The sequence below is a fragment of the Sus scrofa genome, chromosome 1, assembly GCF_000003025.6.
Source record: "Sus scrofa isolate TJ Tabasco breed Duroc chromosome 1, Sscrofa11.1, whole genome shotgun sequence".
NCBI lineage: Eukaryota > Metazoa > Chordata > Mammalia > Artiodactyla > Suidae > Sus > Sus scrofa.
In genome coordinates this window covers 4289142-4361230 of record NC_010443.5, presented here as the reverse complement: position 1 = coordinate 4361230, position 72089 = coordinate 4289142, and the positions used below count along the sequence as shown (strand labels likewise).

Below are 72089 nucleotides of genomic sequence, written 5' to 3'. Positions count from 1 at the left end.
ATCAGTATGTTGGGACGCCGCTTCAATCAGGAAGAAAACAATGTGGGAAGGAATTCAGGTTAAAGATATGGGCTTGGAGTTAGAGGACTTGGGTTTGGATCCCACTCCTCGGACTTCTAGCTGTGACCTTGAACCTGTGGCCCTGGATGCCATCTCCTAAACTGGCCTCACAGGGCTGTTGGAAAGATTAAAGTCCTCAGGCCAGCGCCTGGTCTTTGTCTTTAAGGAGCAGCCTTTCTGAAAGCAAGGCTGCATCTATCTCTCCTGGGGGCTGTGACAGCATGTGAGGTGCCCCCGCCCCAAATCTCAAGTGTAGGCTTGCTTTTCATTGTGGCATTACGTTCACGGCAGGTTCTGGTTGCACACTCACCAGCCGTGCCCTCTTGGAAACGTTACTAACTTCCAGAGTCTCAGTTTCCTCATCTGTCCGAAAACCGTAATCCCGTTATTCCCCCTCATTCACGGTTCAGCCACCTGCGGTCCTAAGTTTTAAATTGCGAGCCCTTCTGAGCAGCCTGATGAAACCTGGCACTTCCTGGTGGTTCCCGCCCAGGGACAGGAATCATCCCTTTGTCTAGCATGTCCTGGGGTTCGTCACTTAGTGGTCACCTGCACTGTGTCCGCATGATGGTAACTGTGTTCAAGTAACCCTCATTTTCCTTGATGGCCCTAAGAGAAAGGTACTGATGCTGGCAATTCAGATATTCTCTTACTGTGCCTGATGTATACATTAATCTTTATCATATTCATGTACATGTAGAAAACACAGTATCTATAGGGTTTGGTACTACTAGCTCAATTTTCAGGCTTCCACTGGTCTTGGGACTTAGCTCTCCTATGGATAAGGGGTGGCGGTGGGGCTACTGTGATAGTACCTGATGTGATTGTGGTGAGAATTAAATAAAATTATACGTAAAAGACTTAGAACAGAGACCTAACATAGTAAGTGCTAAGTACAAGTGATTATCCTGTTGTCTGTAGGTAAACCCTGCCCTGCATAGCCCAGAGTTTGGTATTTGTGTAATTTCTCAAATATACAAATATCTTTTATGATACCTGTGATTCAGAGAATTAGGCCAGTGAGACTCCATCTACTCCACCTCCTTGACTTGTTTCACCTCTTTTTTTTTTTTTTTTTAATTAAGTCTATAAAAGAGATCAGACCAAGGGAGCTAGGGAAGGCAGTGCCCTATTTATTTAAATTCCAACAGAAACAATGAGGGTTTGAAAGTAAATGGCTGAAAGTTACACGTTTGATATTTAATCAATAGCAAAATGTTTGTAGAGGGGACGAAGCCTGAAATGGCTTGAAAATGCAACTAATTATTCTAAAGGATTTGCAGGAGTACACACAGCCAGTATTTTGTGCTTTTTTGTTTTTCAGATGCCTTGTTGGTATATAGTTTCTGTAATTCTGACAAAAGTTCTTTAAAAACTCATTTGAATGTCTTTTTAAGAGTGGGAGTTGCAAACGCTCTAATAATTTTTTTTTACCACTTTCATATTTAAAAATAATATGCCCTCTAAACATTTACATTCAAGATTTGTTTTTCTTCAGATGTGTAAATAACACATAGTAATTTGCATCTCATGCATAAATCTCACTCTGCTGAATACAAATATTCCGGAAAGTTCCTTGTTTCTCTTCCCCATTTTCTCTGCTTATGGTAGTTTAGTTGACTAATATTTCCAGAAGGACGAGGATGGGGCATTAGCAGTTAGAAAATGAATCTCCTGTTACTACTTTCTTGCAATCAGGGAATTCGGGACTAAGTAGCTTAATATTTTATGTTACTAATACACATATTTAAAGCAGAACTACTTTCCCAGATGAAGGCACTGCGTCTTTTGTCAGTCACATGTGTAGATGCTGCCTGTGTGCGGATGTATACAGAATGAATTTGCCCCACAGATTTTTTGCAGAACCTTATTGGAGCGATGTAAATCAATTCTAATTTCTCAGTGCCCCAGAAAGAAGGCGTCCATCCAGGGGAACAGCCCTCTAAAAGAGGCCGCTTCCCAGAGTCTCCGGCTATTCCCTTCAAGTTGCCAGGACACAGTTACAAGGCGCTCCCGTCTGTCTGCCTTGCATTGATCGCGTTGTCTAGTTAAACTCCAAGGCTTGTTTTATACTCTGAATTTCCCGCACTGCTGGTTTCCTGCCTTCTGATCATTTTGCTGGGTCTCAGCTTGGCAAAAAGATGGCTCCGGAGAGGCTCATCCTCATTATAAAATGTGACTAAAATACTTCATTGAGTTATCCGCCCTGGGTACAGCTAGCTCTTTTCAGCCCATGTCTGGCAACGCTCTGAATAGAAGATTCCACGTGAAAATGAATGACAATGTGCCCTGCTTCTGCTGTTTACCTGCACTCTCTTTTTCCCATTAGGAATTTGTCTTAGTTACCCTTTAGTGTTTTCTTCCTATAAAATATGCAAAATCTGGTATTCTAAAATTAATTATTTATTCACTCTTCTTTTTTTTTTTCATTTATTCTCCAAATTGAGTGCCTCTTCCAACTCGTCCAGCGGGAGGAAATGAGACACAGTGCAGGGGTCTGTTTTCAGAAGAACACAGGCTTGGGAAGACACAACCTCCAGACGTCAAACAGAGGGATAACAATGCCAGGCAGTGCACAGCAGAATCAAAGCCAGCGTGAGCTTTAAGATGCTGGAGGACAGAGAAGGGTATGGAAGAGGAAATAAGAGGAAATCGTGAGAGAGCCGTATTAGCACAATCATTGGATAATATTGATAGAAGACTAATACTAACGTGGTTCTCACTGCCAGATACTGTACTTTGTGTGTGTTTCCTCTATGAATTAGGCCTTGCTCTCCCTATTTCACAGATGAGAAGCGTCTTCATGGGGAAGGGTGGGATTAAATGGAATTTGAAGGAGTAGAATTAGCAGAGTGGGTGAAGAGGAAGAAGACATCTCTTGGGTAACTGGAATCAGCGAAGACCTGCCCTGAGATTCAGGAGCTGTGACTGAAGCAAATGAATCCAGCTGGGCAAAGACAAGAGGATGCACTTGGGGGGAGAGATGGGTGGTGAGGTTAGGGTGGGGGTGGAGACAGGTGGAATAACACCTCACACAGCAGGGTCGGGAATTTGGTCTTTGTCCGGTAAGCTGGAGCGTCGTGGGAGGTGCTGGGCGATAATGCAGCCATTCACAGGGTCCGTGGTGTAAGAACGGGACTGAAACTTTGCCTTCATCACTGAACCCCTTTTATTAGGTTCCTATCAGGGTCTGAGTGTTTGGAGAATAATAAGTAGACAAACACTTATCCCAGCGTGGTGTCCCAATCCACCAGCATTTTTCTTGGCACCCTGACCTTGGCGGTCCCTCCATCCCCTCCATAAACTCGTGCTCTGGCATGCACATGCATGTGCACACGTGTGCACATGCATACACACATGTGCACACACATACTAAAGAAAAAAACCACTGGCGACCATGTTTGCTGTCTCTAATCCTAACCTCTGACTACAGGGTTGAGGCTGTGGCAGTAAGATGATCTCATAGGTGGAATTCAGATGTGCTAATTCCAACTGTTGATGTTTCCTCTTAAGTGGAGATCTCATGATCTTCCAAAGAGGAGGGGTGGGAGGGGGTGGGGGGAAGGGAATTGAAGGAAAGGTAGATACATTGTGCCTTACGAAATTACTCTTTTTTAAAAATTTTATTGGAGTAGAGTTGACTTATGATGTGTTAGTTTCAGGTGTACAGCAAAGTGAATTGGTTATACATATACATTTATCCATTCTTTTTGATTCTATTCTCAGGTAGCTTATTATAGAGTTTTGACTACATTTCCCTGTGCTATCCAGTAGGTCCTTGTTACCTATCTATTTTATATTTAGCAGTGTGTGTATTTTAATCCCAACTCCTAATTTATAACCCCCTCACATGTCTCCTTTGGTAGCCATAAATTTGTTTTCTAAATCTTTGAGTCTGTTTCTGTTTTGTAGGTCTTTTTGCATCACTGAAATTACTATTTTTTAAGGTGAAAAATGATTGAATATCGGCAACTTTCTCTCTGTCATCCTCCCATAAGTACATAGTATGCATGAGTGAAGCATGCCTGCCTTTAGGTCCTGAGAAATAATCTATGCGTGAGTGAAGCATGCCTGCCTTTAGGTCCTGAGAGATAGTCTATATCATTTCTAATAAATTCCTCTTGTATCTTAGACTATTCTGAAGTACTTCTCTCTTCACTTGCAACCAGAAGGTCCTTGACTGAGACCATAGTTGAGCCGCTGACGGCAAAAAGCTTGCAGTCAAGAGGAGAAAAGAAGCCTGGTGGGTTATTTACACCAGTGGCTCCATCCTCAAGGCAAGTCAGACCAGTGGGAAGGCAAACCGCTGCCCCACGGAGAAGGCTTGAGGGTGATTTATTTGGAAAATACTTGGATAGTTTGCTGTACACAAGTCACCCTCCTGCTGTATTCCTCCTTTTCCCCTGGTCAAGGGGAGCTGGAGCCTCACTTTTTAATTCAAGAACCTTTCCAGGATGGCTCACTCACCTCCACACAGCCTCCAGGGATCACACCTCCACCCTTGATCTGGTGTCTGAGATGTGGCCTCCCTTCCAGAGGTGCGGGCTCCAAGTACAGCTGGCTTTTCTTCTCATCTCAACACAAGTAATCTTTCTATTTATTCTCTACTACTCTCTACTGTAGCATTCTCTGCTATGGCACTAATCTAATTGCTGTCTCCTTAGATAACATACTTACATATTTTCACATTAAGAAACATCTCTGAGTGACTGGTGGCAAGGAATCCAAGCCAGCCATAGCCTTAGTCCCAGGGCAGGAAAGGAGATAGTTTCAGTGGAGCAGATGTCTTGAGTATCATACCTCCAAGGTGAGTGTCTGCTTTTTTTTGACCTCAAAGATCTACATGTTTAATGAACAATGGCATGAATTCATGGAATGTCAGTTTCAGGATGTCATTTCTTTTGTGATTCCTTTCCTGTGCCCAGCGATCGTCCCTTGGTCTTTGCAGTGTGACAGTCCTACTACACGTCTCTCATGCTGTCACAGGGCAATAAAGAACACGGACGTTTCTTCACAGCAGGTGTTCTGGTGAGTGTTTTCTTTTGGGGGGGGGATGGAGGTTCATGCTCAGTTGAGGAAGCCTCGAAAGATGATTTGACTAAAGCAAGGATGATGAAGAGAAACAATGCCAGTCACTGCAACGGGAGTGCTGCAGCAGTCATGCTGATACGTGGGAAGAACAAAAAGAGCTTCTTTGGTCAATCAGACAAGTGGGGAGGATGGTTTTAGGAGGAAGTAAAAGGTTTAGGCAGACAGGGGCAAGATGAGGGGGAGCTTGTGGCAACTGGATGTAGTATGACCAGATCTGGGTTTGCATCTGCTTAAACTCAAGGGTTTATAGATAATTTGGAAAGCGCATTGTTAAGGCCTGTGGTGCCTTCCTCCAGAAATAGGGAGAGGGGTGGGACTGGGGCAGAGATAAAGTGATTTAGCTTCACCTGGAATGTTGTCTTCCTTTTTAAATTTTTTGGCCATCCCATGGCTTATGGAGTTCCTAAACCAGGGATCAGATCCTAGCCGCAGCTGCAGCAACACTAGATCCTTAGCCTATTGTCTGAGGCCAGGGATCGAACCTGCATCCAGTGCTGTAGAAAAGCTGCCCATCCCATTTCACCACGGCAAGAACTCCAGTATCATCTTCATTTTGAAGGGAGGATTATGGGAATCTACTGCTCATTTATTTTTTAAAGTACACATGTAGAAGAAAAGTCTAAAAGTAGATAAGACAGTGCTCTATTTATTCATTTGATTGATGGGAATTTGGGTGATTGTTATTATGTTTGTAATCCCCCCCAAAAAAGTGGTTTTACCAAAGAGATTTAGTGACATTAAGGAAGTATCTATATTTGGTCAACCGCAGATTCTCCAGCCAAACTCAGTGCTAACTGAATCCTTGGAGGAAAGAGAGAAGCTGGAGTGGAGATCAAGTTTTTGTTTATCTGAAAGAAGACTGTTTCCTGGTGCATTTGGTCAGGGAACACTGCAAATATTTATTCTGGTATCTCCAACAGGAGTTACATGTTTATAGTAGAGGAAAGGGCTGGCTGGCTGGTGTGAGTGCTCAGGCGCTTCTCATGGGGTACCACACTGGGGTCGCAGCTCCGAGGCAGCACACCAGTGAGCAAGGACTGCTCTTGGGGGATTGATACCGCCCCGCTTTCAGGCAAATGGCCAAGGCTTAACGAACTGGCTGTATAGTATGGTCATCAATCTGAACCTATCAGCTTGTGCTCCTGCTTGCCCCCATGCACTGTGCTGGCAAAGACAAGATGCTGACTGTGGGTTTCCACGTGCCTTTGCCCCAAATAATGAGTAGGCAGGCCAGTGGCACTCCCTGCCTCTCTGCTTCCCAGCATATTTGACTGTGGGTGGACTTGGCCTTGGGCCTGCCTGTGGATGCTTCAGAGACTCAAGGCCCTCCTCTAGTCTGCATCGTTTTTGTGCATCCATGGTGGCAGGATGCAGCCCACACCCCTCTCCCTGAATCCTATCGCTGCCCAGGGTTTCTCCATCCCAGTTCAGGGCCCTGACAGGTACCCCTTTGAACAGTGGTCGGCTCCCTGTTTCTGCCTGTCCCAGTCCTTGGGGAAGGGGCGTGTTCTGCTCATCCCTCTCCTGCTGGAGTGCACTCTCCAGCGGCCAGGCTTCGGCCTGCAAGTCCCAGTCTCACACCTTGCTCTGTGAGGCCCGGGCGCCTACTGCTTGACTTGAGCGGTCAAGGTTCTGCCATGTCCCTTTGGAGCTGGTCGTGGTCTCCTTGTCCACTCCCTTGTTTGGTCTCATCCTCATCTTCCTGCCGGGAGGTAACACAACCACGCCCCCTTCTCCACCTTGGGAGGTGATTGTGACAAAATTTGCTTATGGACCCCAGTCATCCCTCACTTTGTCACTGTACTCTGCAGATGGACCGGGGAGTGGGAAGACTGAAATTCATCTTCCTCTAGCAGACAACCTGGTGTATGATCAAGGGCTGGTGACTTACAGGGGCTGGGGGTCATTTATTTATTCTTCTTGCTAAGTAATAATGATGATGACATCGTTTATTCTTGTTCAAACTAGAAGTATGGACTACTAGGAAGAAAGACAAATGTGTATTTTCTTTCATTCTTTTCTTTTCTTTCTTTCTTTCTTCTTTCTTTCTTTCTTTCTTTCTTTCTTTCTTTCTTTCTTCTTTTGTTTCTAGATGATGTTAAAACTGGGTTTCTTAAAAATAGAGTGGGGAATTAGTGTTGCAAGTAGTGGAGGGAGGGAGACAATATTTTATAGGAAACATTTATTTATTTATTTGTCTTTTTAGGGCCGCAAGTGTGGCATATGGAAGTTCCTGGGCTAGGAGTTAAATTGGAGCTGCGGCTGCCAGCCTACACCACAGCTGCAGCAACAAGGGCTCTGAGCTGCGTCTGTGACCTACACCAAAGCTCACAGCTACTCTGGATGCTTAACCCACTGAGTGAGGCCAAAATCCATTGAATCTACATCCTCATGGATACTATTCGGCTTCATTACTGCTGAGCCATGACGGGAACTCTGGGAATATTTATTTTTTCAGGGAAGGTTCCATGCATAATAATTTTTGCTTAGAGGTAACTTCTGAGAGGGAGACGTTCTTACTTCTAAATTAGGTGGGCCGCCATAATGAACACTGCAACTTTTCTAGGATCCAGACTTTTATTCTTGTGACTCTTGTGAGTTTCTGTGGTGAAAGACGAGGCTTTCCAGTTCTGAACAAGATTCCATTAATAGTTCTTTATTAAGCATTTGGGAAATTCAAATATTCCTCCCTCCAGGAGACTGTCCATCTTGAGGACATAGCAAAGATTCCTCTTCCTTCCAACTGGCCACAGCCTGAATATTCCCTTCTGAGGACACATTCAGAGTCTTTGGTTGATTTGCGTTTGATGGACATCGTGAATCCTAATTGGGCATTTAGTTTATAGATGGTCCTTTTGAAAGACAAAGAATGAAAGGTATTTATTTACATTAGTTTTGGTTTGGTTTTGTAAAACATGCTATTTTAAAATTGCAATCTTCACGTGAGTTATATACAAGTAATGGCTTTGCAGAAACACTATACTTACAACACATGATGTATTATCATTGAGCTGCCCCAGGATGGAACCTTATTAATATGGCATCAAGTTAAAGGTACAGGTTTGATGTGTTTTCCCATTAACAACAGCAGGACCTGGGCTTCCAGCAGTGATGGAAGCTTGAATGCCTCATTAGGCAAACTCCATCAAACATTAGCTTTCTATTTTCTAGCAAAACAACTTTCTAGGGAACTGAAAGTTTGAAAGTTCCTTTTTCTCCATCCACCATTGCCACTTATTCTGCTGATAACTGTATCACTACATGTTTTAAATGGTTGATATCTTCCATTTTTTCTTTTCTTTTCTTTTTCTTTTTTGCTACACCCACTGTATACAGAAGTTTCCAGGCTGGGGATCAAACCTGAACCACAGCTGTAACCTGAGCTACAGCAGTGATGATGCTGGATCCTTAACCCACTGAGACATGAGAAAACTCCTTAACTCCCCACCCCCCTTTTTTGGCCTATTTTTGTATGGTTTAATTGCAAGTCATGCTTGTGAATTTTTGCTTGTATCCTCTGAATTAGAGCCTCATATTATACATGGATTTGGACAAGATTCTAATTCTTCTGTAGACAAACAATTCTTTAGAAAATTTGGCCAGGAGATAGAGGGCGAATAGGATCTGTTTGGTGACAGTTTCATTGCTACTGCTCACTTGGCCTCCCAAATAGGGTTATCACTGACTTAAACCTTCTTCATTAATGGGAATGCCCACTGAACTAAATGCTCTGCTGTGCACGTTGCTAGTCATGCCAGTTCGACAGGGTAGACATATTTCCCCCCCAAGAGGAACTTAGTTCCTATCATCACCTTGTCTCTCTCTCGTTGGGAAAGTTTGCAGACCTCTGCGAACTCCATAACCAAGCTCTCTCTCTCTGCTCTCCGACGGGTAGTAATTACATTTTTGTGGGAGGCATGAGATAACCTGTGAGAACTCAGGTTAATTATTTTATTTTCTGCTGTGTTCTAGAACAACATCAGTGTTTTAATAACTGCAACCTTTTTATGTGAGAAGTCCTTTGAGATGCGAAATTGGCTCCAGTGAAATAAGCTGTCTCCTTTTTAACAGTAATTGTGGAGATAATTGTACAGTAAAGAGGTGCCATAGGAGGGTTGCCTGGTCATCACCATGATCCCGTCCTCTGCTGTCTTGCTCTCAGTCTCCCTTTTGACGTCAGGAACGTTAGCAACATGCCCACATCTTGTTCTCCTTATTTATGATAAGCTCCACGACTCCAGTGCCTAAAACCAAGCCTAATGGATTTTCAAGAAGCCACAATAATGACATTTTATTCCATTATTGTAATTTGTTTTCAGGAAGCATATTTTTAATTATTTGCATGAATAATGCCATTATGTATTCATGACAATACAATTCTGATAATTAATTTACATGATGGAAATTTCTTAATGATTTTGAAGTCAATGTTAATAGCAACATCTGATGGTAGATCTGGGAATGTTGACATAAATTTGACTTTTAATATATTATTGCCAACACCACTGGCAGTGTAAAATTACTTTGCAAGAAAAGAACAAACATCCATTGGGGAAGAATTTCCATGAAAAAGAGAGTGGCTCTTCTCTGGGGCTTATGGGTCCAGAACAAAATATATGCACTCAGATGTGGCAAATGACATCCTCAGACACAGATGGGTAAAAATGAACCCGTTGAAAGCTTAGAGCTTCCTATAAGAAGAGGTTGCTGTGAAAATACTGTTATGTGCTGGTGCTGGAAGAAGTGCCTCTTGTGGTCACTTTTTGTTTGTTGTTTTCATAATTTTCTTCCTTAAAAATCTTTCAAAAAGTTTTTAAAAGCTTTGTGTGCTTCTTTTGCATTTTGTCTTTGCTAATTTGAATTTTAATAGGGAAACCGGTAGGCCATTGTTTTAACTTACAGAACAAAAGGCCTTGTATAGCGATGTTTTCATCCCTTTAAGTGTGTCAGTTAAGTGATTGAAGTGCTAAACGCATTAGAAGGGAGTGGACCCTGTTAATCATGTTATCTCTTCTTCAGGTAACTGTGGAAAAGACACTTCCAGTTTGCACAGTGGGAGGGAATTTCCTAGTCTCAGAGCATTCACCTTAGACTTGGGCATTGTAAACTGCAAATGGAGCCTCATACTTATATTTGTATTATGTATGTGTGATATAATAATACGTATACATATTATAATGTGTATATAATTTACATATCCACACAGATAATGTACAAACACACATGTATTTATGCATTATACATAACACAGTACTGTATTATGTATAATGTATACATATGTGTATATAGTTATATTATCTGTGTGGATATATATATTATATACATATTATAATTCATATACATATATATATTATATGTATAAATGTATATTATGTATGTATACATACATGTGTGTTTGTGTGTTTCTGGTTTACAAATATTGGAATTTCATAGTTCTGCTACTTTTTAGGGGAAACTACCCTAAAATCCTGACTGACCAGGTCTTCGGTCCTTGTCTAAGGCAGCTGTTTTTCCAGGCTTTCCCTTCACCTGCAGAGGAAGGCCTCCTCCCCCCAGATGTGGTGCTGGCACCATATGAAATTCTCAGGACTACACAGCAGATGAGGTACTGCTGTCTTCCATTCATTTGAAGTCCCTCCTGTGGTTCTTGAGTTCTTTATAGAAAGACTCTTGAATAAGGTAGGCATTGGGAAGTAATGAAAAACTTCCAGGCCAGTTATAATTTTAATTGGGTTTGGCCTTTGAAATATTGTACACGGTGGCCTACAGAGAGGGAAAAAAGCATCATGCTGTGTTCTGTTCAGCAGTTTGGTTATTTCAGGTCAACTTTTTGTTTGTTTTGGTACAATAGCATTTTACCAAAGTTTTCAAATAATAGAAGACTGCACAGCTCTGTAGACTCAGTGACAATTAAATGTTAGGCATCACTGAATTTTCAACTAAATAAAAATAAAACTCCCAGGTGATTCTAACACAAGGTAGGGGTGGGAGCCCCCACCATTTGTTCTGTTTGTATGCTGCCTTTTCATGTAATAAAATATCAACATCCTCCATTTCAATAGATGTGTGTGTGTGTGTGTGTGTGTGTGTGTGTAAATGAGTGCTTGCTAAAAGAGAGCTCTAAAGTTTGGCTCTCCAAAAGTTTGTCCAGCCAGTTCCTTCTTCTGGGACAGGAAACAGTCTATTCCCGTCCTGGATCTGTACTGGAGTCATTTCATTCAAGCAACGTGATGTTCTGTTGACTGCAGAGACCTGAGATCAACTTTAGCTGATCATCCACACTCATTACAGGGCTAGATCTAGGACGTATGACCAAGACCTCGTGGAGTGGATCTTTGCTGATTTATTCCGGTCCAGAATGTAGAGTTCCAGTGGGGAACTAGTCCTGCCCTGCTCTGATCAGGGGATTCTTATTAGGGTCACAGGGATGAGCTTACCACCCACAGCTGGCCCATGGAGAAACCCATTTCCTGCTGAGGACAGTCAATGGATCAGAAGTAACGATGCCATTCCTGTTGGGCCAATTGGAGTCATTTCCTAGGGGGTGTGTGTGTGTGTGTGTGTGTGTGTGTGTTTTAATAAGGCATTCAAAGAAAGGGGACTTCCCTTCAGGTCATGGAGCTAGGAGGTTGTGACCTGGGCCCTCTCAGAGTGCATGTTTTTGTGCCGCAGGAAACGCCTTTCTGAAAGAGAAGAAAATGAGACCAGCTCATAGAGAAGGAAACTGAATTCTCATGAAATATGTGTGTGTGCCTGGATTCAGGTGGGCTTGAGGCTGGCAACATACCCCAAAATGCCATGGACATGAGTCCATAGGTAACATTTTGTTGCTGTCATTATGATTCTTGTGGCTCTGGTTGCTGTTACTGCCTTCCTTAAGTTGATCTGAGTTGACATTTTGTCACTTACGCTGGAAAGAGCTAGTTTAACCCTTTTCTACCTGAAGGGTTGTTTCCTGTCCCAGTCGCCTTAGAGCCTATTTGAAATATACTCTCGCAAATATATTTCATGACCAGAACATCATGAAAGCTTGGCTTGGGGGAGCAGTCACCTGAGACGCAGTGCTCAAGAAGGGGGGAAACCTGGGATTTAAGTTAAATAGAACTGAGTACAAATCCTGCTTTTTAATCCCATGTGTTAGCTGTGTGACCATGGGCAAGTTTCTTAATTTATATATGCTTATGATTCTTTGTGATGAAGAATAAAACTCACATCACCAAACTGACAGGGCCATGGGGGCTTTTAATGACATAATTATCTCTCTCTTTGTCTACATCGCTATTTATGGTATACATATATTAGATACCAAACCTATTAATATATATGCTTACTATGAAACAAAGCATATAATAGGTACAAAATACATTTTAGCTACTTTTTTTTTTATCTTTTTTTTCCTTTTCTAGGGCTGCTTCCCATGGCACATGGAGGTTCCCAGGCTAGGGGTCCAATCAGAGCTGTAGCGCCCGCCTACTCCGGAGCCACAGCAATGCCAGATCCAAGCCACGTCTGCGACCTACCCCACAGCTCACGGCAAAGCAGGATCCTCAACCCACTGAGCAAGGCCAGGGATCGAACCTGCAACCTCATGGCTCCCAGTCGGATTCGTTAACCACTGCGCCACGATGGGAACTCCTAGCTACATTATATTTCATGTCATCTTGAAGGAGGGAAAGGGAAGAAGTCTACCAGCAGATAACAGATACTTTTCTGTCTAAACATTTTCCACATCCTTTCCATTGATGACAGTTACAGTGTCACCCATTGGCTCTGAGCTCAACTGATCTCAGCTATTTGTGTCCAACAGTGGTTTTTCGGGACAGTAAATAGTATGCAGCAGGCACGAAGTCTAGGTTTGGTTGTGCTACAGCCAAATGCTACAAACTCTTCTTCACCTTGCCCTCTCTGCCTCCGTCTTTTATAGTTTGTCACAAAAGGAAAGTGTTCCCTCTCACTGTCTTTGCTTCTTTATCCTTCTCCCATTTTCGCTTCCAGAAAAAAAAAAAAAAATAGAAAAAAAAAAAGCAAGGTGGGGGAAAAAGTTGGAATATATAGAAGAAGGATGAATTAATTCAGTTTTAACTGCACTACTGAACTGGCCCTGAAAACTTGATTTTAAACAATATTTTGTGAGCATGTATTTTGATTGGTTAGCTTAAAAACCTGACAGCTATTGAGAACTGAAATATGGTTTTGACTATTTCTGTACAAAAACTATGCATTATATAATTTGTCAGAATTTACCAAAAAAGTGTGAAATCACTTCTTATGGGTTTTATGGTAATAGAATTGATCTTGATGATTGTAAAACATATTCCTCTGGTTGTTATGCACTACATAATTCAGGAAAAAAGTTTATAATGGACACTTAATAACTTTCCAAACCTGTCATGTTACATTTTAACTCCTTCACTTTGCTGATCTAATGATTTGAAAAATGTTTATGAGTATGGTGTATCATCTTTTATTGTATAAAAACTTAGAAATATGCTTTGGCTAAATTATGAATCACATATAAGTAACAGTGGACATTTTTGTGGAATTTCACATATACACCGTTTGCAATTGCATATCTTATAATCCCTTGCATTTAAACAGCTCACTATGTAAATACATATTTAGGAAATACTTGGATATGTATTTTCATAGAAACTTTCACTCAATCACTAAACTAAGATGATGCCTTAATGTTGACTATTGTGTTGGCATGTTTAGTAAAAAGGAAGACATAAATATTAAAATCTAAATCAAATCACATTTAACTTTTGAATGTGAAAAAAATAATACTGCTCACATTTTTAGTACATATAACTAGTAGATCCTTCCAGATGGGAAGAAGTATGCTGATAGACCCCTAGCTAACCATCCTTGGCTTTGCTTATCCTCCAGTTGGGAAAGCTCTCCTATTCCAACAGGGTGGAAATTTTGGCCGCAGAGAGAGTTAATTGTGTTCATGGGCTGTACATTGTGTTCTGGCTCAGGTCATTTTAGTGCTGAGTCTGTTTGGAGTGGCTTACTTAAGCTCCTGGAGCCCAGCAACTGTGCTGGTAAACCAAGGCTAGCAGCTTGGTTCGCAAATCATTGCTAATCCTGTCACTGAGGCAAGTGAGGTTGATAGCACTCATTCTTGAGAATTGCCCACCTTCGTGTTGGATGTTTTTCACGTACTCAGGCCTGCCACAGTGACATCAGCTTTGCGAAGTCCAGCTGCTGACTCGAATCAGATGGGGTCTGGACAAGTAGAAGGTCAAGTGGGTGTTGGAACTGCTGTGGTGGGATGAACAGCTCACATGTCCAGTGCTAGATTTAGGTCCTGGAAACTGGAGTTCTTGTCCCACAGGCCTCACAACTCAGTCTCTGAGAGCCTTGGTTCTTTTATCAACGAAACAAGGGGAGGAGTAAAAGGTCTCCTGAGTTCTTTGGCATTCCAATATTCTCTGATTTTAAGTCTTTTGGATTGTACCAAAAAATAACCATTGACTGTCATCAAAGTGGGAACATCTCCTTATATCTAAGCCAGCTCTAGAAAAGATATATTGAAGAGAAAGGCATGAAGTGACAGCAAGGAGCAGTATAAATGTCCCAGAGAAGATGGGCATTTTTCTCTGGGGACTCAAAAATATTAGCAGTTTACCAGAAAGCTAAACTACTGGAGTGAGATGACATTTGTAGAAGATTCACATAGTAAATTCTCAAAAATGATAACTGGGGTTATCATCTCTATGGAGAAGATGAAGGAGGTGTGCCACTTTAAAAGTGATAGCCTCCCTACACTCCCCCAAACACACACACACACACACAAACACACACACACCCCTACACCTTTCCCCATCAGTCTGGCTTCTCAGGCAGCTATATCTCTTAATACCTTCTACAGGAAACTTTCAGGCCTTACTAAACAGGTGCATTTGATAATATATTTAATACACTTAAACTTAACTATCCTCTGCTCTTGATTGGCATGTTCCGGTTGCCCTAAAACTCAACCATAGGGAAAAACAATCAACTTGAGTTGCCCTGACAACCTATAGCATCTCATTTGTGTGTCGTAAGAAAGACTGCTCTGAAATTCATCCAGCAAGTTGGTAGAAGTTGGTGCCTGAAAGTTTATGGACGAAGTACAATTTGTAGCACAGGGTAATCGAATCAGAAGTGTGTCATCCCCAAGGAAATAGAAAATAAAAAATATTTTTTGATGGGGGTTTTGCTTGTTTTGGAAAGCCAGCCAAATCTCAAACTCTTTTTTAGAGATGGGTTGATTGTTGGAAGGGTGGGGTTTCTTGTGTGAAGAGGGGGAGCCTGGATAATGAGGCATAAGGAAAGGACTAAAATGCTTCTTCTCTCCAATATCCACCCTTCTGCAGTTAACTAAAAAACTAAATATTCTTCAAATGCAAAGATCATACTGGAGAATAATGGGATTATTTTATTGCTCAAAAATTGGAAAGCTCTCCGCAGATTAATGGCTTCCTGCCTTTTTTTCCCCTGGGTCCCTCAGTGTCTTTTCTAGCCTTATGAGCAAACTTAGGAATGTGGTCCACATCCCTTTTCTCCCATGTGTGCCTCACTTCCTTGGCATCTGGCTCTTACCTTTACTGAGTCTCTCCCAGGTCTTATCAGGTCTTCTCTCCAGACCTCACTCTTCTCTATTCCTCCGTGCATTTGACCTGTGCAACAGCTGCATTCTTAGATTTCTCTTGACCTCACACAGTCCCACCTCCCCGTCTTCTCTGACTGCATCCCACACTCACTCCTCTTCCTCTATACACTTCTGATCTGCAGGAACTCATCCCGCAGCTTTCTTTTCCTCACTCCATTTATTTTATTCTCTTCATGATCTCAAACAATTCCTGGTACTTTGACTCTCCCAACTCTGGACATTCAACTCCTGTATCTGTCTCTCTAGCTTTGCTCTTTCTACTTTAAACTCTTTAGGTTCCAAATCTATATTTTAAGCTTCCTACAAGGTACAAGATATATGACTGTCATATCAATCTCTAAGATGGCAGTGGAAATAAAAATTAGAAAAAGTTGGATGAACACTCTAGCAAAAGAGTGTTTAGAATTTTGAAGGTCACTGGATGTGGACGACAGGGAGAAAGAACCATCAGAGACTACCTGTTGTGTGGGGTCTGTGTGAGTGATGGGCACAGCTCTCAGAGGCCTTGCAATGGGGCCCTTCCTCTTTTTTTCTAAGAATGATGTTTTTCTTGAAGATCTTATTCACTCCTTGGGTCCGACCTCTATGAAGACAACACACACAGCTTTCTCTTGACGTGTCTTTTTTTTAAATAAATTTTATTGGATTGCAGGGGACTTAAATGTGTTAGTTTCAAGTGTGCAGCAAAGTAAACCAGGCATACATATACATATATATTTACTCTTTTTCAGATTCTGTCCCCATATAGGCTGTCACGGAGTATTGAATACATTTCCCTAAGCTATATAGTAGGTCCTTATTACTGATCAGCTTTGTTTATTGCAGTGTGTATAAGCCAATCCCCACCTCGAAATCCATCCCTCCCCCCAACCTTTCCCCCTTGGTGACCAAAAGATTGGCTTCAAAATCTTTGAGTCTGTTTCTGTTTTGTGAATAAGTTCTTTCACATCGTTTTAAAGTTTGATTCCACGTTTTAGTGATCGCACATGGTACTTGTCTTTCTCTTTGACAGGTTTTTTATGGGAGTTCCAGTTCTATAGGAACAGCTGGACATCCATGCAATGCTCTCCTGACACTTTACTTTCAGTGCATCTAAAAGGAAACTGCTTATGTTCCTCCCCAAATTTTACTTCTTTACAGTATTAGGCTGTCTTCCTCGTCATCACCATAACTTCTCAGGTCTGAAACCTGAAATTGATCTCTTTGTACTCTGTCATTTATCCTACCCCTATGTGACATGAGGGTGACTTTTGAGGTTTTGCTCTGTAATACTCCTCCCCCTTGTCTCCGCTTTACCATTGCCAGTGTCTCCTTTTTGGCTTGATTCCATCATGGTGGATTAGACGATCATGCAGACGCTTCACCCTCTCATGCTCATTCCCGTGTGAGTGGTGGATGAGCTTGCTCTTCACTCGAGGCTTGACCAGGTGACGTACTGAGCCAATAGGATATGAACAGCTCTGACTGTACAGAGTTTGGAATGTGCTTACACAGCTGTGCTTGTGCTCTTGTGTGTCAGTCACTGTGCATCTGCCCTTGCCAGACAAAGGAGGGCATAGGGCAGCCCACTGGTCCTAGGAGAGGGGTGGAAGCCCAGCTAACCTGCAGATCTGTGACCTAAATAAAAGCTTATTTATGTATGCTGCTGCTAACTTTCATGGTAGTTTGTTATGCAGCATTATCAGGACTCTAGTTAAGAGCATACCTCTGTTTCTGTTCTAATAAATCCCTGCTTGTAATTCTGTTTCCTCTCTGTCTCAACCCCGCCTCTCCTTCACACATTGTAGACTGCTGTTCTCAAAGCACAGCTGTAGTTGGGGAGTCTCCGGGAACAGCTCAACCACTGTCAGGGGCTTGTTATTACTCATTGTCTGATTCACCTCCACAGACTGTCAGCTGGAGCCCTGCATGATACAGCTCATCCTCTATTTCAGGGGCCATCTCACTCTTTTTCTGCACGTAGACCACAGGCAAACCCAAGTGCCGACACACCCAGAGTTTTTGCTTATCGAGTCTTTCCACACATTGTTTCATTAGCTTGGATTGTCTGCTCAAGCGGTTGGTCAGATTTCAAAATCCTAAATATTTTTCTTTTTTCCCATTTTTTAAAAGTTTATTGAAGTAGTGTTGACTTACAAGGCTGTGATAGTTTCTGCCATACAACAAAGTAATTCTGCTATACATGTGCACACACCCATCATCTTTCAGATCCTTTTCCCACATAGATTATCACAGAATATTGGGTAGAGCTCTCTGTGCTATACAGCAGGTATATACTTCAGTGTGCTTATGCCAACCCCAAACCCCTAGTCCATCCCCCCACCACCCCTGTCCCGTGATAACTGTAAGTTTGTTTTCAAAGTCTATGGGTCTGTTTCTGCCATTTATAGCACATGGATGGACCTAGAAATTATCCTACTAAGTGACGTTAGACAGTGAAAGACCAACATCATGCGATACCACTTGTATGTGGAATCTACAGAAAGGATACAAATTAACTTATTCATGGAACAGAAACGGACTAAGTATCTTTCAAGATGCACCCTCCACACTCTCTCTCCATAAATTCTTTGCCATTCTGTGGACACCACGTGTAAGATGATCTTTTCCTCCTTTCAACACCATTAGATTTTTTTTTTCAAATTTATGACACTCACTTTTTTTACACACTTGTCCTCTTCCTGTTTTTCCATCACTCCCACTTCATTCTCCCCAAACACTCCTATCGGCCTGATTTTATGTCTTTTTTTTCCCTGTCTTTTCTATAGTTTGAAAATCAGTACGTAACAAAGCAGGGTTTCAACTTTTGTTCAAATCGAGTTGAAAAAAGTAAATGATAGTTTCTCCAATACCTTAAAAAAAAAATCATTTGCAGTCAAAAAAGGGACTTTTAAATTGTTTTGATGGTGGGGAAAGTACTATATGCTGTAAATGAGTAATCCTGTATCTGGAGTACTTCACTCCAGTAGGAATCTTAGCATGAACTCAGGCTGTGTGACGTCTCAGGGTTTCTAGGATGTGGGCAGAGAGGAAGCTAGGACTTGGTGAGGCATAGAAAGACAAGCCTTTCCTACTCTGCCATGACTCTCCAGACTGATGCAAGCTCAGTGACGAGAGCAGAAGTTTCTATGAAAGTAGAAAGTATCTCCAGATCAAAGTAGGTTCCTTAGAAAGCTGTGTCCATTCATTTGATTAATCTTTTGTTTATTTGTTGCTATTTTGGCGTTTTCAGGCTATGAGTAAAGATGCACCATCATTTTAGTCCAAATATTTTGAGATACCAGAAATCTCATGACAACGCTAACCTCATGAGGCATTTTGGCCTGGGGCTGTATCATGCCTTACCACATCCAGTGGCACTTCTAAAGGAGAAAGTTTCACCCCCAGTTAGGGGTCATGGAAACAAATGGGGTTCCACTAAAGGCAGGTGTTAGAATAGCCAGGAATCAATGACTCCACCCTAGTTCATGTCTTCCATGAACTGGGAGATATCTACTGTATGATTTGGTGAAGGCATTTGGGCTGTAGTAACGTCCAGAATGCATTTCTGGATCAGGTTGGTCAGGACTTTTTTTCTTACCAGCGACCAACAGAACACATCATTGGGCAGATTACTTTGCTAGGGGAAGACTTAAAACTTCAGCCATGCTTTGGGATATTAACTCATCCTTTGAAAGTTGGAGCGAATGAGAGGAAATTAAGGTCAGGTCATCACCAGAGAAGTTGAAATCGTTGACTCTAAGCTGTCCATGGCCGCATCCTCTCACCTTATTCACCTCAGCCATTGATCCAGGGTCCAATATTCCTCTTCACCAGAGGTTCACATCAAGCAATGCCTGATTCAGAGACAGACATCCAAAAGGGGCTAACGAGATCACTGTGGCTTATTCTGCTATGCTCCCAAAAAAGACAGGTTTATAAATGAACCGTTTTATAACTCTCCCCTGGTTATGCTGCCCACCATGTCAGTTTTGATTATGGTGCACAAAGAAACATACCTGCGTCTATCTGGTAGACTGACCAGCCATGTGCAGTAGCAGAAGACTGTCAAGTGGTTGAATATGTGTGTCCCTATACAGAAATTCTTGGGTTATAAAATTGTGTTTTTCTATAATATACTGTGACTTTAAGTGCCTTTCCCTAAAAAATGCAAATATATATACATATGTGTGTAAATATATGTATGTATTGTACACATATACATACACATGCACACATATGACTACATACTTGGGCACACATACACCCCAACTTGGGAATGCAAAAATACGTCACTTTATATTTTTATCGCTATTATTTGTAAATAGGAAATGAAGTTACAATCCTTGAAATTATAATGGCAAGCACACAAAGACACAGTTGCTGGCACAGAATTCAATTAACAGATAGCAATCACCCTTGGGTGACTGTGTGAGGTAGAAATATACAGGCATGCTAATAAGCAATATCTTAAAGCCACAACGTTTATCAGCCAGCAGCCAGACAGGGCACAAGTGTGGGCAGACAGCACTGCTCTAGGATATTTAATACAAACCAGCTCTCTCCGTTTAAGGATTTGTGTTTAATCATTCAGCAACATTTTAAAACATCCCGGCTGGCAAGCTTTCCAAATGGAACCGCCTTGGTCAGAAAATGCAAGGAGTTATTTTGCTCCACATGGTTGAGAGGGATTGGGGTGTGGGGGATAGGGGCTTGGAAATCAGCAGTTTAAGGATAATCAATCTGTGTTTGTATTTTTAAATGTTTTTCCTTGTCATTTTCTGAACTTTGAGCTACTTTATGTGCATCTGCTGGGTGAATCGTAGCTTTATCTAAGGAAACATACAGAAGGCATTCATTAATACAGAATAGCCAGATGCCTGATTTTTTGTGAAATAACATTTTCCCTAGAAGCAGCTTAGTATGGCTTCTAGCTGTACTGTTCTTGGACTTCAGTTCAGCATGAACACAGGGGCTACCCAGAAACTGGAGGCTGTTTTATTTTATGTTTTCATATACGTGGAGCTATTTCTATACCAGGTCAAAGAAATCCTCTAAGTGCCTTTCAAGATATTGTGTATTGAGTACAAGCAAAGAGCAAAGAAAGGTTACCATATGATATGATGGGAAATGGCATCGCTTTCCAGGAGAGGGAGAGTTTAGCCAAAGAATGTGACCCCTAGTATTTGACAAAAAGGAAAACTGCCTTACTATTGAAGTAAATCAGAAGCCATGTTTATGATGGCCAAGATTAAAATCCTCCTCACACAGAAGTGATTCAAGAACGCGAATCCATTGGCATCTGGGTCATGCAATTTGCCTGGAGGTGCTGTGTCATATTTGCTTCAAGCAAAGGCCTGGGGGAGTCTGACTGCTTAGCAGATGGCTTTGCTGGGGGAACATCTTCTACATGTGGTTCTTTGAATCAATCAAACCTCCCGTGAAAGCTCTTGGTGTGAAGGAGGAGAAGAAGATGAGAAGAAAAGCAATAGCTTTGCTGTAGGTACAGCTAAGGAAAGTATGACTATCTTCTACCTTGACTGTGTTTTTCAAGTGCTTAGATCTTTTTCACCATTTCTCCTTTAAGGCTTAAGCTTCTATTTTTTCAAAGTAAAAATAATGAAAACAAAAAACAAGCAGAAGTTGTGGTAGAGTCCAGACATTTAATACTTTCTAAGCTTTTGGAATTTTAAGCATGCAGACTTGTTAGAGATATGAAAATGGCACTGTTAGTTTAAGACTGAACAATTCTTTGTGATTCCAATGCTTAGCTGACCAAGAGCTAAATTCTGAGGGGTCAAGACTGTGCTACGTGGCCCGTGGTGTTTAGTGGCCACTTCCTCACTGTATGGCCTAAAATGTTGTTCTGAGATATTTTTCTGTCTACAAAGAAACTCTGAATTATGCCTAAAAGAGAATCTTCTCTGGAGGAGATGGATCAGCTGCATAAGGGGAGGAGGGAGGCAGAGCCACGGCATCTTACCCCAACTTCTGTGGTTTCCTCTTCTGTCCAGTACGCGTGGTTGCACAAACCCACATTCACTTCACCAGTGTCTGGAAGGATCCACTGTATCCCAGCTTGGAGACAATGGATCTGCTTAATCCAACATTTTTACAGAATCTCTTAAGTTTTCCATTTATAATTCCACACAGAATAACGCTGTCAGTAGAGCAAAAGACTATAACCATTCAACTTGGATGTTTGGGTACGAGATGAGTATTTAGAAATTTTGTAGAAAATGGATGAGTCCCTTCAGCTTCTTTTGCATCTCTTCAATGTTCAAGCTTAATAATGTCAAGAAGTACCTATTTACTATAAGTCTTGTTGTAATGGAGAATTTACACAAGTCCAATGATCACTGAAAAAAATGACAATTGATGTGGGCTTTTAAGTATATACAAATTATAGATTAGGTTATAGAAGATGCATAATACAGAAAAATAAGTGAATATCTGTTCTTATTAAAAAATCAGGCTTTAAGGAAAATAATATTTTCAAATTTAATGTTGCACATAGTTGTGTAACCTTAATATTAAAAATTATTACCAAAGACTTCTCTTGGTTTGTTAGGAAATTTTAATAACGATTTTGTCTGTATCTATGTGTGCTTGGCTTGAAACATTTGTAAACAGCTCTAAATGGGTCAGTTCAGGGAGAATGAATTATACTTCACTCCATAAACAAGAAATAATATAATTGGTCAGACCATAATCCATGCACCCTGTTGATCTGCCTAGAAAGTGATGTCAACACCCTTTTTTTTTCTTATTTCTCTTTTTGGCTGCACCTGTGGCAAATGGAAATTCCCAGGCTAGGGGTTGAATCAGAGCTGCAGCTTCAGGCCTGTGCCACAACCATGGCAACACTGGATCCAAGCCTCATCTGTAAACTATGCCACAGCTTGTGGCAACACTGGATCCTTAGAGATTGAGGCCAGGGATAGAACCCACATCTTCACAGACACTGTGTTGCGTTCTTAACCTGCTGAGCCACCACGGGAACTCCTGAACATCCTTTTAAATGTTAAGTACATGGTTGGCTGAAATGGCATAAATCTCAAATTTTTGAGGATTGATTAAAATGATTTATTTTAAAATGTTTGGATGGCTATAATAATAGGATTTGTAGGGGACATTGAAAAAAAGTGGACATGTCCATGAACTCCAGGGCTTTATAGCTGAGCTGAGGTCATAGAATGGACATCCATGATACAACATTAAACAATTCAAGACAATGTGTAATTAAGTGATAACCTATTTGCATTGAGCTCTCAGTGCTGTGGAAACTCAGAACAAAGGGATTGAACAGGAGTGGGACAGGCACAGGCCAAGTGGGCCACACAGAGTGTAGTGGCTCATCATACCCACTGCCCCTTTGAAATTTATGTTATGAATTTATGTAATTTTGTCTTGACCTTAAAAAAAATCGATTTCAGGATTTCTAATTCTTAGGCTATCAGTTGCAAAAGTAGTGTTTAATTTGACCTAAAGTGCCCTTTTAATTTTTGGGGAGTGTTCCCTATGATTCTGTAATTGTAGAACAGAGATTGTTGCATGAATGAATGACTCATCTTATACATATATTTCAAGATTTTATGGACTTCAAACATTTCCCCTTACAGGGTCTAGGTGGAATAAACAGCACTGCATGGCCAACCAATTGAGGAAGGTTCAAAAGGGGATTTTGTGTGATGCAGTTTCCAGCAGGGCTTTGTCTGTGGCACTCTCTTGCTGGAGTTCTGGGATTAGGACCTAGAGGAATGAAAGATGCTCTAAATTCAGGTCTCGCACTGGGAGCTTTATGGAGATAGGATAATTGGGCATCAAGAAGGAGAAGAGGGTGATGAAGGCACGAGTGGAAAAGTAACATCATCAGGTTGGTATTTCTCAAGGAAATGGATGAAATGGTAGAGAGACAAGTGACACCGTGTTGGTATAATCCTGGTGAAAGATAGTGAGAGCCTCAATAATGAGAATGGGACTATGGGGAGGAAATACAAGATTAAATACAAGAAAAATGAAAGTAAACTTTAAAGGGCTTGGTGATTGACATGGAGGGTGAGGAAGCAGGGAAGTCCAACACAAATGTGCTTAAAGCAGGAAAAGAGAACCAAGTCAAAGAAACTGATGGAGCAATCGATGATTACAAGGTCAGGACTGATCTCCAAGACAGTGGCTTTAGTCAAGCGTTGAGGAGGAAGCAAGCAGGTGGTGGAAGTGGGAGCAGGAGTTTTCCAACGCTCTTCAAAGTTTGGCCTTGAAAGAAAAAAGAAAAGGGGAGTGACAGGATCCAAAGAAGTTTCTTTTCCCCCAGTATAATTAAGCCTATTTGTAGGCAGAGAGAAAAGTGGTATAGATAAAGAAGGAAGATGAAAGAGCATATGTAATTACTAGAGCAAGGTCCTGGAGATAACGGTTGGTTTGGGAGTTGATCCCTGGCCGGGAGGCAAAGCACTTCTCCTCAGAGTCAGCCCCTGCCCTGCTGATAACTGGATGGGCTCATCATGGAGCCTGTCTGAGCCCCTGCTTCCTGCTCTGTACATTGGGGGTAAAAATGCCGACTCAGCAAAACCTAATTAAAATGAAATACAAGAGTGTATGACATGTGCTTAGCCGAGTCGGAATAGGAGGTGCACAGGGAGTGATGACAATGAGGGCCATGAATGTAATGGAAAGTGCCTAAAACATAATGTCTATGCCACAGGCACAAAGTAGGGGAATATTCCACAAAACATTCCTGGGGAAATAGGATAACGGTGCAGTGTAAGAAACGGCTCAGTGAGGAGAATCTGGTATCCATCTCATCTTCCTTTTCTACTTATTACTACGACAGTGTGCTAACATCCTGGATCCTGGAGTTTGTGAGGTCAAGACCTGATCCTTGGGTGGCCAGCGTGGCCAGGGCAGAGGGCAGGGTTCGAGGTGTACCTGTAAGTGCGGTATCCATGAACCAAAGAAGACAGCAAAGGTGTGCTCTGAGGATAATTTCAAATCCAGATAGAGTGGGCTGAGAACAGAGGGAGGCGAAGGGGCTGCAATCAGCCTTCACTCCAGGGACGTGGGGATGACTCGAGCTGTACTTTCCTAGGCACCTAATGCTTGACCCACAGGTAGGGAGGGAGCTATTCCAGGTGCTGAGCCAGTGTGAACAGAGATGAGGGGTGGGTGCAAGGAATTCCTGACCTACTATCACTCATAACTGCTCAGCTTTTGCTCCTCTGTTTGGCATCCACATTCAGAAATCTGACATGAGAATTAATGATAAAATGTCCTTGAAAAAAAATCAGTGCGGAAGGACATACTTGCCATAGGACTGGCAATGTACAAATTTAAAATAGTGAAAAATCCCATTTATTAGAGAAAAAGTTTCATAGGTACCGGGACCATGCAGGGTTACTGTCCCTGGGAATGCCGTGTTTGTAATTCTGAGTGAGAGAGAGAGAACCAGCACCTGATCAGACTGGGACGGGATGACTAGGAATGTGCTCAGTGAGGCAAATCACCTCACATGCCCAAGACGGGGCCAGACAGGGTGGATTTTCAGGTTGCTACCTTCCAACTCTAAGAGCTACGGCAGTGGTTGAACCTGCATAAGACTTCTATCGTCTTACTGGCACCCTCTTATTTAGTCATCATCTTATTTTCAGTTTGTTTTAGACTTGTGTTCTTGCAATAGTCTTTTGCCACCTGATTAATTGGAAATTATTTGACAGTCAGAAGGAGGCTGACATTTGCTTCCATCGACACCAAAATGTAATTAGGTATGTATTAATATGGGAGAGGGGGTGTAAATTAAATCTGGCTCTTAAGTCTAGAGATAGCTAGGAAACAAGAGTGTTACAGCTGAAAAGCACTTTCCCCGTTGTGCAATAAAGGGGTTTTTCTGAGCAGAAATATTAAGAGGAAATTTTCCAACCATAAAATGTGTGTTCACAAGAGAAGGAGCATAATTGATAGAATCTATGGATTAATTAGGGTGAATGCTTCTTTTTATTCAAAATAAACTAACTTTCCTTGACAAGCTTCTGACTTCGATGACACATTGAAGAAATGGGAATTCTCTCCTAGGAAAAGTTTCAGCTCTTTATAAACATAAAGACATCTACCAGGCCATTTATTTGTGAGGCCAATTTAATTATAAGGACTCATGCACATCGCTGCCAGAGGTGAGCACCTCAGAGAATAAAAATTCCCTATTTTGAGCAAGTGCCCGCTCATCGGCATCTACTCCACACCCTGCTTTCCTTTACCTGGTGCCTGTTGGATATAAACATTGGATAGCCAAGAGAACCAATGAATACACGTATTACGGCCATCAACCCAAGGTACCGCTAGGAGATTTGCTGCTGTGGCATCACGATTCTGGCATGGATACCTGCCTCCTCGTTTCAGTCCATGGGAAAAAGTTGAGGTTTTGAAAAGTTTCTCCAGCTTAAGGTAGCAGAAGGCTGCACCTGGCTCAATGAATCCAGGAAGGGGAGTGAACGCTCTGCTGCTGCCTGAAGAGTAGAAACTCTCAGAAGCCTTTATTCTCTACTCCAGTTCCTCCACCTACCTGGGTTGAGAGGATAGATCCCAGAGTAAGGACTGGCCTCCAGGCAGTTTGTGCCAACATCAGAAGAGTCTTCTGCATAGCAAAGCTTCTGGGGAGGCAGAGTTACCTCAGAACACCTGTAGTACCTGCAGAGAGAGTCCAGGACCCCTACACATGTTGTTCTCTAAGACCAGACGAAAATGGTCCATGATTAGGTCTGAGTCCAAAATCAGAGTATTTTAGTGGAAGATTTAGGTATAAAACAGTGATGGCTTTATCAATCGTGCTTGAATTTCCACACTTTTTATTTCCTGTTCAGTTCCTGGTCTGTGCAGTTCTTTAAATGGGTCCAGCTGGCCTTGATGGATTTTCCACTACACCTGAGCTCAAACCCAGTGGAGAGGGCAAGGCTGGTGAACACCAGTGCATCCTACCACACCGCAGTCGTATTCTTGCCCCAGTTCCTTGAGAGTGAAGGACTGTTGGTAGTATATCAGGTTTTACTCTGGCCCATACTTCGTCTTCTTCCCAACACTCTCAGTGTTGACATCATATGCATAGAGCCTTCTAGGGTTCATGAGAAAATTTGAGTCTTCTCTTTCTCTAGCTTTTATCCAGTCTGGCTATCCAATCCTTTGGCCATGCATTTGGTTATACAGGCTCCCTAGCTTGAAATACGCTGACACTGAATCTCCCCATCACACACATTCCTTGTCAGTCTCATGCTGGCTCTGCGCTGTAGTCTTCCATTGGCCGTCTGTCTCTGCCCCTGTCGTTCTCCTTGAAGTGTATGTATTTATAAGGCAGGGGCTGGTCTCTGCAATGCTCCTTGTGCAATGCTCAGACCAGCATACATTACCTCTGGCCAATTACCTTGAGCTAGGGCTGCCCACTTCTTGTCACAACTATGAAAGTGTGTGCAAAGTGTACCTAGCAGGGACTGAAGACCTGCAAGTGACTCTTCTTCCTAGATGATAGACATGCCTTCTCAACAGCAAGCGTTTCATTGTGTATTTATATTCCATGTTGTTCCAGAGGGATCCAAGGCACTGTCCTGGAACACGGACTGTGACAACGTTGAAGGAGAGGAGCCCTTCCTCACGGCTTTTCGCAGAGCAGAATGACCAGCTGATGACAAGATAAAACTTTATAATTGCATTTTCATCTATTTCCACCTTTTGGCTCACTCATCATTTTCTTCCTGTTGACTTTCCTAGCTTTTTCCTGGCTTTTTGTCCTTGTCTCCCAAATCTCCAAATAACAGCTACTCACATTTTCTCTGTATCAGGTGCTCTGTTGAGAGCTTGAGATACGTCACCTTCTTCTTTTTATTTATTTTTTCTTTTTAGGGCCATGCCTATGACATATGAAAATTCCGGCTAAGGGTCTAAATGTAGCTGCAGCTGCCAGCCTGCACCACAGCCATGGCAACACCAGATTTGAGTTGAGTGTGTGACCTACACCACAGCTCATGGCCATGCCGTATCTTTAACCCACTGAGCAAGGCCAGGGATCCAACCCGCATCCTCATGGATACTAGCCCGTCTCTTAACCTACTGAGCCACAATGGGAACTCCTCCATGATCTTCATTAAATCTCAGAATGGCCCTGTGATATGAGTAATGGGTTCTGATGGATCCATTTTAATGATGAGGAACTGAAAATCAGAGAGACTAATTCTCTTTCTTGAGGTCACACAGAGTAAGAGAAGGAGGATGGGAATTCTCCTGCTGATCTTTTGTCACACTGATTACCATACTGTGGGAATTAGTGCCCCATGGGTGAGGGACATTTGAATGGAGGTGGCAAGAGTACCTTGGGGTGGTGGGGGGCAGGATAACTGAAAACCATCTCAGTCAGGAGTTTCAGGACTTCCTGAGTGAGCTGCACACAACAGACACTCCGTCATCAGACCACGGTGAACTGTCCCAATCAAGTCCTAGAGACCGTCTTCAGGTAAAGGCACAGACACCTTTTTGGGGCCTCTCTGGATGTGAAACAGCCTCAGGAGAGATTTTATGGAAGCTGTAAATGCAAGGGTATGCTTAGAAAGGCATTTGGGCCACACTAGTTGGAGGAGGAGAAAGACACCATCATGCTTATCAAGAACCTTGTTTGAAATGAGCAAATGAAAATTGGGGGATTTTAATGCCAGTTTTCTAGGCTTTACCAATATTGTTCATAAGTCACACTGCCACGGTTATTGGATTTAAGTGGAATACCAAAATGCCTACTGCTTTGCAAAGACCGTAATTAAATTGGACTTTCAAAGGGAATGGTCTTTTGTTGAGTATTGCCATTAGAGGAAAAGGTTTCTACAGTTTTCTTTTATCCTATAGGAAAAATGCTAGGGATTCTTCATTATTGAATAAGCGTAATTGAATGGCCCTAGTGCTAGTTACTGTAATAGTGCTTTAAACCAGCTGTATTAACTGAGAACAATATGTAATGTACAGTAACAACGATGCAATACAAAGGGGCATTCAGGCTCCCAATAGCTTTGTTTTAGAAACAGGGAGGCAGATTTTGTTATAGTACTCTCTTGGTGGATGATTTAAATACTGTAGTGGTTTCCTGATCACTGAAGACTTCGAAGTTCATTTACTGATAGTGTGGACAAAGTAAATCTTTTTTTTTTTTTAATTCTTGATGTTTTGATCAAGATGGCTCATTCAGCCTTCTTAACGTCTTTTGTTTGTTCTGGGAGGGAGTCAAGCTCATGCATACTACTGCAATGATACTACCATTGATGAATTATACACAGTATTTTAGGTCTCAAGCATATGTCATCTGGAAATAAAACTCAGTTTTTCATTAGATTGAATGCATATTCACCTCCTAGCCTACTTTGCCAATAAAAGCAGCTACTGTGGTGGGTGACCTGCCAAGTTACACCTCATATTCTCTGTAAAGTCACATTCCTATATTTTATAGAATTTCTACAATATACAATGGGCGGCTCATTCAATAACGCGGGCAGGGAGATTAGAAAAGGGAGGAATGAAAGAGAACAGAAGGAGGTGGCTTCGTTGATTATAGCTTTTTATCCTCAGTGGCTAATGGGTCCAGCCTCCCTTGGTCCTTTGTCTCAAATGCATTCATGCCATCTTCTGCTCAGAGCAGTGGCTGCCCTCTGCCAACTCTCTGTGGCTCCAAGTCCCTCCCTGGGAACAGGCTGTAGCTTCCCAGTTCCTGTGTTTGTGATACCACAGAGCTTTGCTCCTGCCAAGCCCTGAATGGCGTCTTTGTAACAGCCCAAGAGATATTTAAGATGCTAAGAGAACCACATCACTAAAGAATGTCTTTAAAGAGAGGAAAATGAAATGACCAATAAAAGAAGAATCTTCACAAGTTCCTATTGTATCTTTGAAAAAGAAGGGCCGATGTATTTAGGCCTGACTCCTCCAGGCCCGGGGGAAGTTGCCAAGCTCTCCCCCCAACCCTCCGGCCCCCCATGGGAGCCAGGCTGGAATCTAAGTCCAAATTAATGACTCTGCTTCTAAGCTGAGGAAGAAGCAAGGAAACCACAGCTGTGAGTCTCAGCTCACAGGGGATTTTTCTTTCCAACGCAGCCAGTGTAGAGTCTCTGAAATTATTTGATTTGGGAACAGGATAAAAAATTGATAATATCTGATTTGTAGATTAGCCCTGAAGGGGGAAATACTAATTTCAAATATCATTCATCTTCCATTTTATCTAGTCTCTTCAAGCTGTAATGAAATTAACTGAGGACTGAGTCCAGCTTGAGGAAACCTCAGAGGCATTTGCACATTGAACTGGCAAATTAATCTGTGAACAGCCCACAGTTCAGCATTTATTTAGTCAATATTCAGTGAATAATAAAGGTTGAAAGCACATTTTTTAATTTGTCCATTTATTCATTGAAATATTTTCAGTCAAGGCTACACCTTGAGATTTATTTCTCATTTCCAAAACCATGAATTTTCAACCTAATTGCCATTTATCTTTCTCTGACTAAAACCTGAACTATTCAAGTAAATGTATTTACAAGTTAAACTTAGCAGACTGATTTGGAAGGAGAATTAGAATAGGGCTCAGGAGATAAGAAATATGTTCAGTTCAGTGGAGGAATTTATCATGGAATGTTCCCAAAGAGTTATGTAATTAATATAAAATGGGATATTATACAATAAATAGAGATATAAGCTTTTTAAATTGTGCATAAAAACGGGATCTTAGAATCCGAAGATCATCGCAAAGTTTCTGCTTTGGGTGTGTATACATATTTGATATAATGATTGCATTTTATGTCATCCAAACACTCTGGTGAAGCCAATAGGTAAAATGAATTCTTCAATTTATTCAACAAATAGTGAGGTCCTATAATGTAATATTTATTGCATGGAATTGGGAACCAATCTACTGGACCTGAGTCCCAGCTGTACCTCTTATCATCTGTGTGAACTTGGTCAATTCACAACTCTTTGAGCCTCAGTTTCTTATCTGTATGGTGGGAATAATATCACTAAGTCATTGACAGGGTCATTGCCAGAAATGACATAATACATGTACATCGACCAGGGCAATGCCCAGAATTTAGAAAATCCTTTATGAGGAATTATTGAGGTTGCTACACACCATGCTAGGTGTGTAGGCATTTGACATGGGTAAGAACAAATTCCACTTCCAATGAGCTCACATACAGTCAGGGAGGAAGGTGAATAAACCATGAAAACAACACAGTATTACAAATTTCACACTAGAATTCCAAATGAAGCCCAAAGGGGGAAAGCAAATGAAGACTTTAGAGAAGAGAAAACTAGCCTTGTGTGCCCGGAAAGCAGCCGTTACTTTTCCGTCCACACACGTGGAGAAAAATAGGTGGTAATTTTTCAATTATATTTGATAAATAGAAAATGATTGACTGTGTGAATGAACAGATGACTGAAAAAGTGGATGAATGGGATTCCAACCAGACATGAGGAATGGAGGGGTTTACCTCACGAATTCTGGGAGAATTCTTGTGATTATGGTTAAAGAAAACATTTACCTCTGAATCATCCTTGATCAGATGTTTAGAGCTGGAAGAGATATTAGACATAATTTCAACAGAAATGAAAGCCTCCAAAGAGCCTAGTTTCAAAGAATTCATTGTTAGGACAAGATCAATGTTCTCTCTGCTACATCCTGTGGTCTCTCTATAAGCTTCTCTACTGTAACTGATTCCAATTGGAGAAATAAGGTGCCATGGGTCAGGAAGTTTAAAAAAGAAAAAAGAAAGTGCTGGGGTGGATGAGGCCATAATGTTCCAAAAGACCAATGAGAAAGGATGCCTGAAAAGAGGCTTCCAGAGAGAGGGAGGCTTTAGATCATATTCTGAAATGACACTAATCATGAATCACTCCGTGCCCTGCTTTTATGAGCAGCGAGCAGAATGTGTCTTTGGTGCTCTGCTCTGAGAACCGTATCTTGGGATGACTTACATTCTAGGAAGGAGAGAGGGACCAGACCGGTCCCTGACCTTTAGTTTCCATCCTCCTCTGCTGATGGCAGAGCTTGAAGGATACCCTGCCTGCCACACAGTTTGAGAAGCCCTTTGAGTTCTGCCGAGTTACGACTTGTGAGGGAGGCGATCAAAGAGGATGTCCGGGATGCGTGCAGCCACCTCTCCTCCAGGCTCTTGGGTTTAATCTGGCTGCCGCAATTATTTATTTATTTATTTTGAGGACCGAACCTGCAGCATATGAAAGTTCCCAGGCCAGGGGTCTGCCACAGCCACAGCCACAGCCCCAGCAACACAAGATCTGAACTATGTCTGCCACCTATACCACAGCTCATGGTAACACCAGATCCTTAACCCACTGAGCGAGGCCAGGGGTCTCACCTGCATCCTCATGGATGCTAGTCGGGTTCGTCACTGCTGAGCCACACCTGGAACTCCATGCTGCACATTTTTAAAAAAATTTATTTATTATTTTTATTTTTTTCATTATAGCTAGTTTACAATGTCCTGTCAATTTTCTACTGCACAGCATGGTGACCCAGTTACACATACAAATATACAATCTTTTTTCTCACATTATCATGCTCCATCATAAGTGACTAGACGTAGTTCGCAGTGCTATGCAGCAGGATCTTCAAGGGGGTAGGGGAGGGAGTGGGATGGATGGGTGCTTGGGGTTAGCAGATGCAGACTATTGCCTTTGGAATGGACATGCCGCAAGCTTTTCATGCAAGAGTCAAGACTGCGCTCTGGAGTATCTGCTTCTAATCCCCTTGGTGAGTGGTCTCCTGCCTAGTAAAATCCTCCAGAAAAAGTGGAACTCAGAGTTCCCTTTTGGCACAGTGGGTTAAGGATCTGGTGTGATCTCTGTGGTGGCAACAAAAAACAAAAGAAAAGGAAAGTGGAGGTCCAGCATGGTGACCCACCTTTTATCTGTGCCAATGAGGACATAAATCAAACCAAATATATATGATGCTCACCTCGTACATGTTATAATCATGTAAGAGATAAGGCATTTTAGCACTAAAAAAAAAAAAAAGGAAAGAAGGTTGATTAGAAAAAGTAGAACAACATGTTATGACTGTATTTAGCCTTACAGAAAGGATTTTACACTGTCGTTATTTTTCTGACTTTGCCATGAACCAAGAAAAAACTGGGGCATGGGTCAGCGGGAGTTCCCCAAGTACTTCTTGCATCTGGTCTCAGGACCCAAAATTTAGACGCAAGAGGGATATTTGTGTTTCCTCGGCCTAACTGTCTGTAGCAACTGTTCACAGCTGACAGCTACTCCTCGGGACCAAGGACTTTATCACTCCCAGGACAGAGTCTGGCTCCCATCTTTACCCACATCCCTGAAGGCACTTCTGCGTGTTCACATTATTATTTGATCTTAGAACAGGTAGTCTTGCTTTCCACTGGCAGGCTGTGTTGGCCATGGGTCCCTGGCTGAGGCAGGACCAGTCATGGAGGTGGACTGTAATAGCTCCCACGACTTCCATCTGTAGATGCTAAGCCAGCCTGCACTGAACCTTGGCTGTTCTGCTCATGCTTTCCAAGTTAGCTCCCAAATGTATAGTTGGCACAAGAATCACGCCGGTCAGGGTGTCTGACTTTCATCAGCAGATTCTCGGCTATGGGATTTTTGTTGCTGTCTGTATGTGGCTTTGGAGCATGACATGAGCCTATAACCAAGTGCTTTCAGGCTCTCTGTTGTCTCATGATGGCAATGAAAGCAGGAAACGAAACTCCTTCTTTTGTCCTGTTCTCATGCAATTATTTTTTCCCTAATCCTTTGTGCATTACTTAAACTGTACCCTCAACTTCTTCCCCGATTCAAGGGATATGAGAGTTGGGATAAAAGTGGCTTCTGAAAGTCGATTGAGTTGTTACCTACAGAGACCAGGTAAAAGCTCCTCCAGCTGTAGGACTATTTGGTTTCACGTGTGTGGTCTTTGCCTTGAGTGCACAGAAGCTCTTGTTTGTGTGGCTGCAGTATAAAATGACAGCGACTCAGGAAAAAGGCATTAGTGAGAGGCAACTACAGTATGAGCAGGGCTTTGATCGTTGGTATTGTTTCTGTCCTGTTCTGCTTCTTTGATACACTTAGGTGCTCTTTGGTTTTGTTTTGGAAGAATCTATTCAAGAACATACTTGAGACATGTAAGTGGATTCATTAAAATGAACCTATTTTTCAGCCTTTGATTCTTTAAGGCAGGCAGAGTGTAGAGGCCACAAACTACCCAATGGACAAATGTCTGTGTCTTGCACTACATCAGAGTCCATTCGTTGGATGGATGGATAGTCTCATGGCCACCTCCAACTCGGAAAGGGACACCCCAGTATCGAATACGTGGCCACAACCATGACCTCCACTGCAGCCTTTTTCATAGCTTCCACAAAGTGGCTTGGTTTACAAGGCCAAAGAGAAGAAAAATTGGGGGGCCCCATTTAGAATGAGGGGGAACTAGGAATTATGAAACAAAATGGTGCCTCTTACTTTGTGATGGGTCTTAGGGCATCTGTTTCTTCATTCATTGTTTTGTTTTGGTTTGGTTTTGTTTTGGCTGAGCCCATGGCATGGGGAAGTTCTCAGGCCAGGGATCAAACTCAAGCCATAACAGTGACAATGCCAAATCCTTAGCTGCTGGGCTACCAGGGAACTCCCTATTCATTAATTTTAATCCAATAAACATTTCTCAAGCACCTACCACTTACTGAGTTCTGGGAACACAATGATAAAAAGCAGCTCCTGTCTTCAAGTCTAGTGAGAAGACAAGAACAGAGGCAAATTACATAATCTTGTAAGTGCTCAGTAGGGATGAGCAAGGAGGCTACAAAGAGAGCATGAAAGAGGGGGCTTGATGAGGTTTGAATGATAGATGCAAATTAGGCTGAGGGGTAATGAGATAGGTGTGTGTGTACAGACCAGAAAGGGATGGTGTCAACACTTTGGGGGTCCTAGAATTTCTCTTTCTAAATACTCATGTGTATGTCTTAAACTTCAAGAATAGCTTGAAGTTACAGATTACTAGGTTTAGAAAGAACATCTGAGCACATCTAGCTCCATATTTCAAGAATTAAAGCTAAAGGGTACACCACTCTGTGTCTCTGGAAATTTCCTAAAATTCTACAATGCACATGGGACAATCCCCTGACTTTTTCTCAAGTCCAGGGAAGGCTTAGGGGTAGTGAAACAGTGACAGCCTGGCCAAGTTTGTCCAGTCTCCACAATTCAAGGCAATGGGACTGAATTCTCCTTGGGGTTTCCACAATCAGCTGCACTTACTCTTGAGGCTATGAGAGGAAGAGTTCTCTCCTTCCCACGTTCCCCAACCCCACCCTCCACACTAAAGATGCTTCGCTCAAGTTCAAATCTGAAGAGTGTTACAGGTCTTGGTCTACAAGTGTATTCTCAGTTTGCTTTTCTTTCCTTCTTTTTTCACCATGTTTCTGTCGCACTTTGTTGTGTGTGGAATCTGTTAAATCAGTGCATTACCTTCTGGCTCTCACACAGAGCCAACCACCTGCTGAAGACAGGGTATCCTCTGCAAGCCTCTCAAGTGACGGCTAACTTCAGGAAGATGCACCCTGCAAGGCATGGAGATGGGGTGGTGTCCTGCGTGTCTTCCAGATGACTGTCTGTTTCTCTTCCATAACATAAACAGCAGATGACCCACCAGCACTCTTAAAATAAACACAATCATATCATTCCAAATGTCCCCCCTTCTTAGATAAAGTCCTCTACCATTCTTCTGGGCAGTCCAGTGACTCTCTCTGTCCACCAGTGCACTGACCATCCTTCCTGGTGGCTTGCACACCCAGGTACAGGATCATCAGACACCCTACCTACTATTCCTTGATTCCCTGACCTCTAATAAAAAGTCCCTCCTCCACTTCTGCTGTCCACTTCCATGATGATTTCCTAGTACGTATCATTACCAGTATCGCACTCCCTGCAGTATCTTTAATTAAAGCATTATCTGACCCAACCTTTCATTTTTCCAGCACACTTAATCTGGTACTTCACCAATATGACTTCAACTACACTGAGACCTCCAATTCATTTGTCCTACCCCTTTGTCAATGTCCATCCCTCCCTGCACCTCCTACCCCCTGCCCAGCCAGCTTAGATTTCATGGTCTGTTACTATGGTGACTCCCTAGCTACATCCTCAGGGCCCCTGCCCCTCTGCCCCTCTATTGTACCACTATTTTGGTCAAATCCAACTCTTAATTATATGCCCATACCTGACCAGTTGAATGTGGTCTGGGAGAGATTATCTAATAATGCTGCCTGTGCTGGAAAAATTGTATTACTTTAAAATTCTTTTTTTTTTTGTCTTTTTTGCTATTTCTTGGGCCGCTCCCGCGGCATATGGAGGTTCCAGGCTAGGGATCAAATTGGAGGTGTAGCCACCAGCCTACACCAGAGCCACAGCAATGCAGGATCTGAGCCTCATCTGAAACCTACACCACAGCTCACGGCAACGCCAGATCCTTAACCCATTGAGCAAGGCCAGGGGTCGAACCCGCAACCTCGTGGTTCCTAGTTGGGTTCGTTAGCCACTGCGCCACCAAGGGAACTCCTACTTTAAAATTCTTATTGCAAATGTTAATGAGTTTTCAGGGCTGGTCAGCAATGGTAAGACAGCTCTTGGCTCACCTCTCTCTCAAAGCCCATTCACACTTTCTCTCCCTCCTTATGTGTTCAACAGCTCCTCTACTACCACTCTCAGCTGAAGACCCTACTTCTTTACATTGAAAAAATAGACATAATTTATAGAGAAGTTACTAATGTTTTCATTAGAACTCTGCCCCCTTGTAACCCTACACCAGGAGCTTGTTTTATTATCCACTTTCCAGTTACCAAGGCAAAAATCCTGGAAGCCATCCTTGGTTCCTCCCTTTCTCTCATCCTCCACATTCATCCAGAAAATTCAGATCAGTAAATACTCATGATTCCACTTTCAAAATATACTTTGCTACCCAACAAATCCCACCTTCTACACTATACCCAAGTCAAACATTTTTGGGGTCTCATTAAGCCATGGTTGTCTACCGAATTAGTTGGAGTTAGATTTGCCTAACCTAAACCCCCAAATGTCAGTGGCTTAAACAAAACACAAATTTACAGGTTTTCATCCGAGGCAGTGTGGGTTCTTTTCCAGACCATTACAATAAAGCGAATAGTGCAATAAAGCGAGTCACATGAAAGTTCTGGTTTCCCAGTGCATAAAAAAGTTATGTTGATACTACAGTGTAGTCTCTTAAGTGTGCAATAGCATTATGTCTAAGAAGCAATGTATATATCTTAGTTAAAAATACTTTGTTGCTAAAAATACCAAAAGTATTACAACAGTAACATCAAAGATGGCTGATCACAAATCACCAAAACAAATATAATAATAATGAAAAAGCTTGGAATATTTTTAAATTACCAAAATGTGACATAGAGACATGAAGTGAGCAAATGCTGTTGAATAAATGTCACCCAATAGTCTTGCCCAATGCAGGGTTGTTGCAAAACTTCAATTTGTATAAAGTGCAATATGTTTGAAGCAAGATAAAGCAAAGCCCAATGAAGTGAGGTTTGCCTGTATTCTTCCACACAGAATCCCATCCTTCTACCTTCTTGCTCTGCATTCCTAGAGTAACCCCATGGCCCAAGACGCCGATATCACTGGTTGGCCATCATGTTCACACCCCTGACCACAGACAGGAGGAAAGAGCAAGGGCCAACGGGACTCTGACTCCCTCTCCAGCTTCTGATTACACCCCACCAGCGACTCCTTCTTGAAGGACAGAAGATTAAATACCCTTTTCTAGGCAGTCACAGGACTGACCAGAAGAAGCACTGAATTTTTTACTGTGTAAGAAAGGAGACGTGATTTGGGTAGGTATGAACATTGCTCAACACATCTTGTATTTGCCTGACTGTTTCTACTTATGCCCCTCACCAATCTATTCTCCTAACAGTAGCCAGTGTGATATTTTAACTGACAAATCAGAATGTTACTCCTCCATTTAAATGATTCACTAGCTTCCCATAACAGTTAAAATAAAATCAAAGGTCTTTGCCATGTCTTTCCCGGTACTTCATGATCTGGCCCCCAAAGAACCCTCTAGTTCATCTTCATCATGTCCTTGCTCATTCCTTTCTAGCCGTGCAGTTTCTAAGACACCAAACTCATGGCCACATCGATTTCAGCACTTGCTGATTTTTCTCCCTAGAAATCCTCCAGTGTTTCCTCTCCTTCTCCTTGTTCATATTGCTGCTGATCTTTTATCTCCTCTAAGAGGGCCACCATCCTCTTATTGTCTGGTAATCCCCAGCCTCTATCCAACCTTTCCACAGCCCCACTGGGCACAATTTTCTCCATCTCGTGTGAATTCATATGTTCCTCTTTGTTCACCCATTACTGTCTGTCATCTGCACTGGCTTCTCGGCTCCATAAAGGCAGGGATCCCATGTGTCTTGTCTACCATCATATCTTCAATTCCTAGAATGGTGCCAGGGTAGAGTAAGATCTAAAATCAAACCAAAAAAAAAAAAAAAGCTGATTGAAAGAATTAATGAATTCTAATGTTGAGAGGTTTGTTTTGCTTAATTTGTAAAATCCAAAATGCTTGTTTAAAGAACATCTCTACAGCTCAGGAAAAACTTCAAAGATGTTCTTATTTATACCCTCACAATATATAATATTGTTTACAACATCACAGACATGGCAGCTGAATACATTCCAAACTTCAGCTCATTTCCTTGCAGAACTGAGGTGTACGGTACTAGCAGGTATGGGGTTGGCCATGAGTTTACTTGGGTGTACTGGTTTTCCAGAAGGCATCAGAAACAATACAACTAGCAATTTGAAACATCCTGTTGAATGTATATCAATTGAACACATATGTGCATTTTAATTGTGAAATGTGCATTCCATTTAATTAGATACGTAATTAGATTTCCTTTGTGATTTTTAGCTGTGCACTTTTATTTGTACAAAAGACTTCTTAAATTCAAAAACAGTTGAAATAAATTCTGTTATTTAAGGCAAAATTTTTTTAATACCTCAGTTGAGAATGTAGTCAGAAAGACATTAAGCAAAATATAATACAGACAAAAAGAAAAATATTTCTTCAGCAAGAGGCATGCTGTCATGTTCTTTAGATTACTGAAATCCAGCAAATTGGATAGCCTACAAGAATCCAAAAACTAATACCAGCCTTAGTCCCTAGTAAGTTTATGTAAAATCATTGACCCTGATCCAAGGATAGACCTCTTTAACACAATCAATACAGGTGCAATCAGATAAGAACATTCTACTGTTTTATTAAAGTGCATCTAATTCAAAACTCAATAACCCTCACACATCCTTAATCAGGGAAGACATCCTGGGAGGCTTTTACATGAGTGATCTTAAAACTCAGGCTCTCGGCTTGTTAGCAAGATTATCTACAGAAAGATGTTTCAGAATTCGGTTTATTTTCCTTTAACAGAATTCTTTTCGTCCACCTTTCTATTTTTGACTATTGTAAATATGCTAAAGTTTTCCTCCCGTCTTCCCCTAAAACGGAAAGAATTCTTCGTTGAAAAACAGATCTGTATTCCCAGGAGCTGGAGAGACCCGGGGGACAGGGTCCCTGTCTAGAGATGCTAACAGCATCCTGGCTCCCCAGCAGCAGCGCCCTGGGAGAATTCCGGGGAATTATGTAGCCGAGAGACAATTATCTTGTTTCTAGAAATAATTTGAATCGAAACAATACGGTGGGAAAAAGGCAGAATGACCCCAGAGCGCAGGCCAGCGCGGGCACTATTTATTTCGTGGGGGCACAGTCTGGGGCGACCTTCCCCTCGCTCAGCAGCAACGTGTGACGAATTGAAATTTGGAACATTGAGGGAAGGCTTGATTGATCTACATTTTGACAACCTGAAGCCCACTGAAAATAGACGAATAATATTTAAGTTTTTTTTTTTTAAACTAGACACTTTTCTCAGCTGGGTCAGTCATTTGCTAATTCCTAGCCCAGCCACCTGCAAGAGGCTCAAATCCATCATGAGCCGTGCACTCAGCCCAGAGCTCAGACCCGCCCTGGGACTGAGCTGCAGTCAGCAGCTTTCTCTTTGCAAATAAAAAGGCAGGACATTCTTGTTAGAATGCCTCTGCACAGACGGGCTCCTTTGACCTTTTCCAGGGTAAAGTGCAGTAATGGGAACATTTCCCCCCAAAGCACATCTTGGCAGTTCTTTATCTGCTACCTTACTTGGCTCTTCTCATCCTCTAGTCGTGCAGGTGTGTAGAGAACCTCAGGTTTGATCAGAATCAGACATGGTGGTTGGGAGACTTTCTTCATTAGGATCTACTCACATTACACACCGTCTTTCCCCATGTTTTTATTTGAGCAGTCTCTCCGTCTGTCCTTCTCTCTCCTCTCTCCGTCTGTCTTATTGCAGTATGCAAAACAATTGCTTAATAATCTTCCTGGAGTGATCAGTGTGGTTGAGAAACAAGTGGAGCATTTATGATCTGTTTAGAATTAACCAACCAATTAGTTTACTTATTTATTTACAGAGAGCCGCTTGTGCCTGGAAGTGTGTTAAGCTTTGGACAGACTCAAAGAAAGCATGTTCCCTGCTCCTTAGAGACACAGAATTCAGTAGGAGAATGGCAAGTGGAAAGAAGAAATTACACAAAAATAGGAGAGTGCTTTGCTGAGGAAGAAAAAAGAACGAGTATTAGGTCACATAGGTTGCACCCTGCCACTACCCCAGAGGGCATAAGTCAGCTAGATTCCAAAGTGAATGGCTGTAGGACTGGCACCCACCTGCTTTGTGTAGTGAGCAACCTGGGCAACTCCATGGTGGTGGTCCTTGGGGGAGTAAATATTTCTCAAGAGAAGTTCTGGAGAGGGACTAACGTAAATGAAAACAAGATAGTAGAAAGAATAGGAATTAACCAGGTGATAAAGAAGGAGAGAGATATTCCAGACAGAGGGAGCAACACAGGGAATGCTCAGAGCCTGGGGAAAATCTCAGTGTTCATACGGACACCTTGTGGGTGGGAACCACTCTCAGAGAAACCACCTCCCCTGGTCCGATGACAACACGCTCTTGACATTGTAATGTTCTGCTCATGTCCTGGGAGGGAAGGGAAAGGTATAACTGGGCCAAACGTATTCGAGGGAGACGGGCTCTCCTAACATGATCAAGAATACTGTGCTGTACTCCTCAGAATTCCTGGAAGGAGATCATGGTGTTAGAAAGACCAACTGCAATCAGATGTTTGAAGCAGGACGTGAGATTTCCCAGGGTCTGTGAAAGTAACGAGAAGATCAAGAGAGCTTTGCTGCTGGGGGGGATGGCTGGGGGGAGAAGAGGAGATTCCCCGTCCCCCCCGGCCGCCACACACACCCATGAAAGCAGAGAGGGGAGGAGACTCCAGCCTGGGAGCTTCCTGAGAAGTTCAGCAGAGGAGCGGTTTGGGGAGCAGAGAGGCAGGAGGGATTTGAACCTGACCCTGTGGGGCATGGTCTCTGCCCCTGCTCTGCCAGGCTCTGTAAGGATCACAGGCTCACTATTGGGGTGGCGATTAAGTTGACCATTTCCATTGAACATAAAGAACTGGAGAGTCCTGCATTTCCCTGATGTGCTGGGTAGAGGACAGGGGAGCAACTGACAGCAGGGTGCCTCCTCCTGGCAGAAGCGGGAGAGATCTGCTTATCACAGGGCCCTGCGCCTGCCTTCCTGGCTCCCTTCCAGCCCTCAGCCTCTCTCCTTTGCTTCATAGTTGGAGGAAGCAAGGAGTGTCACCTCTACCATAGGGTAAAGGCTGCGAGGTTATCTGATTCAGATTGTGGAGAGCTTTGAGTCAGGTTTAAATCCTTCCACAGGCATTGCACCAAGTTCAAGGTTTTTAAAAACTGATTTTTAAACTAAAATTTAGATATTTATAAGTGCATACATATAATTTCATGAAGATGAATACAGAAAACTTTTGTGGGGCTTCCTCTCAGCTTAAGACACATCAAGAGCTTTGATCTCCCCAACTGCATTGGTCCCCATCTGCCCTGCCACAGGCACAGGACTGTCCTAGGTGTGCTGACACTTTCCCACGAACGTGATTAATCCATGATTCGCAGGTCACACCTGCTTTTGGAGGCAGGGAGAGGCTGGAGGTGGCCCAGATCTGTGGGAGGGAGACTCCTGGTGGTGGTTGTGGTCATGGTCATGGTTGGGTGGTCGTGGTGACACCCACAAGGGGCCGGGGGGCCGGGGGGCCAGGGGGTCCAGGGGTCCGGGGGAGAGCTCAGGAAAGTCAGGGGTTCCTCCACAGGAAGCTGAGGGAGGAGGACTGCCGTCACACGCACTCCTTGGCCTCTGGCTTAGGTGGACGCGTGATGAGGATGCCGTCACTGAGGTGGGGAATAGACACAAAAGAGCAGGGTCGAGGTGGGCGAATGTAATGGGTGCAGACTGAGACATTTGGACTTTGAGACGATGGTGTGACTTTTGGTGTAGGTGAGGATTTGGGAGTCCTCTGCCTTCAGAAATAACAGTAGCAGTACTTCAAACAGTGGCTAATATTTATACTAACATTTTTCTCAGAACCGTGCCTGTATCCACTCATTTAATCCACACAATGGCCCCGTGTAAAGAGGACCTGTGATTATCGCTAGTTTAATTTTTTAAATTAAAAGATCGTTGATTTACAGTGATTATGCCTAGACCAACGATTAAACAACTGAGACAGAGAGTTGAAATAACTTGCCCTTGGTTCGACCTTAAAATGTGGTAGAGCAGTCTACCACCAGAACTGGTGCCATTAGTCATGCCATTAATGTGGAAGTTTAATGTGCGGGATTAGAAGGGGTTTCTGAGAGAAAGGGAGAGGAAAAGGAGAAGATGGAGGATGGAAATATCTGTATTTCTGGTTCCTTAGAGGCTGTGAAGGAGACAATTCACTTTTAGGGGCGTGGCGAGGGAAGGGAGGGGCGTGGCGAGGGAAGGGAGGGGCGTGGCGAGGGAAGGGAGGGGCGTGGCGAGGGAAGGGAGGGGCGTGGAGGACAGAGAGGAGGGGCTTTGGGGAAGGGGCGGGGCCTGGCCAGAGGAGGGGAGGAGTGTGGGGAAGAAGGAAAGGGCGATGGAAAAGGCAAGAGCCTGGGGGCGTCTTCCTGGGCCTGAAGGTCCAGCCTGCCTCCTACTCCGTTATCCATACATCCCGAGATTAGGGATTAGCTCTGAAGGGACCCACGTGGCCTGTCTTGCTTCCCCACAAGCTCCCGAGTCCCCAGTTCAGAGTATCCGCCGGCAGCTGTTCAGAGTGTACCCAGGCATCAGCATACGGTTCTACTGCGGCCTGGGGAGCAGTGAGGACCAGGGGCGGATGGATTTGCCGTGCGTTTTTCTGTTCAGCCATTCATTATGGTGTATTCCCAGGTGGCATGCACGTTTCTGTGGGGTCAAAAGTTGAAAAAGGCTCTATTCCTTCTCAGGGCGTTTGGAATCCAGTTGGAAAGTTTGGAATATTTGGCTCCTAATGAACCATAGAAATATCATTGAAATATTTCCCTACCGCTAATCGTTAGGCTGAATCTGACAACGCTATTACAAGTTAAGATTTTTAAATTGTCTCCGTGAGTTAAGATAAACACACCCAGAATTCACAGGCAAGAGACACAGTGCAGGGCATTAATGCCCAGAAATGCCAAGGACGGTCTAATTTTAGAAGAAAGAACCCAGTGTCCGAGAGCCTGGGGCAGGGCTGGAATGCCTTCGGTCTGAGCCAAAAGTGCCCCAGCTCCACCCCACCCCACCCTACCCTATTCCACCCCACCACACCCCTCCCCTCCCTGACCCCAAAGAGTTTGTATTAGGAAAACCTTGGATACCAGGCAGCTCTCTTGTCTTTCTTCGGAGGCTTTTAAAAAATTGCAATTGATTTCTTAGAACTAATAAAATAGGTTTATGACAATCGTGGTAAATGTGATTTCATAACTTTAGCCTAATGAGCAAGGTTCCCTGCTCCAGGGGGAATGATTCTGCATTCCTTTGGTCATTCAGACCTGGGTGAGCCCACGAAGGGACTAAAACTTTTTTGAAGGGCATATTGTCAGGTAGCTGACAGGGTTTACCTAGTGAAATGGGAAAGCACAGGTGCACAGATTTAGCTTTGTCCTGTCCAGGGGAATGAAAATCTATTTTTAATCAGTGTTATAGCATCGAAGAAGTGTGGCATGTATGCCTGCTATGAGCAGTGGCAGCTGGCTGGAGGCTGGCAGTTTGTCATCCCAGTACTGGGTCTAAAAAAAAAAAATCAAGTCATCAGCTGAAAAAAAAAAATCTAGACAAAATAATAGTAGCTAACATGTATTGAGCATACATGCTTGGTGCTGGTGGCTTCACTTGTATTATTTCATTTCTCTTCCCCTCAACCCTATGAAGGTTCTATAATTATCCACCAGGTAAGTAAGGATCAGAGGGTAAAATAATGTCCAGAGTTCCCAAGGCCGTGGTGGAACTCCTGCTTGAACATCGCTCTAGCTTCCTAGTGTGTGTGCTCTGCAGGTCTGCTCTGCCATCTCCCTGACAGGCTACCAGAGTCACCTGGTGGCCTCTGAAATCTCCCCACTGACAACATGGAGCCACAGACTGTCAACTCCATAGGAGTCAGATCCTGTTTCTCTGATGCCAGCACTCCCTGAGAGCCTGCCTATAAATCCATACTCAATATTGGTTGAATGAGTGAATGAATGAATAGGTGAATGGGTGATGAGTGAATGAAAGGAATGAACCATATTAAATCTTATACTGAGTCAGTTTGTGGGGGAAAAAATAGGCTGACAAAAGTGTCCAGGAATTTGGGAAATAGAGCTTTAGGGGAAGAACCTCTATTTCCAAAAACATACTCTTTTTTGCAAATTATGCAGTTGCCTACATAGCTGATGAAATTCATCAGTGAAAGTGGTTATGGTGTGAGAAGAAAGACCTTTCTTCTTCAGGTTCAACTTCATTGTGGGGAAACACTACATCCATAGCCACATTTTAATTGCTAGTGGGAAAGAGGGCAAATTAAGATGCATTTAGTAGTGCGAATGCTTAAATTATCTGGCAAGACAGAAGTGTTAAATTGGGGATATATTAGTTATGAACAGACTGAGTAGAAAAATCATATGATAGGGACTCAATAACGTTTTAAGAACTACTTGTCATATTGGGTTGACTCTGCCTTCATGAAAGAGGCTTGCATCTCAGTTTTAGCTCTGTGTTTAGCGGGTTTCTTATTGCCTGAGAAACACTGTAGACAATATTTATGAGGGCTGGTGAAACCAGAGCAGACCTGGATGATTTCATGATCTTGTTTGTCCTGCCCTTACATTATCCTCTCCTATTTGGAAGACCCTCCTTTCGAAATGCGAGTTTCTAACTCATGACTATGGGGTAGAAGATTCTGTTTACTGAGGCAGGACACTCCCATGTTTGCGAGGTCAAACACCTGTGTGTAGAGGCAGGCATTCTGACGCCAGTGTCTCATTAAAGCCCAGCCCATCTGCGGGAGAGGTGCGCTGTGCTCCTTTGGCGGAGGAGGTGAGGGCAGAACCCGATTGTACATCGTCGGATTTTCACGTCCATGCACGTGGAGCCCAATCTACCCTTGGAGGCGACCTTGGCTCAGAATCCCCACTCCCCTCCCTCCCTCCCTCGCCTCCCTGGGCAGAGTAGAGGCCTGAAGCTGCGGAACAGGTGGGGGACAAGCCGCTGACTGTCTCAGAAGGGAGGGGGCCTGCCTGGCTCCAAAGATAGAGGGAGAAAGCCAGCCTTGTTGGTCTCACTCTGAGATTAGCGTGGCCCCAGCCAGTGAGCAGCTAATGGTGCAGGTGTGCAGGAAGGTCCCTTCCCCCGTCCCTACACGCGTGATCGAGGAAAGCCTCATTATAGCTCTTTATCGAGTGGCGACGATGTACATACAACACATCGGGCCAAATCTTACGGAGCCACAGGAGGGAGGAGCTGGCACAGCACCCGGAAGAAGCAGGGTTGTTAAAAACGTGTATGAGGAGCTTGGTTCCACCTGACAGCTAACGTTGGAAATGTAACTGTTAGACCCACGACGTGCAGAGAGTGCGAACATACGGCACCATCGCTCACGTGCTTTCTTGGTCCCAAATGAACATACTTTCAGCTGTGATTAAACCAGCTAAGATTTGTTTTATTTAATTGCTCTGGGGACTATGGCAAAGCAGATTTACAAAATCGTAACTTGGAGAATTTTCTTTTATTAGAGTAGTCTGAATCTTGAACGTCAAAGTCATGTCTTCAAATATCATTATGTTCTAGTGCTTTACGATATGTTCGGAAAATTAGGCTAAGAACTTCCTGTACCAAAGCTCTCAGGGAACTAATATTTAGAGAAGTAATGAACTAACATTTGTTTTGTGTATTGTAGGTATCAAGCCTTATGCTAGGCCCTTTACATATTTTATCTCAATTCTCAAAGCTATCTCGTCATTTAGAATTGTTGTTGTATCTTTCACATCAAAGAAGGAGTGAGAGAGGTACCTCCCAAAGGTCATATATTTGCTAAATTAATTCTAAAAACTTATGTGCTTTATATTTTACAGTCAAATGTATCAGTGATTTTTCAGGGAGTAAGAACAGAGATTTGAGAAACATCAAGCAAGAAGTCCTTGTATGAACTGAGTTTTTATTCCTTTTACCTAAGCCTTTTATTATGTATTTCACTCAAGAAATAAATTGAAATATGTACCTTTGCACACAATTGAAAATCTCTCTAATGGTTCAAGCAACAGACCTTTTCTGACCTGTTTACTCTAGTTGAACCTACCACATCTTCTCGTCTACAAAATTAAACATTTACCACTTTTATAAAGCTTTCTATAGAAAAGTTGTGACTCTTGGCTAAAGTTACAGCAGGATTATTCTCTGTGCTGTGTTTAGTAGTTTATTTATGTGTCCAGTGGATCATGAGCTCTATGAGGGCAGGAATATTCATGTTTATTTCTCTAGTCTTTATGCCCTGTTGAGGGGCTGGCAAATAGAAATCTCCCTCACACACACACGAACACACACACGTATATACATATACATATACTCATACATTGTTTATATACATATATTTATATCTATTTACATATGTAATGATATTTAAATTCATATGAACACCAGGTTTTCATTATGTTATGTTTTGTAAGTTTCCATAGCATCTTCTGTATGGAGTTCAAATACCTTTTCCCCATATTATATTCTTTTCTAGCTTTTTAGTTTTATTAATTTTGAGACTAATCGTTCAGCTTAAGCAATAGCGCTTTGATAAATATTTTACTATCTGTGCTGTCAGGTTTCGCACATCTAGAACCATAACTAGTGCAGGTCTGGGAAAGGCAGTAGCTAGGTTTAGAGCCTTCTTTAAAGGACGCATGAATACTTGTTAGGGATAGGAATGTACTGAAAATAATCTAGTGTGTATCTAGAGGTAAAAACGTTTTCCAAGACTTCTGTTTTCAGTGTTAGATAACTGCATGGCATGTGTCTCTCTGTGTGCACACATGTGGGTTTATGTGTACATGTGTGCAAGTGTATGCATGCGTGTGTGTGTTTAACTGTGTTGAACTCCTTCAAAGTCTCCACCTCCAGGTTAAAAATTCTGCCTCTCTTCTTCTTTGAATATCTTAAGTACTCACGGGAGAATGCAAGATACCAAATTATTTTAACAATCCTGCAGAGATTACTATTTAGTTGAATGAATGAATGAATGAATGAAAATAAATGCAGATATTCTTGAAATATATGAGAATGCATGGGAATAAATGCTTATATGGCACCCAAGTAAAAGCGTTCCAAATCTTTCCCTTGTTTCACATGCATAATTACTGGTTTCTTTTAATAAACTAGTGATTGTATCTTTTTCCACAGCCAAATAGGGACTTGCAAAAGATTTTCACACTCATTGGTTATTAAACTTTCCAAAGATCTAAATACTCGTAACATCCTGAGCCTGTGATTTTCAACAACGAGGCTTTAAATTCTTCTGACATTTAACGGAATTTTCTATGGTGTTAAAACAGTGTTCTACACAAAATGCATTATAGAACATTTGATTTTTTCTTTGGGGAAAAAAGCATAGGAATAATGAACTCTTGAGAAAGGAAATCCAGTTCAATTGGATTTTAAATATGCATGTTAAAAATAGACTGTGTCTACACGAGATGTTGGATGATACTTAATCAACAGTAATTGTGTTTCCAATGAGTGTGCCCTTTCCATATTGTGCTTGGCACTCCCTTGATTTGCCAGGAAGTGTCATGCACTGGAACTGTGGCAGCTTCAGAATTGCTGTACTTGAACCTCTTTTAAACCATTTGGAGTGAAAGGTCATGAGAAGTGTCATTGGAAAGATAATGTCCTACGGGTTGTCACTAAAATCTGTGATATGATTTATTACTTGGACCCATGTGTTAATTGGATGGCAGCTGTTTTTGAATAGATAATCTTTTTCTGAATGCTGACAGATAAAAATGGAGATATTGGTTAAAATGAAGGGAGCCTCTTAGCCCTAAATGAAAGTCTGAGGTTCACTAATTGTTCCTTCCTTATTTATTTATCTATTTAAGGACTTATTTGTGTAGTTGTCCAAGGTGGAAAAAAATGTTCCATAAAAGATGGGAAAAGAGTCTTCTCTTCTCTCAGCCAGGTTCTTTTCAGAGGTCCCTGCTTATGTGAAATTCATAGTTGCTGCTGTCTAAACTTTCAGTTCTGCCATCTTTTCCTCATGCTTGGCTTTCAGTGCCCACTCATACCTGCCCACTCTTCCAGGTCTTTCTTTTATGCCTTTGTTAAAAAATATTTTTAGTTGATAGTCCAAAATGCACTGTGTTATGGTTTATATACCTTTCCACTTTTCATTTGTCAGAGCCCCTGAGAATATTCAAGCATAGCCCAAGCACTGGAAGGGAGTTTGGCCCTGGCTCTGCCACTTCTGGAACTGACCCTGGAAGAATGAGCTTTAGCCGACTCAGCTGTATGATGGGATGAAAGTATACTCTCCCTGGGATTTTTTTGGCGACTGAGTTTGAAAGTTTGTAAATCACAAAGTACTAATTAACCTGGGAATAATGATTTCTAATGTAATATAGACCTAATGGTGTACATTCAATGATCAGTAATCAACCAGGAGGATGGATGTAATATTCCATTAAGTGGTGAGACATTCTTGGTGATCCCAAAACGGTACCTCATGGGGTCATCACTAAAATTGTTGGCTTTGTGCCAAGAACAATTATATTGTTTTTACTACAGGTAAAATACTTAGTTTCAGAGAAAATACTTACTTTAGGGGAAATACACCTCACTTTGAGCTCTGATGAGTATATTCAGCATCTAGTATTCAAATTAAATGAGTCTTCGGGTCCATCTCACCCACGGTAAGGTTGGCTTCCTTCCCTTTGGGGTTCTCTTTTGCTCCCTCCTTCTCCGGTCCCGTCTTCAAGGTAGTTGTTTGGTGCAAGGTCAGGACTGGGTGCTTAATGCCTGCAGTATGGAAAACCAGAGGCTTGCTTAAGCCATCATGGAGCAGCTCAGTCTTCTTCATTTGTAATTTCTGCCACTGTTGACCTAGAAAAGACCTGGCCAATCTGGCTTCTATACGTTCCATTGTGGGGAGACCATGAGGAGTGACCTCACTGGCCATCTCAGGTCAAGCAGTAGCTTCTCTGTGCACAGGTTTGACAAGGAGAGAGTAGGCTGAGTCATGTCCCATAGATTCACTCTGTGCAGCAACTGGTCTGGACTCCCAATGCTGCTGACCTTTACTGCACTACCTCAAGACATGTCCAGGATTACAGGGTGTCCACACCAGTGGGAGTTTCAGCCTCAGCCTCACACTGAGTGATTATTGCAGCCCTCCTCCAGAGTGAGACTGGCGCCCACGCCAAGATCTTGTAAAGTTCCTAAATTTTACCCCTTTGTCTCCTTTTTGTCTTGGAGGTCTCATCAATAGAGATAATCTAACAAGGTCCAACCTCAAAAGAAGAGTCAGGGTATCACAGTAGGTTCATTGGGCTTCTATGCAATAGATCTACATCTTTCCAGTGGTCCTGGAAGTTATGGGTATATTAGGATTCTCCAGAGAAACAGAATCAGTAGGATATCTATCTACCTAGCTACTTACCTACCTATGTAAGTCTATCTATTCACATATCTCTCTATCATCTACCTACCTATCTACATTATCTATCTATCTATCTACATATCTATCTATATGTCCAAAGACATTTATTATAAGAATCAGCTCATATGATTATGGAGGCTGAGAAGTCCCATGATCTGCCATCTTCAAGCTGGAGACCCAAAAGACTGATGCTGTAGTTCAAAGGCCCCTAAGACAGAGAGCTATTGGTACAGATTCCACATCAAGTCTGAAGGCCTGACCACCAGGTGCACCGAGGGCAGGAGGTCTAAGTACCCTCAGCAGTCAGGCAGAGAGTCTTCTCAAGCATCCCTGTGTTTTTATCCTCTTCAGGCCCTTCAAGAGGATTGGAGGAGTCCCATCCACAGGGGAGAGCCATCTGCTTTGCTTAGTTCATCAATTCAAATACTAATTTCTTCCAGAAATACCCTCACAGATACCTCCAGAAATAATGTTTAGCAAGATATCTATCTGGGTATCTCTTGGCTTAGTCAGGCGGACACATAGAGGTGACTCTCATAATGGTGTAGGGAGACCGTCTTCCAAGTCTCCAGAAGTCTTTCGACACCTTTCCCCATAGTTTCCTGATCCAAAAGGCCTACTTATGTGTGTGTATGTGTTTAAGAATAAGGAATGTATTTTTATGTTCTTGCCAGCAGAACTAGAAGAGACAAGCAGATTTTCTTGCTAAATACTTTTAAAATTCTACTTTTCTGGGTATTTGGATATATACATTTTTACTAAAAATACATTGTTTACTAATGTATAAACATTTCATATGAAGCCTTTGGGCACTGTGAGAATCTGAATGAATATGACATATTTAGTTTTCAGTAGTTGTAAATAGCAAAATCATAACAAGCAAGTGAAATTTTAGAAATTTCAGATGAAGAAAGTAAGGTCATAAACAGAATGCAATTAGAAAAGTGATAAATAAAATGCCATGAAAGTGAGAGATGATTAAATATGAGTTTGTCAATATATTTTTCATTTGTGCTAATAATATTTTTAATAAAGGATGATTGACTCTAGATGCTAGTCAAGAATGGGTACTATCGGAGTTCTTATTGTGGCTCAGCAAAAATGAATCTGACTGGAATCCATGAGGACGCAGGTTCAACCCCTGGCCTCAGGCAGTGGGTTAAGGATCAGGTGTTGCCTTGAGCTGTGGTGTAGGTCGCAGACGCAGCTTGGATCTGGTGTTGCTGTGCCTGTGGCTATGGTGTAGGCTGGCAGCTACAGTTCTGATTTGATCCCTAGCCTGGGAACTTCCATGTGCCACCAGTGTGATCTTAAAAAGCCAAAAAAAAAAAAAAAAAAAAAAAGTAGTGGATTACTATTAAGGATGAGAAGTTATCCCAGCTTTGTAGAAGAAATTTTCTCCATGACTTATGACCTCATGTTTGTCATCTTTACTATTATTTGGAAAAGACATCAGGCAACCTGGTCCTGTTCAATGAGTGAGTTTTAAAGATAAATTTTCCCATATGAAGATAGTGAGGAAAATTCTAGACAAGTTAAAATGTACCAAGAAGCTGGATTTAAATTTTCCTAGTCTTGGGTGCAGAGAAATAGTGAATAAAGCTTAGGAATGTGAAAATCTTTGTATTGTATATTTATGTTAATATAAATATTACTTAGTATCTGAAGTACATACATTTAAAAATGTGTTATGTACCTATAAAGTACTTAATATATAGGTGGTAAAAATGATCTGCCCTCAAGGAGCTTACTTTCTAACAGGGGAAATGAGACTTTTAAAAATAAGTATAAAACAAAGATGTTTGAATTGGGAAGAAGGAAAATTGGATACTGACTAACGAAGGAGGTGGGGCAGCTGGGTTGGTTGGAAGGAATGACATTTAATCTGGACTTTGAAGGAAAGAGAGAACAGTACCAGGAAGAAATGGGATGAGTACCTCGTGGGTAGTGAGGAACTAAATTAGAACTAAGGCTGCGGGTGAGAAAGTCATGTGAAGGAGGGGACTGTGGAAGAAGACTAAAAGGTAAATAGAGACACCATGAAAGCCTTGATTATTACCCAGGAAGTGCTGGATTTTATGTTGATATCAACGTGGAGGTCTCAAGCATTTTTACAGTGAATTAATGTGAAACAAATGAGAAAATGTGCTTGGATTGAGTAAGAGAAGGTGCAGATGAGGTGAGATGGGAGTGTGACTGTACTTTAACCCAGGGTAGGCAAACTTTGTTGTAAAGGGTTGATTAGTAAACTTTTAAGCTTTGCTGATTTGTGACTGTTGCAACTGTTCAATTCGAGAGCAAAAGTAGCCATAGATACAAAGGGGTTGTGGCTGTGTTCCAACAGAATGTTATTTATGAAAAAACAACTTGGCCTATGAATTGTCCTGTGAATCAACTGCTGACTGATCCCAGTTCTTGGTTATTATGAACTGACACAAGTTTTAATCTGATAAGTGACCTTCAGCTAAGAAGGCGGCATTGAATTTTAGAAAGACATTGGGATGGGGATTGTGCTTGCTTCGATTTTCCTTTATTTCTTTATTTTTATTTTTTGTTTAAATCTTTTTACTTTTTTTTTTATTTTTTAATTGTAATCAATTGTTATTTCCCCAATACCTTTTTTTCCCTGCTGTACCGCATGGTGACCCAGTTACACATATTTTAATTCTAGCACTTATTCTAGCTAACCATCTCATAAGAAAATAAATATGATAGTGTATGTTAAAGCACCAGCCACGTAGCAGATATTCAGATAATGTGAAATTTTTCCTATATTCAATGCCATTAAGTTCACTCTTAAAAAAAAAAAAAACAACAAGGTGAATGCAGTATTTGTTTCTTTTTTGGGAATATATAGTAAGTCCTTGCTTACATGATCAATTTTCTGAATTCATGACCCCACTCAAGCACCCTCACATTCATGCTACTTCACTGCTTTTATTTACCTCGGCAGTCTATTTGAAACATCTAATCCATCAGACTGGTTGTGTTCCTTGTCTGAATACCATCACTGTCAATAAAAGCAAAAGCAGTGACAACAGTAATAGTTATGATTTATTATTATTACCAGCCCTTGTGTTAAATCTTACATAAATTATCTTATTAACTACTCACAACTACCTGCAAAGTAAGTAAGCACTGTTGTTTTTATTTAAGAGATGATAAAAATGAGGATAAGGGAGCTTGTTACCAAAGTTAGAAACCTAGTAAGTTAAATAATTAGTTTTAAACTATTTTCTGTTTCTCTGTGGTTCTTGACCTGTTTTTCCCTTTATTCTTATATCCTTATCAAAATATGATCAAATTCTATTTAAATCTGCTCCTTTTTTATAAGACCTTTCCAGAGGTCCTCACTCTCTTTGATCTTTTTCTTCCTCGACATCTTGTATCATTTAGAGTCATCCATGGTATTAGTCTCTGTTGGCATCTTGTATGAAAAGGAGAATTTTAGCTTCCTCAAGGCATATAACCAACCCAATCCTTCTTTTTAGGTCCTTACTCACTCAACAAAGATGTACTGAGCACTCACTAGATGCCTCATGATGTGGGGTTTTGAAAATGATATGAAGAAGGAGAATCCAGAAGAGATTGGCTTCAAATGTGAGCATAGATTTCTTGGGCCACTGACAGAGTATAAATTTAAACTAGGAAAGAGTAAACTCAGTATTTGGGAGGTGTCAGGAAGAATGACTCTGGACTAGGAAATAGGCTGGTTCCTTTGGAGGTGCACACTAAAAGCATGAAGGAATGAGTAAGACCTGTCTCTGAAGGCTGGATTTCCCAAACTTTCTGTATGTCTAGTTTTTGAAACTGTAGCATGCTCTCTCCTGTCTGTAGTGAAACAGTGGCAAAGCCAAGGAAGGATCCTTATCATGGGGTGAAGGTGGGCTGTGGTGACTTACTACCAGTCATGAAAACTGTCAGGAGGGATTAAGGACAAGGCTGAGAAAGCAGAGCTGATTTCCAAAGCCATACCAGCCAGCAAAGGAATCTCCAGTTCCCACCTACCCATGATGAGCACTTTGTAATTGTTGTGACTGTTTTGTGGGTAACACACAAGATGCAAGTTCTTGTCACATGATTGAAGGTGTCACCATTTTAGAGCTTAAGAGGTATCCAAAAATACAGGATGCATTTGATGCAATCTTTCTGCATAATGTAATCAGGAAATCTGAGGAGTGCCTTGCACTATTACAACAGTCAAGGGTAGTTAAAGACAGTCAGGTGGTTTTACTGTAGTCACTGTTCAGACTCAGGAAAGCTTTGAAAGATCATGTATGGATTTAATGAGTCACAGATTTTATTACCTGCTCAACAAGTATTTTAAATAGCATTTGCTTTTCTTTTCATGTCAAATGCAACATGAAATAAGTGGCTTTGAAAATTATGACTTGGAAAGACAAAAGGAAGAGTCACAATGTCAGCCTTTAAATTGGTCCAGAGAGATGCTGAAGGCAAACACAGCTTCTAGGAGATGCAGGGGAGCAATGAGATGAGGCTGCAGGACAACGGCTATCCCTGTAGGACAGAATTCAGATTACAGGGCAAGCACTGTTGTGCCCGGAAGTAACTGCCATTCCTCATCAGGCAGCTGAACTCTGCACTTAAATACTCCAGTCCTTTAATGGGTTCCCAGGAGAACACCTTCTTGGTTGACCAAAAGCTCGAGGTAGCTCTGATCCTCGGGAGGCTTTATTTAATCTCCTTGTGTGATGCAAAGAAATTCAGAGGGTCATCAGGGAAACTCAGATATCCACAAGTTTCTATCAGACAGCCAGATTTCAGAGGAAACTAATTGGCATCTCTGAATAATGTTGAGGAAGAGAACAAGCTGTAGGAATGTGGTGAATTTGTCAGAGTCCTAAAATATCAAGGCCTTCAGAAAGCTGAGATTTCGTTTTTGGTATTGATTAAAACCTCTACCCAAGGCTTTATAAAAAGGAAAAAGGAAGCTCTGCCAGAAGATTTCCAGTTTACATTGAGAAATGTTTTAGGATACACACTTAAAGGAAGACGAAGAAGAAGATGATGATAGTAATAATAACAGCTAGTAGCTTTGTGTATATCTTCCCTCAAAATTTAATTATCGAAACTACAAAGCAGGAACCTGAATTCTCCGAGAGCAGAAACGTATCAAATACATATACCAAATAGAACTGAAGCCAACTATAAGAAAATGGAAGGGGAATGCATGTTAACTCAGCACTTACTGTGTGCTCGGCCCCAGAAGGATGTTTTCCCTGTGTTAATGTATGTAATCTATTTACTGATTTTAATAAAAATGCTGTCAGAAAGCCAGTTATTAGTTAAATAAACTCTCAATATTGAAACATGCTTCTACCTATGTGCCTATGCGTGAGACAGTTAAATACAAGGCATGTGTTCTCCCCAAAACCAGGTCAAATTCACCATGTGTCTCGCAGAATATTGCATAGCTTTCTAGTCTACCTCCTTTGAGGCCCCGATACATGGGACATGACTCCAGGCTAAGTAGAAGCACAGTTTGCAGGAAGGAAACTATTGTCATTATGGTTCAGAAATTATCACACTCTGAAAATAAATTGGCTTTTGATAAGTGTTGGTAGCTTTTGCTCAGAAAGAAAAGCCGAGGGGTTTTCTTAAACTAGGAACCGAGGGAAAGATTTTAGAGACGTCCACTTTTAGCAAATTACCTCCTTGATCAGCAAATGATCTTGACATCTTTTATATCATTTTCATACAATCTCTCTGTACAGATAAAGCTGTTTGAGGAGTTTAAGATGAAAATCAGGTGAAATCCTGTGCTGAATTTAGTAATGACAGCCCAAAGACTCTGCAATCCCTAGATAACAAGGAAATAAGAGGAAAAGGAGACTGTGAAAGACTCCAAGGGGGTTTATCTTTGGAGTCCGGGAAAAGACTGTGAGCCTTTTAAGGAGATGGGAACTAGATTTTGTCATGTGTTTCACGGGATGGCACAGGAGCTCGGGTGAGCGTCTCAGACATGAAGGGATCAGCACCCTCCCCCACCACAGACACAGAGCCAGCTGACCTGACCCTGTTCAGAAAAAAGCTTATTTTAAAAATGAGACCAGGAGGTCCTCTTATGGCGCAGTGGAAATGAATCCAACTAGGAACCATGAGGGTGCGGGTTTGATCCCTGGCCTCGCTCAGTGGGTTAAGGATCCGGCATTGCTGTGAGCTGTGGTGTAGGACGCAGATGCGGCTCAGATCTGGCATTGCTGTGGTTCCAATTCGACCCTTAGCCTGGGAACCTCCATTTGCCGCAGGTGCGGCCCTAAAAAGAAAAAGACAAAAAAAAAAAAAAAAAAAAAAAAAAGAAAAGAAACAAAGTAGCCTGTTTTCCTAAAGGAACCGATCCTGAGCTAGGGTTATGTTAAGTGGACTAGGGTTACGTTAGGTGGTTCTGGGTAGAGCTGAAAGGGTAACAGGGTCCCACCTCCTTTCTGTCCCCATGTGCCAGGTGCTTCATTGCTGCTGGATGCTGGATGCTCTGTAGGGCCCTGGTGAGGTGAGAGAGGTTCTATCAGGAGGGAGTTGGTCTGAGAGTGGGTGGACAGGGATGGACCTAAAGGCTTGACCCAAGCTCTTTCAACTTCAGGTTGAGGTGAGAGTGAAGAAAACACCAGAAGGGCCACCTGGAGGGTTCTGCTGGTGCCCGTGTGTGCGCAGAGATAACTGGGAAGTGGGAAGCTCGGCACTAACAATGTCCAGGCTGTGATCATCCCCCTGAAAGGGATGTTTGCGATGCCATACATGGCTCTGGTGGTCCTATTAGCTCATGCATTTTCTAGCTGATCTGAACAGGTCCTGCCTCTGGTGCGAATGTCTGCCTTGGGCACAGCCTCACAGACAATGTCTCTCGTGCATGAATGTACAGTTCACTCCTCATTTAGGGAGAATGTTTCACCGATGTTCAGTCCACTATCACCTTTCTCTGGGTGCCTCCTGCCAAGACCAGGTATACTCATGTCCCTTTCCCTTCTAGGTGGCCCCATGCCTTAAAGATGCCACTCGTATTTGAATATTTTGAAGGTTACGTGGTAGACAGACATGAGGCCGGGGGTGATTTGCGTGGAGGAAGGGACTCAGTGTCGTTTGTACTCTTTTGAGCCTATCAGAAGGTGGTGAGGCCACTCATCAAGGTGGCACAATCTCAGCAGGGGTAGTTTTCTCTTCTCTTACTTCTTGTGGGAGATCTGCGTCCACTTGCCCATGCCAAGCATGGGCAGGGAGCTTCAGATTGGCACTGGCACTAGCTTGCAGAAGTCTGGAGTGCGAAGAACAGTCATGGCTGAAGCTCATGAGACATCCCTAGATAACTTTCCAGCTGTGGACTGGAGTCAGCCTCAGATCTACAAGGCTGGACCAACTTCTGAGCTCCTACTCAGCTGCATGCAGTGAGGGATGCCTTTGGTAGCTTCCAGCCCCAACCATCAGATGTCCCTGAGGGTGGGAGTCCTCTAAGTACACCCCAGAAACCACACACCTCAGCTAACACCAGGCACTGACAAAGCTGCAGAGTACTGGTCTCATCCTCGAGTCACTGAATCAGAATTTCTGAGGGTGGGACTCCAGAACCCGAGCTCATAAGAAAGACCGATACTTGACTTTGGATTCCCTTAGAGAACATTGCTTTATAAGTCTTGGGTTCTGTCAGCAGGTGAGGGCAGAAACTAGGTGCATTTCTAGAGATGATTTGTCTGCCTTTATGTGCCCATTTGCCACCTGGATGCAAACTTCCCCTTGTTCCTGCCTCGTTCTTGGTTCCCTTACGTCAGCCCAGTTTGATCCAGGCTTGGGCATTTTGCCTTAATCTTGCCTTCTTTCTTTTTGGGCCTTACTTCCTGTATCTCTTTGTTGATTTGGGTCCAATTCTAAGCGGACTGATCACCCAAAGTCTCAGTGACAACAGCTTTTTAACTATGAAGACCACAAGCTGCCTGGGATCTCTGACTTCCCTTTCCTGCCAGCAAGTTTCTGTAGGAATAATTGCTCAAAGCAAGACTGAATTCCCTGCTTCCCTTTATAGAAATAGTTCTCAAACCTGGCTGCATTTGAAACACCTGAGAGCTTTCAAATATTCTCAAAATCAGAATGCTGCCACAATGGAGCTTACATGCTGGTTGGGGAGACAGATAATAACTTAGCAAAACAATATAGTAAGATCATAGGTAGTGGTAAGCTGTAGGCAGAAATATAAAACAGGACAGGAGGTACAGAGTTACTGGAGATGCTCAGAAATTGGTTCTGAGGAGGTGATAGTGAGTAGAGACGTGAATGGAGTGAAGGGAGAAGTCACGCAAATATGCAAGAAAGATGCCCTCCAGAGAGGAAACTGCAAGTGTGCACATCCTGGGGAGAGAGGTGCCTGGCATGCTGCATCAGCGGAAGGATGGAACCCACAGGATTAGGAAGAAGCAGCAGGAAGTTATGTAAAAGTGCTCCCCAGGGGCCAATCCATGGTGGATCTTGCAGGTCACGGGAAGGTTTTGGCTTTGGAGTTATTCCACCACTCACAGGAAGCCCTTAGACGATTATGGCAAGGAAGTACTGTGAATCAACGTACTTTAAAGGCTCTCTCTGGCCACTAAGCAAGGAAAAGTCTATACAGAGCAGGAGGGAAAGTAAGAGCGACCAGTTGGAAGGCTGAGTCGTACAACTGGAGGAAAACTGAACAAAATTTGATGCGGGTAAGGAGGTGTGAAGGCTGCAGGTGGCCAGAATTGCACAGTGTGAAATTCTGGGACAAAGAAAGATGTTCCTTCCTGAATGAAATTCCTCTTCCAGGGATATTCCAGGTGCCTCATTTCCACCCTGGGTTATAGAGGGTATAAATGAGCATGGTTACAATCTGAGGGGCTAACAGCAGGTTGGCCATGGGTACGCCTCTTCGGAGGTGTCAGAGCTTCCTCTGTGTGGCATCAAGAGGGAGACACCCCAGTTATATGGGGTAAATGGTGGGTAAAAAACCTAGGATCCCTTTGGAAGTTGTGCAGATAAAAGACTAGACATGATATCCATTAAGCCTGATTGCGGTGTTCTTCTTCCACAAGTTGGGAACAACTGGGAAGAATAAGAGTCATAAACTTTTTTTTTTTTTTTTCACACAGTGATGGTGAATTATTTTTTTTTTTTTTAATTGTAGTAGAGTTGATAACAGCCGCAAACTTAGTGGGTGATTAGAAAGATCAAATAAGAGAACGTATTTCAAATGCTCAGATTAGAGCCTACTAAGAGTGTTCAATAAATAATGCAGTTTTAGTTGGTAAAAGAAAAATGGCAGCTATAACTTGGATTTCTTTCTCCTGACTTAGAACAAGTAAGAGTTTTAACTGGGAAAAATCATCAAGGTAAATAATCTGACATTGATGGTATTAGTTTGTGAGGGTTCTCTCATCCCAGTTATGAACAGAAGTTCAAATCTTAGAAATAAGTCTACTTCCTTTTTCATCGCTTATTTATTATTCAAAGGAAGAACTGCAATAAGGCAGTTTTTACTGCTTGTGGCCTCCAATGGAGATTGAGACTAGGTTTCTACTTGGGGTCTGAAAATTATGTTGGGTGTCCCAGACAGGCCACCCCACCCCGAGACAGCTCTGTCCCCAGCAATGCAGGAAGAAGGCGCACCCTGTCCTGAGCTGTGCATCATTGGAGAGGTGATGCTACTTCTCGTGGCCTCAGAGCCCAAGAAAGACTGGGCTGACTTTGTGTTTCATTTTTTTTTTTCCATATGAAATTAGCTGTTCACTCTGTCAATCAACACTTTTTATTTTTTTTTTTAAGAGGTCCTGGGAAGCTGACGGGATTTAGTATTTTTAGTTCCTTTATCGGATTAGCACTTTTCTTTTTGGCTCTAACAAAACAGTACTTCTTACAGGTTCACATGTAGACAAAAGGCTCAATACTTGGGAAACTTCTTGTGGCCTCAGTAAGGCACTTTGGCTAATTTTCTTTTTCCCACAGGAATCTGAAGAACTCTTTCACGATACACAATTTTTTAAAAGCTTTCTTCCCAAGGGTCTTTATATCAGTAATACGTAGCTCCTCTCCTCACCCAAAACAATGGACACTGTTCAGGAAGTTACTGCCAATTGATGGCTGAAGAGGGAAAACTTCCAAAGATAGATCCATGGTCTTTAAGAAATGAGAAACTGTTGAAAAAAGTCCATTATTTCAAACAAAAATTCCTCCATTTCTGAAGACAGATACTTTAAAGTACCAAGATTCCTTTCTAATAAAACTGGTCAAACATTACTAATAAGCTACTTTGTTTTTTTTTTTTGTTTGGTTTTTTTTTTTTTTTTTTTTTTGGAGAGAAACTGTGGCCAGAAGATTTCAAGCAGTACTCAGAAATTAAAAAGGGAAATTTTATGGGTAGGTCTAGGTATGTAAATTATGAGGCCCTTCCTTCCTTCTTTCCTTACTTCCCTCCCTCCTTCCTTCTTTTCTTCTTCCTTTCTCTCTTTCTTTCTGCCACGTGTGCAGCATATGAAAGTTCCCAGGCTAGGGGTCAAATTGGAGCTGCAGCTGCAAGCCTATGCCTTAGCCACAGCAATGTGGAATCTGGGCTGCATCTGTGACCTCAACCACAGGGCCAACCCCTAACCCACTGAGTGAGGCCAAGGATTGAACCCTCATCCCCCATGGACACCGGGTCAGGTTCTTAACACACTGAGCCATGAGGGGAACTCCTGAATAAATTTTCTAAAAAGATTTAGCTCTTCGTACCAATCTGTGCAAATTTATGAAATGCCAATTTAATGTGTCTTCTGACATTTTCTGTAATTTCTGTGAAGAAACTGAAAGTGACTTCATTATTTGTATATAATTCAAAATGCCTGTTTATGCATTTTATTATTACTACAGCTTCAATTACAGGAAGAAGTATTTGTCTCCCTTATTAATAACTTGTTTATCAGAAGCTTCATATAAAATAGTTTTTTTCCCATAGAATGTAATGATCTTTAAATTTAATTTCTACTTATAAGCCTGTGGATGCTCGCTTTGTAAAGTACTAGTTTTCAAGACCAGAGATCCTAAATTCTTTAAAGGATTTTGGTAACTTCCTGCTATGCATTATGGTGATGTCCACCTGTACGGTTTTATTTTGTAATAATTTACTGACAGACGTGGCTGCTTGAGTGCTCATAGTTCCTGTCCAGGTGCTCAAGCTGGAAAGCGGATGATTGCACCAACGTTGCAGGGACTGGCTACAGACAGAGATGGGCATCTGCCCCCCACTCCCCACTTGTCCGGGAGGTACCCCCATGTGCAGCACCTCCCTCACCCACAGCTGTTGCTGCCACTGCCATTTCTGCCACAAATCTGACCGAAGATCCTGACCTAGCTGTCTCCTCAAGGCTCCACAACGTCCCATATTGCTCCAGTTCAGGTTCCCGTGTGATTGGTCAACTGCACTGGTCGTGTGCGTGTGCGTGTGTGTGTGTGTGTGTGGTGTGCGCGCGTGTGTGCGCGCGCGCGCATGCACTTGATCTGCGCAAGCGCAGGTTGCTGCTGGCTCACAGCCTCCCTTCTGCTGTACCATTTGACTTGACTTGCAAAATTCAAGCTCAAAATAAGGTTATTTCCAGGCAAGGCAACAAGCATCAAACCAATCATAGGGCTCTTCTTGGCACGTAATCCTGTACAACTGTTTTGATCAACACCCAGAAAGCCAGCTCTGTGTGGGCAAAATTACCTGGAAGTAGGTGGTGATCTCAACTTTGGGAGAAACCTGTTCCTTAGGTGTAGGTAGACAGGTAGAGATGTGAGACAACTGTGGTGGGACCGCAAATGGGAATTATGAAAAAAATGCTGAAGAACAACTCAAACTAAGCGATTTTGTTCAGATACAGACTTGGGCCAGCAGCCATTGATTGGCGTCATGCCTTTCTTTTCTTTTCTTTTCTTTTTTTTTTTGCATAAACTGAAGTCACAGTGCATTATTAACAATTTCCACTTCTACTTTTCTTAAAGAGAATTCAAGACCTTAGTGATCTATTCTGAGCACAGAAGCCTTTGAGGTTTTTTTTCTTCCCCTGATATTTCACAATTGCCTTTCCCATACTTTATTTGAGAAGAATTATTTTTAGCAACTCAACTTTGTAGTACTTTCTAGAGTATTCACTTCAGTTTTCATTGAAATCTTTCTTTTTGCGCTCATATATTATTGATTTTTGTAATATTTATTCAAGTGATTGCAATTACAACTTGAACTAGTGTAATCAGGTTTGAGAACACACACAATGAACTCTTTAGAGTAAACAGTTCAACTGGAGAGAAGATAATAGAGCCATGAGCTGTTCAAGTATACCACAGACATCAATCAGAATGTTTTTACAGTGAAATTGAGAGCACTGGTTTCTGGTGAGTCAGTTAGATGGAGGTTAGCTAAGAATGGTTCTGTTTTAGCAGTTCAGCTCCACTGTATATACTGTGGGACACAAATATTTGCTCCAAATGTATTTTTATAAAGGTCTGTAATCAATAACATTCACAGATAATTATTTTTATTTTACTTAAAACATGAAACTCGAGTTTAATTGGTTCTCCAGGCTTCTCATGATTCACACATCTTTCTTTTTCTATGTTTTCTTATTCTGCTTTGTAAATTCCTGAGTCTTAGAAGTTACCCTACAGGACAGTCACAGATGTGAAACTGTTTCCTTGTCTGAAGGGTGGTCTCCCAAGCCTATGACATCATCCTGTGTGTGTGTGTGTGTGTGTGTGCGCGCGCATTTGTGTGTCTGCTCTGAGGACTTCATTATAAAAGGCGCTAGTTAGGTGATAGCATTACCTGGTCCTTGTTTGAGCTGAGCGGCTCTTTATTCTTCTGGATAGTCTACATTTTTTTCTTGACTGCACCAAGCATATTGGCATCTCAGTTGCATTGTGTTAGCTCATAGCTGACTGGTTTTTATCAAGTGGTACTTTTGTGTCATGACTTTGGTCTGAATCAGTAGGTTTTAGAAGAAATATTGACCAGCTATTTTTGCGTTTCTTATAGAGATGTTTTTGAGGACATGGTTCATTGGCTTCACTTTTTTCCCTACTTGTATTTCTCCTTTATCTTTTGTCTACATTTTAAAAAACTGGCTACGGTTTATTTATGTAATAATGTAAATCACTTCAAATCATTTTTGTAACAGACTGGAATTAAAACAAGCATGGATCCTATTAGGAACTTATGAATTCTTTTGTCTTCTCATTTTCACCTTCATGTGCTTAGTTATTACTAACAGGTGTTCCTAATGAGAGGTAGCTGTGCCCCCCGATGTTGGCAACTACGTTTTCTTGCATCCAGATGGTACACACCTAAAAACACAGCCTTTCAAACATTCTTCCCACGTAGCTGAGAGAGAAGAAAGGAAAATTTATTGAGAGAGTCATAGTTTCAACCCACAGAGCCTGGAGTATTGGTGTCATCAAATGCCGCACAGCCTACAACTCTCTGAAGGCCCCAGGAGTCTGGCCTGAAGCCACCGTAAGCCATCCGTTATCCTAGGGGAAATTAAATGTGTCTGACAAAATTCCCATCTAGTTCATTTGCCCATGGTGTCACTGTGACAGGGATCCAGGCCTCGAGCCAAGATTAGGTCCCCACATTTTGGTCACATCTCTTGACTGAGTTCAAAGGTTCTGACAGGGTTCATGTCTGCAATCTGCAGGCATCCTCCCTGTATTACATGTGTCATGCAAAGTGTCATTGGCATATTGTGGTTCATATTTTGTAAAGAAAACTTTTTCGGATCATCAGCTGTTACAGGCCCAGGTGAGGGATGACCCCAAGGGCTTTCCATTTTAATGTATTCTGCCTGGCTTTTCTGCTCTATTTCCCAGCAGTTTCAAACTCACAAAGGTGGCCAACAGTGGCAGATGGGACCTGACACTTGAAATAGGGGAACTCTCCTCCAGAAGAGGAGGGATTGATGGATGATACCAGGCACATTCCCAAGAGAGCAGAAGGATTAGCCGGTGGGCATGAGAGTGGGGTGGACACGAGGTAAAACTGTTGATACTCCGCACACCCTGATTAGGCATTTCTACCAGAGGGGTCCTAACAAAACTCTTAAATAAAACACTGAATGAAGTGAGAAGATGGGTCCTGTTTAACAGAGCACTTGTTGGCATTCATTTGCTGATGGTTACCTCAATGTTTGCATTATCAGCAGCTGTTGTCATCAAAGATGAAAATGGAAAAACAAAAAAGAAAGTGCTATGAGCAGGTATGAGCAAGTATGAAGAGGATGCAACTCTAGGATCAGAAAGAGCTGTGGCTGTTTGCCTTCTTCAGTGAGAAGGCAGCTGTTTGAAATTATCTTGCGTGAAGTTACCACTGAAGCAGAAAAAAGGTGTCCTGACTTATATATTCAAAACTGCAATCCCAAATTCATGTATGGAACCTGGAACTATGAGAATTGGGAAAAGCCAAGCCTGAAGAATCGTGTTATTGTTATTGTAGAGAAGAATACTGGTTTTGGGAGGTCCCTGGGACACATGGACATGCTGAGTCAATTAAGGATGATGGGCTTCTTGTTTTCAGGTTAGAGCTTGCGGGGAAGAATGGGGGCAGTGAACTTGGACTCAGTCTTCTGCTAATTCCCAATGGCTTCCACAAACAGGTGGTGAGCAGAACCTGAATGCGTAGAGTGAAATAACTCTGGATCCTCCATGGAGTGGGGAAGTAGGTGTGTTCACATCTCAGAAAATAAGAGGTCGAAGGGCCTCCAGGTGGATTCTTGGATCTCCTGGCTGGGACCCAGAGCAGGAGCTGGGATCTCACAGAGAAGAATCCTTTGAAGAAGTAGAGGCATGATGAAAGGGTCCCAAAGGTGTCAGAAGAAGCAGACGTGCTAGGACACCAACACAAGGATTGCTTTTTTTTTTTTTTTCTGTTGAAAAGACTTGACATCATCTTGAAATGATTCATAAAAATTAAGTTTGAATAATTGTTTCCATCATTGTGCAATTTCAAATGCAAATGAGTTCCAAACCGCAATAAATGAGGTGTTTTCTTTTATGGAAAATGAAAATGGCTTATAATACTACTCAGTTTATCCCTGAATGGAATTTCACAGATTGCCCCTAATTCTCCTTTTCCCCCAGAGACTTAACATACCTATTTTTTACCTACCAAATTTCATGTAATAATAATTTTTATCTTTCAATTTAAGATCAGAGATAAAAAGACTTGAAGGATATATAACATACTGGTAGTTACCCTCTGGAAGATAGAATGATAGTTCCTTTTTCACTCTTCTATAGTTTTTTAAATTCTCCATTGAACATGTATTGCTTTTGTCATTGGGACTAATCAATGAATAACATTTATATATTTTTTCTAAATATGAATACTCTTCCAACATCTTTTTCAAACCCATTAAGCCATCTACTTCCTTTAATGCACATGCACACCCCCATGAAAACAAGTATAAAATATTAGTCTTCAGGAGTTCCCGTCATGGCGCAGCAGAAACGAATCCGATGAGGAACCATGAGGTTGTGGGTTCTCCCTAGCCTTGCTCAGTGGGTTAAGGATCTGGCAGTGCCATGAGATGTGGCGTAGGTTGCAGACATGGCTTGGATCCTGTGTTGCTGTGGCTGTGGGGTAGGCTGGCAGCTGTAGCTCTGACTGGACCTCTAGCCTGGGAACTTCCATATGCAGCCAGTGCGGCCCTAAAAAGACAAAAATAAAATTTTAGTCTTCAGAGTTTTGTAGTTTGTATAGGTATATACAGGTATTAGCGTCCATGATGGTGTATCAGAATCATTCAGTAGAGTGCCTATTTCATTGACTATGTTCAAATGCCAGGGAGCAAAGTTAAACAGATTTCTCTCTTCCATTCTTTCCATATCGTTTTTTGTATATAGATTTATAGATATAAACAGCTGAGACTATACATGTATTATACAAATTATATAATTATACATACATATATATATATACATATTACAGTTTTTAGAATTGCTTTTTGTATACTCACCTCACCAAATCTTAAAAGTATTTTTCCAGTTACTCTAAATCAATTACATATGAGAGCAAAAGGAAGAAACTGCTTAGATAAAGTGATTTAACTCTTCAAATGGTGATGGTTATGGACCCACGGTATTTTATAACCAGACTCTGTAGAACATATGTCTTAAATAGCACTGTTCACTCCATCATTAGGGTATAGTTGGGCATTTCAGTAGCTGCACTGCTATCTTAATATTGAGAACATCTTACATGGAGAAGAAATATGCAACAGAAAATAGTCTTTGACCTGGTAATCAGTAAATTTGCTGGCAGTTGACAAGTATGGCTCTTATGCAGAGGGGTTTTAGTTATTCAAAATCAGGAGAAAACTGAAATGGTTACTTAAATATCATTTTGTAATCTTATATTTAAAAATTAAATACCTGGGGGAAAATGCTTTTCTTCAATATATTGGAATGCTAGTGTACTAGAGGAGAAAGATATTAAGTAATATTTAGTCAACTTCATTTTATAATTTTAAGGAAAAGGGTTGAGTTATAAGGAAATGGAAAAAGAATTGCCAAAAATAGGTGTGTGATAGATCATTGAGAAAATTCAGGAAAATACTCAGAAGTAAATATTTACAAGTATTTTTTCAGGAAAAAAAATCTTTTAATTTCATGGCTACTGCTTTTGGAGTGCTGCTTAATAAAAATTTTTTCTTTCCTCAAATCATGATGCTATTCTGTTTTCTTTCCCCCTAAAAACATTTTTGTTTTAGCTTTTCTATTTAGATTATCATTTTTTCAAGTTAACTTTGTGCATGGTATTAGATGGAGAGATCAAGGTTTTTTTAATCACACCTAATTAATGGGTTACTATATTAATTGAAAATATCATCTTTTCCTGAATGAATGGCAATGGAACCTTTGTCATAGAGCTGGTGGCTGTGTCTGGGACTCTTCGGTACTCTCTGCCCTATTTCAGGGGTCTTCACTTTGTCATAGAGCTGGTGGCTGTGTCTGGGACTCTTCTGTACTCTCTGCCTATTTCAGGGGTCTTCACTTTGTCATAGAGCTGGTGGCTGTGTCTGGGACTCTTCTGTACTCTCTGCCTATTTCAGGGGTCTTCACTTTGTCATAGAGCTGGTGGCTGTGTCTGGGACTCTTCTGTACTCTCTGCCTATTTCAGGGGTCTTCACTTTGTCATAGCTGTCTGGTCATAGAGCTGGTGGCTGTGTCTGGGACTCTTCTGTACTCTCTGCCTATTTCAGGGGTCTTCACTTTGTCATAGAGCTGGTGGCTGTGTCTGGGACTCTTCTGTACTCTCTGCCCTATTTCAGGGGTCTTCACTTTGTCATAGAGCTGGTGGCTGTGTCTGGGACTCTTCTGTACTCTCTGCCCTATTTCAGGGGTCTTCATATCTACATTCACCCAGCACCACCCTGTATTCCTTCAGGATTTTGATTGGGATTGCACTGACTCTTTGAATCAATGGGATAATTGATTTTCTTTTCATAATTTAATGAATTTTATTATATTTTAAACTGTGCCACCATCATCACAACCCAATTTGAATGATTTTCTTTTGACAATATTGAGTTATTCAATCAATAAACATGGTACGTTCTTCTATTTGTTTAGGTAATCTTCCATTTCTCTTAGTTGTATTTTTAAGGGTTCAGTGCAGATGTTATGGACATTTTTATTTTGATGATTTAATTTTTTATTCTATCATAAGTGGTGTTTAAATTTTTCTTTTCCACATGATTTTCATTACTAGATAGAAATAAATTTGATTGTTATATATTGACCTATTAATCAGCATTGTTGCATGCATTCGTTATTTTTATTTTTTATAGATTCTTTTAATTTTCTACATGCATAAACATGTCCTCTGTGAATAATGTATACTATTTTTTCTTTTCAACTGTGATCTTTTCTTTCTTTTTCTGCTAGCCAGGATGCAGTACACTGTTCAATGTAAGCAGTGATGGTAGGCATCCTTTTCTTGTCCTTGACCCTGGCAGAAGGCTTGTGGGTTTTTTTGTTTTTGTCTCTGTTTTGCTTTTTAGGGCCACACCCGTGGCATGTGGAAGTTCTCAGGCTGGAGATCAAATCAGAGCTACAGCTGCTGGCCTATGCCACAACCACAGCAACACTGGATCCAAGCTTCATCTCTGACCTACACCACAGCTTAAGGCAACACTGGATCCTTCACCCACTGAGCAAGGCCAGGGATTGAACCTGTATCCTCATGGATACTAGTCAGATTCATTTCCACTGAGTCACGGCAGGAACTCCCGGCAGAAAGTTTTCAATATTTAACTATCAAGTATGAAAATTATTGATTTTCTTTGTAGATATCCTTCAATAGATTACAGAAGGTTCCTTCTAGTCCTAGTTTTCTGAATTCAAATAAAAAAAAACCCTTAAATAATTTTATACATTGGATTAATTAAAATCAAGGCCTTTGTAGATCAAATATAAGAGTGTAAAAAACACAAGCCATAGACAGGGAGCCTATATTTACGATACATGTTTTTTCACCGAGGCTTAAAGAAGATAGATAACCAAACTAACGTGGGTAGAAATAACTTGACAGAGCTTCCAATTGCCAAGCTGGTATAATCTGAGCATCAAAAAATTTAAAAAGTCTTAGGTAATATCCAAATAGTAAAACAAATATCCATGAGTCTATAAAGAAATCATTCAATTAAAAAAATAAATAGGGAGGGACAAACATTTCCTACAGAAGAATTGCAAACAATAGCGTAGACCCTCCCATCCTGGAGTTGGACTGAACTTCTCTTCGCCAGAGTATGGAGTGAACTTAGTTACTCACCTCCAGAGACCAGAGGATGTGCAGGGAAAGTCATAACTGTGAAGTGGAGAAGCTGCTTAATGAAGGTTTACTCACCAGTGCTAAGTTTCATTGATCTCATTTGCTCTCTGAAATGCTGCGATGAGGTAGACATTTCACCCCTACGATACTCTAGTGAGAGAGTTACCTTGAAGATAAAAGTAGAGTTAGATCATGTAGGGTCTTTGAGAACACAGCAATAATTCTGAGTTTTGTTAAAAAAAATCAATAGGAAGACATTCAGAAAAAAACAGGATGAGATTTTTGTAGGCGTGCAAGAAGCAGAGAAGGAGGTCAAGGAGCCAGGAGCTTTGGGGCACAGAAGCCATGAGCAGGATAGCACAGAACACATGACTGTAGAAGCCCACATGCAAGGAAGACTTCCTGCAGCCACAGACTCCAAGTAAGGGGTCGTGCTTGAGCTTTGAAACCACAAGGGCTGGGAAAAATGCTTTTATCAGCATCCATATTGAAGTAAAACAGTTCCAAATATATTGTTCAAAATTATTATGTTTTAAATGCCAATTATACATCAAGGGAGGCAATAGTACTTTAAGGTCAAGTTTTTCATATTACAGTAATATCCATTACCTCCTAAGTAAGCAATGCTAATATAGAAAGTCATTTTCTCAGTACACGCTCAGTAATGAAGTAACTTCTGGATGGGATTGCCTAGTTGATTTATGACTGCCACTAGGTGATGGGAAGACTTCCACTGGAAGGCTTTTACAATTTATCAAGTTTTGTTGGCCTAAGGAAAGGTAATTACTTTTCCAGGGTTGATGTGATGTGTGAACCAATACAAGCACTAGGGACATGAACAATGACCAATCTTTTACTCAGACAGAATTAAACTAACACATTTACTGTATGTAGAATAGGCATTTAACAGTTTCAAGGGATGATTCTGGAAATATCCTAACCTTCAAATCCCCAAACAGAAAATGATGTATACATTTATCCTTCTGTGTGAAAAGGTAGGAGCACTTATTGGCCAAAAGATGTGCTTTTGCAACTCAGATAAAATCATTCTCTAAAAATGATAAATCAGTGCATTGCATGACTTTAAGAGTGACTCATGAATAATGAAAATAACAAAGGCTAACCAAAACATTTTTAAAATTCATATGGTTATGTCAAGACTATAAGCTACTTTTCTAATCATAAACTTTCAATATGATTTCATAATAATAAGACATGGGGATGTCTTTACCTGAAAAAGAGAATATGATGAGGGCACAAGGTATCTGTCTTCAGATAGTCAAAATGTCATCATATGGATGATGAAATAGATTTATTCTATAACATTGCAGAGGATAAAATAGAGAGCAATAGATAGTGATAGTGAGAGGAGAAAATTTATATATATCATAAGCAATGTATCCCTAATAATTGTAGTTGTCTTATAATGGAATGGCTTTGTCTTCTCTTTGTTTGCAAAGTACTGAGTTTCTCGTCACAGAAAGTATTCAAATATAAGCTGAGATCAATGTTACAGAAAAGATAGAAGTAATTACTACATAAGGTACAGTTAGGACTAGATTACCTGGGAAATGACTTAAGACTCTAAATATTTAATTGTGTTAATTGATATATAATACTGACAAGTCAAAGTTCTAGGTAAGATTTCTGTTTCTGGAACATAATAAAATTGATTAAATGAATGAATATGTTTATATATTTTGAAAATCTTGTACCTGACTACATTTCTTAGGGACAATTAAATCTTTTTCTCAACCTTGGAGCCCCATAAACATGAAGGAATTGTTTCAACTACTATATGTTTCCCAATGTCCCTCCTTATCCCAACAACACAGAAGTCGTAAGTTGCTAAGAATCAAGGTGGGATGTGAGAAGGTGAAGCCAATGTAATAAACAGTTACTGGTTGGCCTTGTTGGGATTCCTCTGCGACCTCTCCCCAGACAGGAGCCTTCCTCATCCACGTGTATTGTTCCAGTTCTAGTCCCCCTTCTGACTTAACTTTTACCACAATAATTAGTTCAGGAATTGTTATGTGACCCAAACTGATCCTAATAGCAGCTTCCCTGAGATTTTCCTAAGGGAGCTGGAACTTGAATTTCTCCTTTCCTCATGGTTTCCTAGGCTCAGAGATACTGCAGGTCATGTTCTCTTTTCTAAGGAGACAAGCCGCCTGGAGAAAAGAGGGCATTCTAGCCCATTCTCCATACTGCCAAAGAGAAATATTTCTAAAACCCAGCCGGGGGTATTTTAAGAGGGAAAGTGAGGGATATCTTCTACTGAAAGAATAACACTCTGTCCTAAGAGCTACAGGTCTCAGCGTAGTTCGACGTCTAATTTCTTGGAATCTGAGAGTAAGGATCCAGTGATTATTATATCTCAACCCTGCTTCTATGTGCAGACAGGCTCCATTTTCTTTGAATTCAGTATATTTTATTAAGACCCTATTATGTGCCAGCAACTGTGAGTGGCAGGCACACGTAGTGGTGAACCACATGAGTCCCTAGTATTAATGAACTTAGGGTTAGAAATGAAGAGTGCCACGTACCTAAGTAATCAAGAGCAATAAAGTGCAAGTCTGGCATAGGCAGTAGACACCAAGCACACAAGGAGTGACCTAATCCTACCTGGTGATCAGGGATTTGTGCAGTTTTGTGGTACATTTCAGGATGCCTTGTACTCACATACTTGTCGTGAAGAAGTGATTTAAATTAGTGCTGAATAATCAGGAGAGCTAGCCTGGTAAAGAGGAAGGAAGAGAGTTCCATTAGCTTAGACATAACATGGCTAAAGCAAAGAGAGAATATTTGAGAACCTTCTAATTCCTCTAGTATCTTTGTTTCATCTACCCTATTGTCTTGGAGATTTCCTAAGAAATTTTCCTTAGGTAGAGTTTAGCAGCTCTCTCCATTTTAAGCAACTGCTATTACCTTGCAGCCCTGCTGGTGCGGCCATATGGTGAGGGTGAATATGTTCTATAATCTTATGCTTGAGTCTTAGTCCTTCAGTAGGGTCCTGACCCTAAGTCACAAACTTCACATTTTTCTTGGCTTTGATCTTCCCTCATGAGTAGTACAGGATGATTAGAAAGGGCTAGAGTTGGGAAATGCTCTTCCCCAAGGTGGGTGAGGAATTGGGAAAGATTTTTATCCTAGAACTGGCCTCTGTTGCAGAGAATGCTCTGGGTGTATTTCACTACGGTTATTTTTCTCACCCTCTGCAAGATCCCAGAGGGGAATTTTTGATTCCTTATCTTGAGAACCTGGTGAGGTTCCTGAAGATAAAACCCATGAAAGCACATCCCACCCCCAAGAGTGCACACTTCA

At 41.7% G+C, this 72089-nt stretch overlaps 1 long non-coding RNA gene across 1 annotated transcript; it reads right to left on the bottom strand.

The window, feature by feature from the left end:
* LOC102165231 lies at positions 36923-40306 on the bottom strand. Its single transcript, XR_300604.3, has 2 exons — positions 40039-40306; positions 36923-38315 (listed from the first exon to the last, which is right to left on the bottom strand). It is a non-coding gene; the product is annotated as an uncharacterized LOC102165231 (long non-coding RNA).